Source organism: Engystomops pustulosus, chromosome 2 (assembly GCF_040894005.1).
Source record: "Engystomops pustulosus chromosome 2, aEngPut4.maternal, whole genome shotgun sequence".
Classification (NCBI taxonomy): Eukaryota; Metazoa; Chordata; class Amphibia; order Anura; family Leptodactylidae; genus Engystomops; species Engystomops pustulosus.
Window position 1 is genome coordinate 70262027 of NC_092412.1, and position 72089 is coordinate 70334115.

General features: G+C 41.8%; 2 protein-coding genes across 2 annotated transcripts in view; both read right to left on the reverse strand.

Moving 5' to 3' along the window:
* Positions 1-1978: 1978 nt before the first annotated feature.
* Positions 1979-55226, reverse strand: COG3 (component of oligomeric golgi complex 3). The gene is made up of 23 exons (XM_072135247.1): positions 54937-55226; positions 52384-52530; positions 50434-50495; positions 50165-50330; positions 49617-49691; positions 47974-48066; positions 45677-45802; positions 44241-44321; positions 43483-43526; positions 40287-40413; positions 40001-40092; positions 37692-37831; positions 37109-37269; positions 34711-34819; positions 32827-32951; positions 32149-32238; positions 25811-25931; positions 20980-21068; positions 20755-20889; positions 14206-14281; positions 11391-11518; positions 10566-10664; positions 1979-7007 (listed from the first exon to the last, which is right to left on the reverse strand). The coding sequence occupies exons 1-23, from the start codon at positions 55105-55107 to the stop codon at positions 6978-6980; spliced, it is 2487 nt and encodes an 828-aa protein (XP_071991348.1). The 5' UTR covers positions 55108-55226; the 3' UTR covers positions 1979-6977.
* Positions 55227-67708: 12482 nt separating this feature from the next.
* SLC25A30 (solute carrier family 25 member 30) overlaps positions 67709-72089 on the reverse strand; it is a 19131-nt gene continuing 14750 nt past the window's right edge. The window contains exon 11 of the mRNA XM_072135248.1: positions 67709-72089. This exon is cut by the window's right edge and continues 853 nt beyond it. The gene's annotated coding sequence lies outside the window, so the exon portion shown is untranslated.

Below are 72089 nucleotides of genomic sequence, written 5' to 3' on the forward strand. Positions count from 1 at the left end.
TTACAAGTTTGTAGAATGGTGTCCGTCCTACAAGAACAGTAGGTGTATAGGGAAAGGATTGTAACATGCCAATTCCTTGTCACAAGGAATATACAGTAGGTCTATGGAAAAAAAAATTAAAGCAAACAAACCATGAAGCTGTGAAAAATGATGGAAATGAGTTGAGATTTTTGTAGTCCAGATTTATTTTGGGGAATGTGTGCGTGTGGTGGGGAGATAGAAAGAATGCACTGTATGTACCTAGATGAAACTAAATTTGGCATTGATTGGACGTTATGAGTATCTGGCAACAACCAGTTATCAATTTACTAGACAAATTATCTCCGTCAGCTCCATAGAGATTGATGGAGCAGAACGGTCATGCGCAGCAGTCTGCTCCATTAGTCTGAGGAGCGATGAGGGGGTCGGTCGCGATCGCGATCTGTGGGGGTCTCAGCACGGAGACCCCCACTGATCAGCAAGTTAGGCCTAACTTGTCTTTGTGGGAAAACCCCTTTAACAAAAAAAGCATGTTCATGAAGAGAAGATTATTTACTAAATTAGAAATTATAAGAGCTGGCCAACTTGAAGAAACATTACAACGAGCTGCATACAGTACATAGACTGGAATGCTAATGGTTTACCTCAACAAACGTCGCAGAGATTAGTTATCCAGCGTGTACATGTTGAGTAGCAATGTTTCTATTGGTTACGAGACTTGTAAATTGCAAATTTTCTATCTATCTGTTCCCCATACGAAGCTGCTATCTGTAATATGAGGGGAGGAGACCTAGCTGCTCTGACTCCCTCCTTCCTACTGTTTTGCATGAGGCTTCTGTGTAATGCGTCCTCTCAGTGAGTTTCTGTTCATCTTGCTAGCAGATTCCTGAGAGAAACAGATTAGGAAGAAAAGAAGCATTTTGCTTCCCATGCTATGCAAATGCAGGGAGGGGTAAAAATCATCAGCTAATTGACCTGATAACAAATGGACATACAAAGGGTAATTTATCTTGGCCTCAAATAAAGGGGTTTGCCCATGAAAGAACGTTCTCAAATTTTTATCCCCTAGTGAGGTTTACACAATAAAGAATTTTTCCCCCTTACTTTACAATTTTACTCAGTGATGGTCCGTGCAACATTCTAGTGTGTGGACTCTCTAAGCAGACACTTCATGATTCCTCTGTGCTATGAGATGCTGTGTGTGGACAATGACGATGTGCTGAGATTATCATAGGAGTTTTCTACACTTATTTATCTTCTGAACAGTATACTAGAATGTGACACATAGAAAAAGAGATCAGAGAGATCAGAGATCCACGAGATGGATATAAAACACAATGACACTACTAAGCTCTGTTAAATCGCCTATAACACACACACACAGAGTCGGCGGCTCTGCTATATGCGTCCCTTTTCTCGTCTGCAGCTAGTAGAGTCTCTGCAGACTGCCGCTTGCTGGCGGTGAGTGCCGGTGTCTGAGCTAATCTTGTAATGCAGGGTGGAGGGCAGGAGGCAGAGTGTACTTCAGTGTGCAGACAAGAGAAGCTACTCATGAGAAGATTCTGACCATAGTCAGAAGATTTACGATCAGATCCAGGAGCAGTTAAAATTGTGTACATCAGGACTGATAGAGACAGGTTGGAATTATGTCTGTGAAATGCTGTATTTTGTTAAGAACTGTGAATTAGAGAATGTGCTATTTTGTTATGCTCAATATTTTTAAAAATCTTGTTTTCATGGAATAAACAATATAAAGTAAAATTAAAAAAAAGTGAGGAACTTGTAAGCAGACTAGTAGACTATTAGGGCTTGTGCCCACTAACGTGTGCCTGCCCGTCTGTAGCCGTACGGGCACACGTCAGGCACGCTGGAGAGGAGGAGAAGCGAGCACTGCTCGGCCCTCCTCTCTCCATAGAGAATAGAGCCAAGGGTTGTGATTCAGCATCTTCCATTTTTTCACATCAATACAAGAGAGAAACCACAAAATCCACCTCTCATCTCATCTTAGAAGGCAACACCTTTATTTAAAAAGTTAATAAAAGTTATTCAGCCATTTTAAACATTTGCTTCCATAACTTTGTACATAATATTTACCTGACCCCCTACTAAACTGTACACAGAGGAGATTACATGTCAATCATATCTTATTCTTTATTTGATTTTTTAATTTAAGGTTTTTACTTTATAAATGACAAAACCAAATAATAACAACTCTCCAATATTAAATAAATTCCTTTATAACTACAATCTTCCTGTACAACAGCATTAAAACATATCATATATGTACAGTAATTTGCTTCACAATATAAAAGGAGGTAAATATACATATATTACAAGGCACGGGGTATAGACAGTCGTCATAAGATACTGATTCCAGCCACTTTATTTCTTCTATTTGTCTCCCAAAACCTGTTACAGAGAATGTGATGAACAGATTATACACCTGGGCAACCCCCTGATATCAATGACCTTCAGCATAAGCTGCCATCATACGAGGAACCTTGCAGACTCATACCTGCTATTTCATGTGGAGGGGAAGCGAGGATACAATGGAAACACATGGAAAATGCAGGAAAAGAAGAGATATTAGGGTGCAGCAACACACATCTCATGCGTCCTATGATTAGTCTCATTTTCCAGCTACACAGCCACTAGACATAAGTATGTAAAGTAATCAGTGAATATTATCGACCGTGTAGCCCAGAGTCCCCATCATGCCCTCATCAGGCTATTCTACAAGAGCAGCTGGTTGTAATCTGCAGATGGCGCTGGAGCTACACAGTTCTACGTCTGGATCCAACTTATTTAACTCTAACACAACCTGAAAGCCATAGTTTACACTACGGGTGCGGTCACAGGTACCGCTAGTGCTGCATTTACGGACCCAAAGCCAGGGTAAGGGGATGGGCCTTGGCCCGATCGCATATACATTTCTACGGAAATGCAAGTGATTGATAACTAGAACCTGGTGTCTTGTATTGTTTTAATGCAAGACACTAGGTTCTGCTTACCGATCTCATGAGTTTCCATAGAAATGTATATGCGATTGGGCCGAGGCCCACTCCCATACAATGCTGTTCTAGCGGTACGTGTGACCGTACCCTAAGGTATGGCTAATCATGATTTATTTTCATGTTATAACATCTTATACTGTAGGTTGGATACAGCTTCAATTGGAGACAAGACTCAAAGCACCCTCAAGAAAGCACCCTGAGAAGTGGAGGGAAAAAAAGCATTTTTTAAAATAAGATATATTAAAAGGTACTCAGTCACCAGGTTTTACCCCCACTAAAATACCAGAACCCTCGGAATTCTAGAAAGAACATTTCATAAGCTACCCCTCTTATGTAAAAAATCACCTCCAATGTTGTGCGCAAATGAGCAGAGAAGAGTCACTTTTTGACTAAGAGGAGTCTCTTTTAGAGGCTGAATGCAAATTGTCACTACAGATCCATACGTTAGGCATCGGATTTACATTTGGCTGTCAGTAGCCAAACTACAGTTTCTCTAAAAGAGACAGATCCAGATACAGAAGATTATAGCTACATAACCTGTCTGCGAATTATACACTTCGGTTCTCGTGGTGGAGAGGGTTGAGTAAGAAGTCTGCTGCCAGATACAATGGGGGTCATTTACTAAGGGCCCGAATCGCGGTTTTCCGGCGGGTTACCTGAATTTTTCAGTTTTGCGACGATTTTCCCTGAATTGCCCAGGGTTTTTGGCGCATGCGATCGGATTGTGGTGCATCGGCGCCGGCGTGCAGGCAACGGAAATCGAAGGCCTGGCCGTGCGAAAACCCGACCGATTCAGAAAAACTGCCGCATTTAAAAAAAAAAAAAGCGTTGCTTACCTTCACCCGGCCTGGCTTGGTGAACTTCAGTGCACTCCGATGGAATTTAGCGCAGCAGCGACACCTAGTGGGCATCGGGGGAACTACCTTAGTGAATGGCCGGAAGACCCGAATCCTGGATCGCGAATGGACCGGGTAAGTAAATCTGCCCCTAAGTGTTTAAGTGTCTGCCTTGACAGTGGCACCAAGTTATCTCATCGAGCATAGTAGAGCCAAAGGGCTAAGCTCACATCTGCATTGAGCATCTTCTGCCATGTACAGTGGAAAAAAAGGCGCAGGAGTCTGCACTTTTTCCAATAAAATAATGGAAGGTAACGGAAGATCCATTTTAGTCTATGGGGAACGGAAAGCAACTGGAAGACCTTGTGTACTCACTTAATGTGCAAACGCAGCCTCAAACAGAGTGACATCTTTCCATAATTCACTCATGAGAACCTTGTATGGCTCTAACACAAGAAATAACACGCTACATCATGAGTCTTCTTTTACCCAGCAGTCTCATTGCAATGTTAGCTAAATGCTACATCAGTTTTTCTGTGTGTCAGCCAAAAAAAAAAAAAAAAAAAAACAACAAGTTGTACGGCTTCATAAAAATAGGTGTCCTACCTGGGTATTATAATTTTGCATGAAGTAACAGATTTTTTTCCCAGGATGCTTTAGAATAATATCTTGAAATACTTTTATATTGTATACAAGGAGTGAAAGGTTGATATCTGGTCAGGAATACAGATACATCCATCATTGAGTAGCAGCTTCTATATAGTCTCCCTCCGGTGCATATATCACAAAGCAGCAATTTGAAAGGTTGAAAAAAAAAACATCCTTAAAAATGCTACTCTTAAAATGAATTTCAGTTTTGTAAAGATTTACAATTATATATTTCTAATTATAACCAAGCATCAGCAATACAATACAAATAGCAAAAAGAAAAGACACCTGATCTCGTGCTACCCGCCAGTAATAAAGTACAATCTCATTTTGCAATATTGAATGTGTTGATATGCCAAGATATTCCTGATTAAAGGTCATTTGCCATATTGCATTCTGTATAGTAATGTTTACCCCCTCCCAGATGACATTATTCACTTTGGTACTAAAAGGGAAATAAAAAGCCACACTAATTTAGCGGAATCTTAATTAAAAGATACTTCAATATTCCTGGAGGAAAATCCCTGGGGACGTCAAGTGTTAGATATTGGTTCTCTGAACTCTGTTATAAATGTGTCCTTTCAGTTTACAGATGGATCTGCCTCTGCCAGGCACAGCTATAGGCAGACACTTACCATCATGTATTTAAAAGAGTTGTTATCTCCTATACCAGTGGTGGCGAACCTATGGCACGGGTGCCAGAGGTGGCACTCAGAGCCCTTTCTGTGGGCACCCAAGCCTTCACCCCAATTTAGAGTTTGCCAGATAGGACTCAAGGCTTTCTCCTGTGGTCCAATACAGACCAGGACGTGCCATGCTCAGTGCTATTTTAAAGCAGCATCCTTGGCTGCCAGAACTACATGAGGAGTGGTAAGGTGTGGATAGAGATGGATTATCATTGGCGCTCCTGCTCTGGGTTACCTGATCCTTCCTCTGCAGTGGACCCTAGTGGGAAGCTACAGTGCACAGTTCTCCATCTTTCAATTGTATTGGTGAACTCCAATATTGGAGGACGCCAATACAATTAAAACCTGTGATACAGCAGGGTCCAATAAGTTACTGCTTAAATTGTCATGTGGGCATTTCGGGATATATAAGTGGGTTTTGGTTGTAGCTTGGGCACTCTGTCTCCAAAAGGTTTGCCATCACTGTCCTATACCAACTGTTAGGACCCGCAAAAATAACGAGAATATACTCTGACTGTTCAGGGGTGCCATTCTCACTCAATAATACTATGGTAATGGCAGGAATAGCAGAGCCCACAATTTGGCTATCTCTGGCCTGCTCACAGGCAGTGAAGGGAATGACAGAGTTACCAGAGCAATGAGCATGGACACATGTTCTACCTGCTACATCATTCAACTACTCAGAATACGACCCCTGAGCTCATTTACTGCGGGGTCCGTTCTTTTTATCCACAGATCAGGTACAACCCCTTTAAACGTTAAAGGAGAGTTAACAAGCCCCAAAATCCACTTCAAATTCTGTGCCACAATCTGCAGATTTGACCCTCACGTCCTATACTTTAATCATAGTAAAGGTCCTATTGATTAATTCCTTCCCCTACCCTCAGAGTGTACAAATCAGACCATAATACATTGACAGTATGGAGGTCCGAAAAAAAAACTCTTTGAATGAGCTCCATTTACTTCTGAGGCTGCGGTCACACGTGATGTTTTGCTTTCATTAAATGCATGCATTTTTTAACAGTAGAAGAGTAGATTTGCCCAATTACATCGTTGTCAACATTGCGTTTACAAACGCATGCGTTAACGCTTCTACATGTGTGATAACACTTGTGTTTTGTAAACACAATGCTGACAACAATGTATTTAGGCAAGTCTCCTCTGCATGCATTAAACACCAACAAAACGCATCGTGTGACCCCAGCCTAAGGGTCTGCGTGAGATCACTATCCAACATCTACAAAGGACCGTATTATGCACCATTTTTGCAGGCACGCTGGCTATTTTTTCTCTTCTAAACTCTATAAAGAGCTCAGATGTGCTTACACTTACATACAACAAGGTAGAAGCTCACCTATTTAACCCTTTGCATACATCCTGACTAGATCTAGAAAGTGAAATTCACTTGTGCCTTAGTATATACAGCGCAGGGTTCATGTTATCTACATATTATATTTAATGTGTATTTGTATTTTTTTTTTTTTCTTTTTTTTTTTAATAAATGTAAAAATAAATTTTAAATAAATGTACACAATTCTATCTTGATTTAAAAGAGTCAATGCAAGGGGGTATCACCGGCTGAGCAATGGCTTTCAGTAACTTCAGACTGGTAGGTGCAGAGCTTCAATGTGGACATGTACCAAGTGTCCAGAGAACACAAGTGCTTTGGTAAACCGTGGAGTCATCAGTTCTCCTCTGCTTGTGCATGTATCTCTGTAGTGGCCCACGGTGTCCTGCAGAACATCACTTCTGCCTTTCGGCTTTCGTTCTCCCAGAAACATCCAGACAAATGGGAAAAGTTACGCCATCTTCAGCTATTTCGACATGGACAGCAATAGATTCACCTAAACGCAGGAGAAGGAAACACACTTGTCAGCACATGACAGATTAAAACAAGCGCCTCTTCAGATCCTCTGCTCAGAGCTAAGTGATGGGAAAGTTTTATTTTTAGCTACTTGAAATGTATTCATTCCTACAAAATGTGTGTGTGTAGATTTGCTTTGCATGCTGCCCGGCATAATGCACATTTGATATGGGCTACTGCATTGCATGCATGAGTACACACATCTCCTCCAGAAGAGCCGCCGACGTTCAGGAGAAAATGCCGCTGTAGTAGTTTTATTTGTGTAGATAGGAAGCTGCTGTGTTACCATGGAAACTGAGGACGGCTCACCCCAAGATGTGATACAAGTCAATAGTAAATAAAGCCATTTACAAGAAACCGCAGACAGAGCCGCCAATTAGGAATAGTTCGGAACCGGGTGCATTAACACATTGGGGAGATCTGCGGAGGCTTGTGCGCCTGTTTTCTGGTTTACAATCCATGAAATAATCGCAACACCAAGGAACCTCCAGGCATTGTGATAATTATGCCCTTTACGCCACCACCAGGGCAAATAGTCGTGTGAATGGGGGGTGGGTGGTATATGCACGGTGCTGACCGGCAGTGGAGTGGACCGGCACAGGGCGTTCCTAACCCCCGAGCCTGTGCACTCGCTATAGCCTACAAGAGTATAGATACTGGGTGGATGATGATGGGTTGAGACAAATAATTGAAAGGTGCTGCTCCTCCTCCTACTTTTACTCCATTCCCAGGTTGGGGCATCAAAAAACTGCAACTGAAACACTGAAAGTGCGGACACACCCTTATTGTATGTCACGTCACAAAACTCCCTGCATAAGTCAATAAACATAGAAATATCTACGTTTCCTAAATAAATGGACTGTTTTGATTATTTTGTCAAAGATCTAATCCTCAATAATGGAGTCACTTTAGTCCATGGGTAGAATCCAATATTGCAGCTCTGCCTCATTCCCTTGAATAGGGAAGCAATGGAGGACACAGCCCGATTCTGCTGTTGGAAAAGGAACCACAATTTGGACTTGCATATACACTCACCGGCCACTTTATTAGGTACACCTGTCCAACTGCTCGTTAACACTTAATTTCTAATCAGCCGATCACATGGCGGCAACTCAGTGCATTTAGGCATGTAGACATGGTCAAGACAATCTCCTGCAGTTCAAACCGAGCATCAGTATGGGGAAGAAAGGTGATTTGAGTGCCTTTGAATGTGGCATGGTTGTTGGTGCCAGAATTGCTGGTCTGAGTATTTCAGAAACTACTGATCTACTGGGATTTTCACGCACAACCATCTCAAGGGTTTACAGAGAATGGTCCGAAAAAGAAAAAACATCCAGTGAGCGGCAGTTCTGTGGGCGGAAATGCCTTGTTGATGCCAGAGGTCAGAGGAGAATGGGCAGACTGGTTTGAGCTGATAGAAAGGCAACAGTGACTCAAAATGCCACCCGTTACAACCAAGGTAGGCAGAAGAGCATCTCTGAACGCACAGTACGTCGAACTTTGAGGCAGATGGGCTACAGCAGCAGAAGACCACACCGGGTGCCACTCCTTTCAGCTAAGAACAGGAAACTGAGGCTACAATTTGCACAAGCTCATCGAAATTGGACAGTAGAAGATTGGAGAAACGTTGCCTGGTCTGATGAGTCTCGATTTCTGCTGCGACATTCGGATGGTAGGGTCAGAATTTGCGTCAACAACATGAAAGCATGGATCCATCCTGCCTTGTATCAACGGTCCAGGCTGGTGGTGGTGGTGTCATGGTGTGGGGAATATTTTCTTGGCACTCTTTGGGCCCCTTGTTACCAATTGAGCATCGTTGCAACGCCACAGCCTACCTGAGTATTGTTAATCACCATGTCCATCCCTTTATGACCACAATGTACCCAACATCTGATGGCGACTTTCAGCAGGATAATGCGCCATGTCATAAAGCTGGAATCATCTCAGACTGGTTTCTTGAACATGACAATGAGTTCACTGTACTCCAATGGCCTCCACAGTCACCAGATCTCAATCCAATAGAGCATCTTTGGGATGTGGTGGAACGGGAGATTCGCATCATGGATGTGCAGCCGACAAATCTGCGGCAACTGTGTGATGCCATCATGTCAATATGGACCAAAATCTCTGAGGAATGCTTCCAGCACCTTGTTGAATCTATGCCACGAAGAATTGAGTCAGTTCTGAAGGCAAAAGGGGGTCCAACCAGTTACTAGCATGGTGTACCTAATAAAGTGGCCGGTGAGTGTATATATAAAAATTTTTTTTTTTAGAGATTTATCATTTAATTTCTGATTTTATAGAAAACGCTTTTTTTATATTTATCGTCACTGACATCACAGCACCCCCCGCCATTCAGGTGCACAGAACACACAGTTTTAAGAGGGCCAATTATTTCAGCCCCCAGTCACAGTTTAGGGTCTTGTGGTCAGTTTCACATCCCAATCCTGACAATGACACAGAGCAGGAGTTCACAGTGCCATCATGCATCACATAAATGGACCATAAATTAACCTGATGTGGAGCGGGTAGTTCCTTCTTTGCTAAAGCTTGCCACTGCAATTGAAGTTCAGGTATCTGGAGCTTTAGCAGCATTTACTGAATTACTGCGCTCATGACCTTCTATTGGGGCTGCAAGCAGCGGCAGTGAAGAAACTTCATGAGATAAATGCACACATGCACATGTCTGAATGTTTTTGGTAGCATAATTTTTAATAAATGCTAATAGCAGAAATTACTTATCTAAATGCCTTCGAAATAAGTAAAAATATATAATATGGTGTCATAACCCTTTAAAAGAAAGTCTATACATCTGTAGATTAAAAAAAACTATTCTTGGTTTTGTTCAAGTAGTTTTAGGAAGGTACCTTCTTGTAGACATAGACATAAGCCTGTGTGGTCTGTATGAACTCTGCACATGTCGAGCCTCTATTGCAGTGATGGTGAACCTTTTAGAGCCCGAGTGCCCAAACTTCAACCAAAAGCCACTTATTTATTGCAAAGTGCCAGCACAGCAATTTAAGCAGTAATTTATTTCTCCTTGTTCTTTGACAACTTTCAATCGTTCAGCCTCCTATGGACACCAACACAGTTGAAAGGAAGAGGGCAAATTCATCTATCATTGTAGGAAGGTTCTGCAGGAAGATTCTTTGAGTCCTGTCTGGTGAACTTCATGCTGGAGTGATGGCCTGGGTGCCCACAGAAAGGGCTCAGAGTGCCGCCTCTGGCACTCGTGCCATAGGTTCGCCACCACTGCTCTATTGGGGTGTATGAAGCTCTGAGTTACATTTTACTTAAAGATAACAGGGTGTAAGTGTTGAGGTAGAGTATGATATGACACAGAGGATAATGTGAAGCGTATAAAGTCTACAAATGTACAAATGAAGGTATGTAAATGCTCAATAGCTTGTAAATGCATGAACACTAGAAGTGACATAAGTGTAGCCTAGACAGAAAATGTAGGAGAAACCTTTCTATGTTGTCAGTGAAGGTAATGTGCCTGGATTATCCCTGCACAATAGCCCTTCAGTAAGTGTACCTGCTCCATTGAAGGACAAGCGATAATCTGTAAATCCTCACTGCTGAATTCTTCTTTCAACAGCATGTGGATTTTCTGGAAGACCTGCTGAATGTTGTTCTGTAACAATATGACATAAAAGAAATACAATGATTAAAAATCTTGTATTAAAGGAGGGCACATGTTAGTGGTAATTGCTAATACAGTTTAATCCGAATTATTGCATGTGATGGACGTCCATAATGTTTTAAACATAGCCTCATTGTATACTTGTTAAATAGGAAATGTGCAGGGAATGGTTAAAAATAATAAAACAAGTTAGAGTTCCTATGAGACAATGCACTCCTGGCTGGGATTTGCTTACTTGATCTCTCTATTAAAAAAAAAACAATTGTGGGTAGTGCCCATTTGTCATCAGTGTGTTAGGTTCACAGACCACGTGTATTAACCCACGGACATACATGGGGCCCTGTGCTAGCCACAGGAACAAGAGCAAGCACACGGCCAAAATCCCCATCCTTGTACATGTAGAGTTGTAGGCTCTGGTACATCTGCCTCCTTGGAAGGTATACATTCATTTTGAAGGTTACAGATGGAAATGTACAGTGAAATAAAACTGCAATGAGGCATCTGCTAGAAATGACAATGGCTTCAATCAGTTGAGGACTTTATGGTCCATATCAATGTAAAGATACAGTAAGAAAAAAAAATGTGAAACCCACCACACTGAAAGGTGTCAGTTTTACAAAAACCGCTCATAAATCAGAAGCCGGTCTTAGGATAAAGGGTTGTAAAATCAGAAGCCCATAAAGAGCAGGATACTGTTAGCTCTGGGAGAATACTCACCCGGACTGGCTTGAAGAGAATGAATTCTGTGTCTTTGTTAGCCAGGTAAAGGGACATGCTCCGCAGTGTCACCGGCAGTTTGGTTTTTATGGTCTTGTAGGTGGAAGACACCAGGTCATTAATCTTTACTGGGGAACAAAGACAGATTCAACAATGAGCCATAAAGTAAAATCCTAAGAACCATCAAAGAGAAGTACAACTATAGGAGAATGTCAAACAAAGGCCTGAAAGACTCCGCTATAACCCAAGGCTCTGTTCACATCAGCACCGTAGCCTCTTATTACAGTGGTAGCCGCAATGCTGTGACAAGGACTTCTGTTCAAGTGTCCACAACACAGAGAACGTAAAATAGAATTTCTTGTATCTTCCTCCTGATATTTTATTAGAAAAATTATAGAAAATACTCATATAGAGACTGGAAGAGGAAGAAGAGACTAGTGAAATTTGTAACAGGAGATGCCACCACTTCAAATTTTCAGGGTGCAGTCAAATGCAGCGCTGGAGTATGCGTTTCCATGGAAACACAAGGGACCGAACCAGAACTAAGCGTATTGCAATGTTTTGTTGCAAGACACTGGGTTCAGGTCACCGATCGCATGGGTTTCCATACCACCTTATTTGTCAGACCCGAGGCTGTCTGGTTTCTGCAGATTCATTACAATGAGCCAGTGGCTCATTGTAATGAGTACTGTGCAAAATGCCATAGTAAAAAAAAAAAAAGTTTCAAAATAATAGAAAAAAAGTAAAAAACCTAAAAGTTCAAATCACCTTCTTGCCCTAGAACTGATATGAAACATAATAAACAGTGAAAATCACAGACACGCCACATCTCAAAATATAAAAACGGTTATTTCTAGCAGTGAACCACATAACGGAAAACGCTACTTGCTAGCTAAATGCTACTTTTATACATAATGGAAAATGGTATCCAAAAGTCTGAAAAGCAACTTTTACACCATTTTACATCAAATAAATTCGTACACAATCGTTTAACTTTTGAAAATGTGTTAAAACCCAATAAAACCTATATAAACTTGTATAACTGTATAAATTTGGTATAGCAGTGATCATACTGAACCAAAGAATAAAGTAGAGGTGTTATTTGGAGCGCACAGTGAAAGTCGTAAAAACTGAGCCCACAAGAAGGTGACGCAAACACTTTTTTTTTCCAATTTTTCCAGCTTCCCAGTCCACAGCATGGAATAATAAATAACGCCATGGAAAAGTAAAATTTGTTGCACACAAAATAAGCCCTCACACAGCTCTGTACACAGAAAAATGAAAAAGTTATGGATTTCTGTAGGTGGAGAGCAAAAAATTAGCAAAAAAAACTCTGCCTCCCTGAGGGTGGTGACACACATGGAGTTTTTAGTTTCCTGTTTGGTTTTTACCGTTTCCTGGCAAAATACTTGGTGCTCATTCCACATTGCATGGGTTTAGGTCTACACCCATATGCGATTGGGAGAACCCCCCACCCGCACTTGTTTCACATTTCGAAGTGCTATTCTAGCGCAGTGTGTGAATGCGGCCTCAGGGGATTATTCTCTCTAGTATTTCCTATACAGTCTATACATTTACTGCCCGGGGCATCTTGTATCTACAGCTAAACATACAGCCAAATAATAAAAGCATTATTTACAGTTACCAGAGCCACGGTCTCCAGAAATGTCTAACAATATGATTTGTATTTCAGTATTGTTTTCCATTACTCTGAGAACACAGTGGAAAATCACAAAAGCCTGGAAACGTGTCACTTCTAGTTGGGCAGACAGCCAGAAGGTAAAAGATAATTTAGAAGACAGGAGAGAAGTGTGGGGGACGGTGATCCTTCACATGTGACTGAGGTACTAAAACTGCCATTTTACTCAGCATTCCAGATCTTAAAGAGAACCTGTCATGCAAATGAACCCACCCAAAATAGAGACTTTATTAAAATGGTTCCATGCCTGCAATGTTCCAAAAATCACTTTGTAAGCTTATATGCAGCTCCCCGGATGTGATTCCAGCATAGTAAATGTTCCTTACATTGCCCTGCTCCTTGTTCCTGATTGACAGGTTATTCTATTCTGCTGTATGGAGAGCTCTGTTACATCATTGGGCACTTAAAGTCATGTGACCAGGATGACATAATCAAAGGTCCTGTTAGATCTGCAGGGAGGATGGGGAGGAGCAGAAGTCCATGGAGGCTGCTGTGATTTAATGTGATCAGATATAATCGTATGCATGGTGTACAGTTTGCTAATGTTAGGAGGCTAAAGGACCTGTGATGATGTCATTCTGGTCACATGACATGTTGAGAAGAGGCACGGAACATGGGGAGGAGTAGATGGGTGGGGCTGGAAGAGTAGGACATGCCCCTCAGATGCCAGGTAAAGTAAGAAAGTTCAATTATGGACATGTGAGGGAAACTATTTATAGCTAAAAGAAAGGTGTCAGGTAGTTAATGTGGCTCTATAGGAACCTGTCATTAGCTATATATGTGAAAATGTGGTGACAGGTTCCCTTGGAAGTCTCTAAAAACTGTGGCATATACCAGAGCTGTTCATGCAGCAGAGCGCATGAGATCGGCAACTAGCACCTGGTGTCTTGTATTGTCTAAATGAAAGACACCATGTGCTGGTTACTGAAATGCATATGTGATTGGGCTGAGCCCTGCGCGTTTTGTTTCCTTTTCTAAGCGGAGTCAAAGCGCTAACATGTGACAACACTCTTATCACATGAATTATAAGAAAGTTCCCAGGCCACAATCAGACCCCCCTCTGCCATAGTGCGGGAGATATCTCCTGTGAAGATGTGTATTAGAACAGCGACAAACCTGGCTGTGCCCACGGCTGCTGTGACAGGCTGTATTTGGGACCACCCTGAGTAGCCATAGTCTTCAAAGCAGTCACCTATATTAAAAAAAAATAGGCAATAGTTAGTGTTATAGTACAAAAAAGAAGCATATGTTTGACAGTCTGCACATTTCCTTCATTCCATTATGGAGTGCACAGAGAGGAGGCCCAGAAACCCAAAACGGTAATGAATGTAACAAAAATATTTTTAAACGCATGCGTTTTCAAACATATCACAACAGCCGAGAAGAGGAGATTTGTCCAATAACATTGCTGTCAACATTGTGTTTACAAAACGCATGCATTAACGCATTCATTTGTAAACTCAATATTGACATTGACATAATAAGGCAAATCTCTTCTTCACAGCTGTTGTGATGTGTTTGAAAATGCGTACGCACCCTAAAGCTCCAGATGAGCCTATCATTGTTATTATTAAAGTAAATCAAGCATGTATAAACTAAAGGACACTTACAAAGACCCAGGCACTGTTTTTGTGTTAATCTTATATTTGTTTTCCGTGGCCGCCTTCTTTCTAAAATTTACTTTTACAATTATGCTAATTAGCCAGAAGGCCTCCTGTGGGCGTTTCCAGAGCCCCTCCATGCTATAGGATCACAGCTTGATACACTCACCCTCCCCTCTGCTCCCCCCCCCTCCCCCTGCCTGATGTAATCTCACTGCAGCAGAGGGCGTTTCAGCTCACAGTGGGAGAGGGGCAGTTTTAATGTATCAAATGCCCCAATGGCGTCATTAGCATAATTTAAATAATTGATAATTAAATAATTAATTGATAAATAATTGAAAATTAAGCTGGAGGAGGCTGTGGGCTGGCTATATACTGGAGGGCAGGGGGCTGGCAGGCTATATACTGGGGGGAGCAGGGGGCTGGCCGGCTATAATAATAATAATTCTTTATTTATATAGCGCACACAGATTACGCAGCGCTGCACAAAGCATGTCAAATTGGTCCCTGTCCCCATGGGGCTCACAATCTAAACAACCTAACAGTATGTTTTGGATTGTGGGAGGAATCGGAGTACCCGGAGGAAACCCACGCAAACACGGAGAGAACATACAAACTCTTTGCAGATGTTGACCTCGGTCGAATTCGAACCCAGGACCCCAGTGCTGCAAGGCAGAAGCGCTACTCACTTGGGGGAGGCTGTGACCAATGCGCTTCCCACCCTAGGTACTGGAATCAATAGGTTTTCACCCTTTTTTTGTGGTAAAATTAGAAAGGTAGCTAATATGTTATATACTATATTCGGGTCAGCTTATACTTGAGTATATAATGTAATTGTGTGTGTTTTTGTTGCAAACCCCTTTTGTGTGGTTTCTGCACAATTTATTGTGTGCGATGCTGACGCTGGTTCTATGATAAAATTGTAGCACAAGGAGACACGCTCCAGACTTTACATCCACACCGCAGATCAATCTCTGCAGTGGATTTTCTCTTCTTTCACAGCGTTTCCATGAGATTTGTGTAAATGATTGATTGGGCGGCTGGATAATTGATTTCTATAAGAGGAGAGAGGCAATGGAACCGTCCTAGAGACAGGGGTGTGAGTTACAGATAAGACTAAGGGGAAAGGGGGTGCTCATGTGTGGAGCAGAAATAGGGACTGCATCTACAGATTACGGAAGGGTCAATATTGTATGTGATTTTTTATGGATTATGAATTGTTAGTGCTGGCAGCAAGTAGATGTGTTTGATGGTAGGCTGCTGAGGAGGGAGTGCCACTGCCAAATTGGGATGTAATATTATATATACACAATGCTTACTATATGGAGACAAGAAAGAGGAAAATGCAGATCAGGTAATTCCAAATATCAGAGCCACAGAAATATATGGGAGCATCCATAGCTGAAGAAGGGTCGAAAGGCAGAGAGCCGAAAGATAGAAATGTGCGCAGGAAAAACTATATGTAGTAGTAGTAACATCTAAAGTTACAGGGACCTGGAAGAAGGGGTGAAAAGTAGTCTTCCTTAGATTTTGCTATTCAAATCCAATTAAGACAAAAAAAAAAATCTTAAAAACAATTTTAAAAAACTGGCTAACGCAGGACAAACTAATCATCGATAATCCAGTACCGATGTACCCATGTGTCATGTGCAATGATGAGAATCATACTGCTGAGAGCATCCTAAAGCGAGAGGCTGCCCCCTGCTGCTCACTTGTGGGACTGCAAACACAAGCCACAGTTCAAAGGTGTGCAAAACATCTCCCAAACAGTTTACACCCCATCCTTAGTGTTTGGTAATGCTCTAGAATTCCTTATTATTGTTATGTGAATATCATAGTTATAGGTACATGATGGCTGAGTGACTGGCTAAAGTATAATGCAATGTACGGTAGCATTCCTCTGACCTCACAATCAGCAGGTTATTACACTTATAAGAGTGCAGTATACCAAATCTTCCATCCCATTCCTCTCCCACTGAATTTAATAGGTCATCAGCTCTTTTTATCGGTTTCAGGTAATAAAAAGCAACATACCCACTAAGAATACAGGGAATGCAAGTCACAATGAGAACCAGGTAAAAATATATCACCCTGCGTGTAATACGTGTATATTCATTAAAGAGGTGTGCAAGCGCAGACATTTCTCCTATTCTACCGAGAGAGCATATCTCCAGCAGAAAACTAACAGGATATGGACTGTAAAATGCTATGTAAATTTTTGTAGAGAAAATTTCCCCTTTAGACATGAGACTGATAAAATCCTATTAAAAACATGGAATTGAAACACGCGTCAGTCCTCCGCACAGACTGGTGGCTATCACACTGTACAGACTACCACCAATACTTGCCTATGGTGATCAATTTCATGCTGAAACACTTCTAGTACAATGGGCTATTACTATGACATCACAATCCACAGTCTTTAAGCTACAGTACAATGTGCTATTACTATGACATCACAATCCAGTCTTTAAGCTACAATACAATGTGCTATTACTATGACATCACAATCAGCAGTCTTTAAGCTACAGTACAATGTGCTATTACTATGACATCACAATCCACAGTCTAAGCTACAGTACAATGTGCTATTACCTCACAATCCCCAATGTGGAATTACTATGACAACACAATAAGCAGTCTATGCTACAGTACAATGTGCTATTACTATGACATCACAATAAGCAGTCTAAGCTACAATACAAGGTGCTATTACTATGACATCACAATCCACAGTCTTTAAGCTACAGCACAATGTGCTATTACTATGACATCACAATCCGCAGTCTTTAAGCTACAGTACAATGTGCTATTACTATGACATCACAATCCACAGTCTAAGCTACAGTACAATGTGCTATTACTATGACATCACAATCCACAGTCTGTAAGGTACAGTACAATGTGCTATTACTATGACATCACAATCCACAGTCTGTAAGCTACAGCACAATGTGCTATTACTATGACATCACAATCCACAGTCTGTAAGCTACAGTACAATGTGCTATTACTATGACATCACAATCCACAGTCTTTAAGCTACAGTACAATGTGCTATTACTATGACATCACAATCCACAGTCTTTAAGCTACAGTACAATGTGCTATTACTATGACATCACAATCCACAGTCTGTAAGCTACAGTACAATGTGCTATTACTATGACATCACAATCCGCAGTCTTTAAGCTACAGTACAATGTGCTGTTACTATGACATCACAACCCACAGTCTTTAAGCTACAGTACAATGTGCTATTACTATGACATCACAATCCACAGTCTTTAAGCTACAGTACAAGGTGCTATTACTATGACATCACAATCCACAGTCTTAAGCTACAATACAAGGTGCTATTACTATGACGTCACAATCCACAGTCTTTAAGCTACAGCACAATGTGCTGTTACTATGACATCACAATCCACAGTCTTTAAGCTACAGCACAATGTGCTATTACTATGACATCACAATCAGCAGTCTTTAAGCTACAGTACAATGTGCTATTACTATGACATCACAATCCGCAGTCTCTAAGCTACAGTACAATGTGTTATTACTATGACATCACAATCCACAGTGTTTAAGCTACAGCACAATGTGCTATTACTATGACATCACAATCCACAGTCTAAGCTACAGTACAATGTGCTATTACTATGACATCACAATCCCCAATGTGGAATTACTATGACATCACAACCAGCAGACTTTAAGCTACAGTACAATGTGGAATTACTAGAAAAATCTACCACTACACATAAAATTAAACTACATATACTCACCTAGGCTCCTCCACCTTGATCCTGGCGCTTGTTTTCTTTTAGCTTGACATGCAGGGATCGCTCCAAACTCCATTTTCCAACTCATTTTTTTTTTCAGCTGATCCCGGTGTGTCAAGCTTAAAGGCCACCAGTGCCAGGATAGATGTGAAGAGGAGTATAGTTAAGCATCTGTAGTATAATTTAGTTTAACTTTAGTGGTAGATGTCCTTCAAGCTTTAGATCAATGTGCAATTTCTATGACATCACAATCATGCATCTTTTAGCTATAGTATAATGTGGTATTACTATGACACCACAATCGTCAACCTTTAAAGAAAATCTACCATGAAAATCCATCACGATAAATCAGGGACACGAATTCCTAGATCCAGGCGCTGTGACTGTGGTAATCTTCTTATATTAGTTATCATGGCTTACTTCCCAATAAAAGTAACTTTTAGAATTATGCTAATGAGTCTAAAAGGGTCCAGAGACAGTTCCCAGAGCCCCTCAATGGAGCCTATACACAGGCTGTTACACTATGCAGGAGCACTGTGTGCTGAAACCTCCTGTGCTGCAGTGAGATTACATCGCACAGAGGGAGAGGGAAGTGCAGAGAGACAGTATAACAGTCTGTGAACCTGCAGCAGGGAGGGTCTCTGGGGACTGTGTAAGTAGCCTTTCAGTCTTTTTAGTCTAATTTAAAAGTTGATTTTAGAATAAAGGAGAGCAAGGATAACAAATATTTATACGTATATATCGGCCGTCTGCATGCAGCCTAAGCTATAGTACAATGTGGCATACTATCACAAGCAGCAGCCTTTTAGCTAGTGACCACCTTCTCTATACATTTGACAATAAACAGATCTACTCACATCGGTAAATTCTACTTATCTAATGTGGTATAATAATTTTCTGTTATACAATATATTACTATACTATATAAGCCATTTACTGGCTGTAGTTTTGTCTTTCTGCTACTTTCGCACATAAAAATAAAAAATTGTAAGGGTGACATTAAATGTAGGCAAATGAGAACCTCCTGAAAAGCTCTTAGAAGACAACCTCCTACTGATCAGAGACGACAGAGAAGATCTATTTATATATGTTCCTGCATGGTTTGAGAAGTTTTCTCAAGAAAAAAAAACAGCAAGTATTTAATGGGGAAAATTAAAGGTATTTTTAGCCCAGCCAGCAGTCCATTAACCTCCACAGGGAGTCTAATGGTTGGGATGGTCTATTTTCGAGGACTTCTTAAGACATTTCTAAAAGACACTCTACTTTCTTGTAATTTGGTCTACAAGGTACATATAGTAAAATACTGCATGGAATCATATACCATATATACTCGAGTATAAGCCGATCCGAGTATAAGCCGAGACCCCTAATTTTACCATCAAAAACTGGGAAAACCTATTGACTCGAGGGTGGGAAATGCATTGGTCACAAACCCCCCCCCCCCCCAGTATGTATACAGCCTGCCCCCAGTAGTATACAGCACTGCCCCCAGTAGTATACAGCCTGCCCCCAGTAGTATACAGCCTGCCCCCAGTAGTATACAGCACTGCCCCCAGTAGTATACAGCACTGCCCCCAGTAGTATACAGCACTGCCCCCAGTAGTATACAGCACTGCCCCCAGTAGTATACAGCACTGCCCCCAGTAGTATACAGCACTGCCCCCAGTAGTATACAGCACTGCCCCCAGTAGTATACAGCACTGCCCCCAGTAGTATACAGCACTGCCCCCAGTAGTATACAGCACTGCCCCCAGTAGTATACAGCACTGCCCCCAGTAGTATACAGCACTGCCCCCAGTAGTATACAGCACTGCCCCCAGTAGTATACAGCCAGCCCAGCATTAAAAAGAAAATAATAAACCTATATACTCACCCTCCGGTGGCCCCGACCTGCAGCGCTGCTCCCCCGATGTATGCGCGGGTCCTCTTCTGGCTTCGGCGCCCGTCTTCTGTCTTCACTAATTTCGTGCCGGGCGCCGCCATACTAGGTGCCGCCTGGAGGAAAAACATGGCGGCGCCGGCACGAAGTTAGTGAAGACAGAAGACGGGCACCAAAGCCAGAAGAGGACCCGCGCGGACATCGGGGGAGCAGCGCTGCAGGTCAGGGCCACCGGAGGGGGAGTATATACGTTTTTTTTTTTTTTAAAGTATTTTTTAAATGACCTGTGACTCGTGTATAAGCTGAGGGGACGTTTTTCAGCACATCTTTTGTGCTGAAAAACTCGGCTTATACACAAGTATATACGGTACTTCATTGACCAAATCCAAAGAAAATCTACCTTTGTCATGAAATCCTCTAATGGCTCCACAAAGATCTTGCTCTGCTGCTGAATAAACTGCTCACACGCAGCCTTCAGGTGCCGATCAACGTCTTTCTTTGAGTCGATGTAATGCTCTTTTATTTCTGGCGTTCCCTGAAAAGTAAGACACACGCTTACCATGAATCTACACATATAACCAACACAAAATCAGAAGACACGATAGACTAGGATGCTACAGGTTACCTGAAGAAGGAACTCAAGTAAGGCGTTATTACTGTTCAGCCTGAAAAAGCGTGGAACCGTCTTAGGGTGAAGAATTTTAAATGCAGCATCTAGAAATCATATAAACATAAAAACCTATATAAAAAATACACTGAATGCAACCGATTCATGTGCATCTGCATACAGACACATATCAAAATAAGGGTATGTCACGCAGCTACTGTATATTATACACACATTGTACACTAGAAAATTCACATCAAAAGCGGATGTCAGGCACAGATTTTGACATGCAGTTTATAAAAACCATTTAGATGTATCATTTTGTAAACCTACTATAAAATTTGAGACATGTCTAGTAGAGCTTCCTATAAATACTGGTCTGTATGGAGAGTCCTTTTATAATGTATATTTAAAGGGAACCTGTTAGTTAAGCTAACCCACACTAATCAAATCTTTAAAAACTGCTATTATACAGTAGTAAAGCTAACCCAATATTGTTCCTCCCCATGCCTACAGTCCCTTTGCAAAATGGACTCACCATCTATGCAAATGACCCCATGTGGGTCCAATCATTGCCTTTCCTTTGAGCTGAGTCCGGCATAATCACGTTGTTCCAGTTTAGCCGCACCACCAGCTCCCTGACAGACAAAGGGTGTGCTTTCTCTTAAGAGGCTCAGCTGCCTCATTCCCCCTCCCTCAGGAATAAGAGAGAAGCTGGCAGTGTTTGACTCGCTGAAAAGAATGAGGGAGGAATGAGGGAGTCTCCAGTCACACACAGCCAGCATCTCTCTCATTCCTGTGGAAATTTACAGGCATGTGTAGGAGCAATATAGGGATAGTTGCACTGCAGTTTAGTTAGTTTAACTGTCAAATTCACTTTAATGGGGTTGTCCAGGAACAGAAAAATGTAAGATTATATTTTGCTGGGGGGCGATGCCGCAACCTCAGCCACCTGCCTTCATCAGTACGAGTACCAGGTTTTAGTCGGGATGCCAACCTGTTTTGTTTAGTCTCTAAAAACTGAAAAATCACAAAAATATGCTAATCAACCTCATACAAACAGAGGCCAGCAGTAGTGGGCAGCACCGCAGCTGAATGGGAGGGTGGTAAAAGACAAGTATAAGAGGTGTATTGTTTTAAAGCCCCACTGCCATATATATAAAAAAATATATATTCCCGGACAACCCCTTTCAACTAGTCTGTATAGATTACATCCACTAAACTATTCACCTAAACAGTAATAGTGCATAAGTCTCTTTCCTCTTCTTCATCTGGCTTAGAGAAGGTGTTGCAGATAAAGGTGAATTAGTGGGAAAAATAGATGGAGACGCTGCTCATTTATCTAAATCCACATGGCAATGTATGTACAGCAGCTCCCCAGACTACATGCAAAAACCATAATAGAAACAGAGACAAAAATACAATGGCCATAGTATGCAGACAACCATGGCAAACAGCCCAGACTACTCCATGTACATTGGAAATTTAGGAATAAAAGTATAAGTTTAAACTATATATATTTTTGGGACAGGTCAGGCTTCCATATTTTCACCAAAGGAATATTGGTAAAGACGATGAGTGTAATAAGCTAGTCTATGTTTTTACAGCTATGTGATTGCATTTGAATAGCTGAAACCAACATCAGTGTTAATATAGATAGCCAGAAATATCTATATATATATTAGTCTATCTCCCCTCTACCCATTCAGAACATAGGACACTCAGCCAACCCCAGGGAAGCAAGACGACAATATAGCTATTGACTTTAATGGGATCTGCAGTCTTTATTAAAGCGGCTGACAAACATTCACTGAGGAGGGCACAAAAATTCTAAAGGATGGATAAAATACCTTACAATTATTATTTTCACTATGGTGATCTGCCTGCATTCAATGAAGTTCTATGAAAGTTCCAAAACTCTTTTAATGTACATGTCAACATCCCATTCAAAGGGCTAAAAACGCAAGTACTCAAATTAAAGAGCTTTTCCAGGTAATGTATGTAAATGATCATTGATATGAGATGGGTGGGGTGCCACAACTGGCACCGATACTGATCAATTGCTTGCCAAGGTGAAAGCAGACAACTCTGCCCATCGTGTCAAATCTGCCATGCTGGATCTATTTACTTCAATGGGTAATGCGCCTATGTGAGAGCCACGCTGTGCTTTCTGCTCCATCCACTGTGTAGCATGTGCCACATAGGAGCCTGGCAAGGGTGACTAGTTTAGCAGCCCCACCAATCTCATACTGAAGACTTATCCTATATAAAGGGCATTGCTTAGAAGCACATCCTCCATCACTTACCTTTTACAACCACTTTTCAAACACACATTGGCTGACACAGAAGTACACTCTTACGGCAAACTGGTGAGCTACTTCTTCTGTCAACCAATTAAAAACCCCAAAAGGACATATTCACCCAGAGACCCCAACACCATAAAACGCCGAAAGGGTTTCAGCAATGTTCAGATGCAATAACAGAGCTCTGGTTAGACAGATACATGTGTAAGGAGAGTATTAGTACAAAAGCAGATGTGACAAGTGACTGTCAGCAAGCACATCGACAATCCTTGCCAAAAAACATTATATGCGTTTCCATATATAAAGAATAATCTACAGTTAAAACTAGATGTTTCTATACACTATATAAAAAGACACATTTACATTTTTATTCCTCAATATCAGACAAAAAAAATCAGAATAAACATTCACCATTTTAGGTCAGTTATTTATAATTGCCAAAAGCCACAATAATGAGATTAAGACATTTTTACGACTTTCTGCAAAGTCAAACTTTCGGTATACATACGGTACATTTCAGAAAGTAATAAAATACCTAAAAAATAAACCCTCATTAATCAAACATTTGGAAAATATAAATAATTTTAAAATAATTATAGAACAATTCTAAATGACCTAAAACAGGAAAGATGTATCTGATTTTAAGTCAGATAGTAAGAAAAACACGTATGCGTAGCTTTTTATATAGTGTATGTAAACTTCTGGTTTCAACTGTATATAGGTGTCCATGTATTCTTCTCATCCTTTCATTGAAAAATGCTGATAGTAGTTATGATGCAAAGAGGTGGAGCCACACTATGATGCAGTATACAGGGTGCAGTGACACGTGGCGTTAACACATTGTTTTCAAATGCACCACAACAGCTGAGAAGAGGAGATTTGCCTATTTACACTGCTGTCAACATTGCGTTTACGAATGCATACATTAACGCCATGTGTGAATGCACCCTAAGGCCACAAGTGTGTTTGCTCTGACAGACTCACTCCATGTGTGTGCAGGATTTACTGGGTCGAACCTAGAATTACTGAACTCTGCATTTTAGGTTCTAGGTTTGATCCAGGAAAATCCTGCAAGTGCACAGAATGAGTTGTCAATCAAACTCACTCATGGGCAGTGGGCTTAAAGGAAACCTACCATTTAGAATGATGGGGGTAAGCTGTAAGTACCGAGCACCAGCCCTACTTACTTTCGTTAGTGTTATAAACCGCGGTATCGCGGTTTTAACACTTTTTAAACTTTAGAGCAGAAGGGGCTTTGGTTTAGAACACTAACGAAAGTAAGTATCAGCACCAGCTCACCCTGAGCTGGTGCTCGGTACTTACAGCTTACCCCTGCCATTCTAAGTGGTAGGTTTCCTTTAACTCGTGGGAACAAGGGTCAAACAGAACAGGACACCAGATCCCCAACCTTATTTCTGTCTAAAATTCAACTTCCTAGTTTTCGTTGTAACATGCACAGCTACAGTTTTGTTATAACTGGGGAAAAAACTCAGCACGAGTAATGCAATAAAGCAAAGAGGAAAAGCCATATACAGTAATCACACTGCCACCAATATGTTTGCAACAGGACTAAAAGGATTTTTTTCAAATCTCTTTCTATGGGCATATTTTTTTTTCTATATTATTGTCTACACCTTATGACACAGCAGTCATCTTGCCAGAGCTACTGTCTTAAGTATTCTGAGAAGCTGTACAGAAGCCACATGAATAATAGGAAACTGCATTCTGGAGATTTTCAATGGCTTCTATTGGAGTGTTCTAGGAATTCTTTGTCATTGAGCTGGTAGAGGAAAGAGGTGATCCGAGACTATTTATTATGTGTATGGAATCTGTGATGAATAACAAAATAGATTTTTCTTATTTTTTAGTGTAAAAAATAGTGATCCCGGACAACCTGTTCTACCAAAGTGTATGGAGGTTGATTTTGTTTGGCTGGTAAGTTTATCAGAATATTTTTATATGGTAGGAGAGAACAGTTTACAATGTTTTCTTGCCAGGTAGACCTGCAATGACACCAGTTTGTATGTATGGATATTATAGACATTATAATTGGAGAACATAGATTGATTGTATAATTCTGCCACCCAAGGATGACTGAAGTTCTCGTTTATCATTGGAGAGGTATTTGTATTCCCCAATTGACGATAATGACTGCATTGGTGACAAAACCCATGGATGAAGGTTAGTGATGAAGCAGCAGAATCTAATATCATTAGTGGAAGGTAAAGACATGCAAGGACAGAAGACACACATCATGCAGATTATTGCAGGTGAACATATAGAAACCTAGGGGGCGATTTTTTAGAATGTGTCTGGAAGGAAAACTGTTCTAGTTGCCGCTGGCAACCAATCAGAGCTCTGTTTTAACTTGATAAACAGGTGTAGGAATACAAAAGCTGAGCTCCGATTGGTTGCCATGAGAAACTAGAACAGTTCTGCTCTCAGACACTTCTGATAAATCTCCCCCTCCTAGGCTATATAGTAGGTGACCAGAGCAGGACAGGTCAATTCCCGTCCTGCTCTCCCACCCACCACAAGGGAAATACCTCTGGTTTTCTTGAGGTCCAGGGAAATTTCCTTAATGGTGAATTCAGTATGAAAAGGAGCGATCTGCTCTCTCATAATAAGAAGATGTTTGATCAGGAAGAGCTGGCCATCAACCTGCGTCTGAACAACAAAAAGGGAAAATTAAATAAAATTGAGACACATTTCTTACATTTTCTTTCATTTTGTAGACAATGAAATATTTAAAAAAAATAACATGTGATGCAACTATACTACTAATAGCTGGAGGAGAAGAAAATACCTAATTGATGCTACTTCACACATAGTACCATATAGAACAAATAGCAAGGAACTTACCGTATTACACTTGAGTATAAGCAGAGGTACCTAATTTTAACACTAAAAACTGGGAAAACCTATTGATTTGCATATAAGCCGAGGGTGGGACATGCATTGGTCACAGCCTCCAGCCAGTATATATCTGGCCCCTGCCCCCCAGTATACAGCCAGGCAGACCCTTCCCCCCAGTATACAGCCAGCCCCTGCCCCCCAGTATATAGCCAGTCAGCGCCTGCCCCCCAGTATATAGCCAGTCAGCGCCTGCCCCCCAGTATATAGCCAGTCAGCGCCTGCCCCCCAGTATATAGCCTGGCAGCCCCTGCCCGCCAGTATATAGCCTGGCAGCCCCTGCCCGCCAGTATATAGCCTGGCAGCCCCTGCCCGCCAGTATATAGCCTGGCAGCCCCTGCCCGCCAGTATATAGCCTGGCAGCCCCTGCCCCCCAGTATATAGCCTGGCAGCCCCTGCCCGCCAGTATATAGCCTGGCAGCCCCTGCCCGCCAGTATATAGCCTGGCAGCCCCTGCCCCCCAGTATATAGCCTGGCAGCCCCTGCCCCCCAGTATATAGCCTGGCAGCCCCTGCCCCCCAGTATATAGCCTGGCAGCCCCTGCCCGCCAGTATATAGCCTGGCAGCCCCTGCCCGCCAGTATATAGCCTGGCGGCCCCTGCCCGCCAGTATATAGCCTGGCGGCCCCTGCCCGCCAGTATATAGCCTGGTGGCCCCTGCCCGCCAGTATATAGCCTGGCAGCCCCTGCTCCCCCATGCCCCCCCCCGGTATAAAGCCAGCCCTGTCCCCTGTATATAGCCTGCCAGCCCTTGTCCCATCCCTCCACTATATAGCCTTCCAGCCCCTACACCCCCAGTATACCAGTATATGACGAGCCCATCCCCTTTCCAGATCATGCCAAGGCTATAAAAAAAAAAACACAATGTACTCACCTTTCGACACCCCCCCCCCCCCCTCCCTCCCAAGCAGGCTCTCTTCTTACTTCGGGTCTTCCAGCTCATTCTTCGGGCCCTTCCGTTCGTCTTTAGATTTTTCTGGCTCTTCTTCTTGTTCCCGCTCGCAGCCAGCACACACGACGCCAGATTTGTGCGCTGAAAAACTCAGCTTATACTCTAGTATATACGGTATCCTTTAATAAACTATACCCAATTATTTAAATACAAATTAAGCATCATTCCACTTTACAACTATTGATGATTGTGGGATATTTCTGCTCTTTATAATTGAACCTCCAAGTCCAGTCTAGCAGCTCCCTTCATGTATTGTCAGGAAAATTAAATATTTTTTTTTTAGATACCAGTCACTCTTTGATCCTGGAAAAACACTATTCATAATTCAATTTCGGAGAACCACAAAGTCTTGTGACATTAATAAACATCATTCATTTGTATTGTACATTATGCTGGAAGTCTCTTGTGACAATATTCTTCATATTAGTCTCTACAGAAGTTGCCCTTTTATTAGAAGAAAACATAGAACTTTGGACTTGGGGTAAATACATAGTATTGTATTTGTACTGTATACCATACAAGGTATAGCGCAATTCTATCCACTGCAATATACACCGGTGGGGGAATAACAAGACTGGTGCACAATGTTCCCCTACTCTCCCCTAACAGTCCAATGTGAATGTAGGTCTGTCCTTAATGGATATCTACCATAAAAATCAAGCATGATACACCAGTGACACTTACTCACAGATCCAGGCACTGTGACCATAGTAATCTTGTTTATCCATGGCTTGCCTTCTTCTAAGATCAGTTTGTAAAATTATGCTAATGAGTCTAAAGGGGTATGAGCCTGGATCTATGTGTATGAGATTTTGATGGTAGATTTCCTTTTACTTTATTCATGAATTCATACCAGTAGCCCTGTTTTGGCAGGTGCCATCCTGCATAAAAGACCATCTTTCTGTAAAATTTAGGTGTTTACTCAAAGGTTTAATTCTGTTTGAAAGAGATATACAACTCTGAGCTATATTCTTTTATCCTACACAATAATTTTTCCTATTTGATCGTGTGCTTTATCCCACTGTTGTGCCTGCAAATGATATGTATAATGTGTGACATTTGGGACTGTAGAGGACAAGGTGAAATAAGATAATGGGCCATTTCGATCTAATGTGACTTGACTAGCTGTAACACCAAGGACGTTCAAACATCCCTTGGGCAACAATGAAAAAAAAAAAAAAAGCTAACAATGTTTAACATGACAGCCTCCTGTAGAGACAACTTGTCCGATTTATCCACACATTGGGCTTAGCGCTATATTCATAAAGAAAATGTAAGGCAACTCTGCTTCTGCAATTTACATGACAATAATAGATATTGAAACACAAAAAAGGCAGATGAAATAAATATGAAAATATACATAGTAATGGGCATAAATGATGACCCATCTCTAAGTCAAGGTTCACATTTAACAGTTTTTAGTGTCAATCCTAAATGAGAATGTGCCCCACTTTTGTTTACTAATTAACTGATAAAATATGGTAAGTCCTAAGCAATATCGGTTTTCTTATTGGGCACCCATGACTGGCATAATCCCAATGTGGACATGTGGGCATTTATGGGAATCTCGGTAACACACAATGTAACGGGGACTGGGACAGTTGCCGTTCAGCCAGGATACCTAGTTGTCCTGGCTTCACTCCCCCTTTATCTCTAAACCAAAAGCGTGGTCCTGGGTTTGGAGGAAAGTAGACCTTATTTTCAAACACAGCTCCCCCACCTGGCCAAGGTTTTTCCAGGTATTGCAGCTCAGCAGTATATCACACACTACCCATGGTCAGATGTGGAGCAGTTTCTTGGGAAGGAAGCCATGTTCTTCAATCCCGTGTCAACACAAGTCAAAATGTACACGGCTTCAGAACTATACAGGAAAAGGGAAGATATGAAGATAGTCCCTACTGTCAATGATGGATCATGTGTTATATATTTGTATGTGTGCAAGTGTGTGCAACATAGTATCATAGTATATAATGCTGGAAAAAGACGCAAGTCCATCAAAGTCCAACCTTTAAGTATGTAACAAATGTTTTTTTCCCCATAACCTGGGATATTCCTGATCTCCTGAACATGTCCATAATCTCACTGCTCTTGCAGTAAAGAAACCCTGTATATAGCGATGGTAGAATCGCCTCTCCTCTAGGCGCAGAGGATGCCCCCTTGTCCTGGTCACAGGCCGAGGTATAAAAAGATCTTTGGAGAGATCCTTGTACTGTCCGTTCAGGTATTTGTACATTGTAATGAGGTCTCCCCTCAGTCGTCTTTTTTCTAAACTGAATAATCCCAAATTTTGTAATCTGTCAGTGTATTCTAATCCCCCCATTCCCCTAATAATCCTGGTTGCTCTCCTCTGCACCCGTTCCAGTTCTACTATGTCCTTTATATATACTGGTGCCCAAAACTGTACACAATATTCCATGTGTGGTCTGACCAGGGATTTGTATAAGGGCAAAACTATTTCTTTATCATGAGAATCTATTCTTCTCTTGATATACCCAAAAACTAAAAAGTGGCCATGATCACTAAAATTAAGTTTACCATCCACCAATACCCCCAAGTAATTTACAGCTGAAGTTTTACCAAGTAATTGACTGTTAAGAACATAATTATACTTGTAATGCTTTACTATCTGCCTCAGCATTAATTACTTTACATAGCTTAGTATAATCTGAAAATATTGATACTTGACTGCGTAAACCCACTACAAGAAGTGGCCCCAATACTGACCCCTGTGGCACTCCACTGGTAACTTCAACCCAATCTGAGAATGTGCCATTAATGACAACCCTCTGTTTTCTATCACTAAGCCAATTACTTACCCTAATACACAGATTTTCACAGATTTTCCCCTAGTCCCAGCAGTCTCAATTTATGTACCAAACTTTTATGTGGCACGGTGTCAAATGCCTTTGAAAAGTCCAGGTATACAACATCCACAGCGTCCCCCAGATCCAGTCTAGAACTAGAAGCCAATCAGATAAGTCTGACAGGACCGATCCCTGATGCTGGGTTTTAATGTTATGTACAGTAAAATACTCCAGGATAGATTCTCTATCAAACCCCTGAAATATTTTCCCCACAACACAAATTAAGACTCATAATGAGACAACTACTGAAAAGTAATCTCTACCGTGCAGGAAGTGTCAAGCATCACACATTATCGTGAAGCTCAGAGGCCCGAGTGAACATATTTTGTCTGTCATTGACAAAAAAGCTAATTTAAAAAAAAGTTCTGACATAATTATGCATAAAATGTAATGCAGACAACCAATATATTATACAAGGGAAATGAAAGCTATGAGCAGGTAGCATGCCATTACAATGTTTACATACAGCAACCCTTATATTTGTATGTGGTATAGGGAACACTGTATATGCAGCAATATACTTATATTATATGGCTATCTGTTGTAAATTGTGATGTTTTCTATACCTGCCCTATAGAAATGGTAGATAAATGGCCTCATACAAGAGAGAATAGTTTGTCTTCTGAGCACAGATTGGTAGCAATAATAAAAATCACACCCTGAAGAAGCTGAAATGTGAATGTACTTATTTACAGGATAGAAGCAGTTTGTCAGCTGTGACATAAATGGAGGAAATTGGAATGATAAATGGCAGAGCGGAGATGGTATCAGATGCGTGCAGGGCTTCACACTGATGCACTTAGCTTAGGCTCACTGCTACAAGCCCTCAGCCAAAAGAAATCCCCCTCTATCTGACAATCTGCAGCTAACAGGTTCAGACGTCTTCCTCAGGCAGAACAAATTCTGAGATGGTGTTTATTCATCTAAGAGCTGGTGTCAGCGGAAGATGCTAGGTTGCTGTGAATGCTTGGAACAACCTCTATAATGTCAGCAAGCCTCCATTATACAGAATGATGTAATTACAAAGAGTATAGAGCCAATATCCAGCAACAATGAATCCACGTATACAAATTTGTATCTGGCCGATTATAAATGGGGGAGATGTATCAATGTGTCGCACATTAGACCAGTGCAGAGTAAGGGCTCATTCAGACAGGTGTTTAACATCTGTATGCTATTTTTTTTTTTTTGCAGATAGCATACAGACCCATTTATTTCTATGGATCTGTTCACATGTCTGTATTTTTTAGTGTGGGACAGGGCAGTAAATAGTTTACAAACCAATGGTTTTTTTTGCAGACATGAAAAAAATGGAGGCGTATACAATAGGGTCTGCAAATGGATATCACAGGTCCACATTTTTATGGCCTTGCAATGGACACGCCTGTCGGAATGAACCCATAGTCGCCATTTTCAGAGAGTAACAAATTTTTTCCATGAGGCCGTAATCCCCTTTTAACAGACCAAATTCATTTTTCGTACAAATCAGAAAAGTGCCTAAAAATGGTCCAAAACCCTGAATAAATGAGGCAAACAACACAGCGTCACAACAAAATTCAGACACAGGCAGCTTGATTAAACTCCTCCAATATATTTATGGATGCATCCTAGAGATGTACATAAATGTCCAATTACCGTACTTGTTTATGGGCAAAAATAGCATAAAAAAATAAATATAATGTTGTAGAGACAAAATCATTCAGCAAAAGAAAGGAAAACAAAAAGAAAGCAAATGCAACATATGTTTTTTTACAAACAAAATAATTCCTAAAACATTCATGCAAACATTCATGTCTTCCAGACAAAACAGATCTGTGAAGCGAGTGACCCATATGCCTCCAGTAGGAATAGAAATAGCTCACAATAGGGAACATCCAGCAGAACCCTGGCTTTCAGGTAACACCAATGAATATGAACACAAGTCATTAGCAGTTTTAGAGCATCAAGTGGCACCAATCTGGGGAGTCAATGGGATACATTAAACCTATCCTGCTATTATACACAGAGAACACCAAAGCAGGAGGAATTCAGAGCAGTAAAAACTAGGAGCAATTATTATAAGTGCTTCACTATTTGTTTCCCGAGATCTTTCCAAACCTGAGGCTGCTATTTATCTAGCAGACAATGAATGGACACATTACAGCAAAGTATCTGACCTTGTTTTTCATAATGGCATCCGAGGCACCCAACAAGGACTGAATACACGCTGACAGCGCCTCTTGAGACAGACCTTGAAACACTGCCCTCTGCAGAGAAAAAGAGAATTCAGTGTAAAAAAAAAATAAAATAAAATATATATATTAGATATTATATTATTATGGGAAATACAAGTGCACAGCTCATTATATCACACAGCTCTGATTACTCTGTGATATAACAAGCCATGCTCCTGTGTACCCTGGACATCAGACCAGGGGCAGATTTCAATCTACTGGACATGATACAGTGAAGCTTGCTGTTAAATGACAGCAAGCAAAAATCTAGCAAGTCATGAGATAAAATGGAAAGTATACTTCATTATACAAACAATGACATTTATTTGTAGAAAATGGACAAACCTTTTAACCCTAAAAGACCCAGAAGGAGTAACATCCCATCCTTCCCACTTTATTGGTCAAAATGGAATTGCTTTAGTGCTTCTTTGTTGGTTCTGGATAAGGTTCCTCTATTTTCACACTGCACAAGTATCCTTTTGCTTTTTCCCTATGGCCATATACTGTTACTGTTGGGTTGTCTGTTACCAATCACCATTAGCGCCATTGTACATCTCCACCAATCCCAACTGCTAGAGCTACTAATATGTTAACATTCAGATAATTAAGTGCTCAACGTACATCAATGCACCTGTACAACTTGGAGAGACACACCAGGGTCCTTCGTACTGTTGGATACCACATGCCATGCAGATCAGCAGGCGAAATTGTGTTCTGTGCTCGTAGACCTAAAGATTCTGAAGAGCCTATAAAAAAACATACATCACAGTCAGGAACAACTTGATAAAGTATGTAAAATAAAAGCTACAGAACCTGTTAGTTTAGCCATACTTTGCATTTTTAATTTTCAGACAATGTATCTATACAAGGGTTTGTTTTTAGACATTACCCTCATTGTCTTCTTGGGCCATAAATGTATCTTACCGTCCAGTTTCTCCAATTTATTGGCCCCAGATTGGGTTGAAATTACAAACAAAGCTTACCTATGTCTGCACTTCAGCTCCAGAATGGCGCCTCCTGATGTGATGTCACCATTGAACCCCTGTACACCAATCGAAGCCAGTGATGACATTGTGTCAACCTTGTGCTTCTGCTACAGTCTAATAGAGGCCACAACAGAAGTGAGCTGCCAACGTGACATCACTGCCGAGCCTCTGTATACAAAGGCCATTGGTGAAGGGAGAGGATGAACCAAGTTTTTTTTGTAAAGTTTTACAATTTTTTAATAATTTTTTTTTGTATTATGCTATCAGTGCAGCACAGACAAGCATCTTCTACAGTAGACCTGGGGGGCAGCATTAGGCTGCTGTCACTCTTGAACTCTTGCATTCTTGGACTGTTTTTAAATGGACTGAAAATGCATGCGTTTTAGTATGCTTACCATGCAGTTGGCTGGTTTGAATCTGTTTATCTTCATTTATAGAAGTGTAGGCAGCTGCGAAACGGAATAAGACCAGCCAAAAACATGGTAAACATACAAAAATGTTTAAAAACAGTCCAAGAACGCACTGCGTTACAGCACCTTCAGGCTACCTGTGATGGCATTTAAAGGGTTGCTCTGAAAGCATTTACATGCTGATGGGTAATTTCAGAACACTGACAATGGCATACAAAGCTGTGTACAACCTACCTCCTCTACAGATATATAACCTAATGTCTCAATACTAACCTATACATTACCCTTTTGTCCTGATTGACTTCCAGTTTTCTGCAATGTATCACTGGTAGGTCATGACCAAGTAGCCCAACACAAGCCATTTCTTAATATCCAAACCTCTGAAAGAACCCTCTAGAGCCCCCCCAGGTGTGATGAACATGTTGTGCAGACCTACATTATACACACAGACTTTGTATAGCCATGAGCCGCACTAGAAGCTTCACAATTAATTTCCTGAGAACACAAACACTTTACACTTGAGTTACTCTAAGGAAACATTTCCAAATGTCGTCACCATGGAAACACAACATCAAACCTTATAATGATAAATGGCTTTTTCTGAAGAAATTTTTGCCTCCTCAGAAGGATATTGAGACTAGTGAAAAGCAGTCCCTCGTCTATGGTATCCCTTTGTGTAGTGATATTGATCGCTCCGTTCCAGCATCAAAAATAATCATAAAGTGGATAAATATTCACAAGTGGATAAATCTATGGCTCCAAGCTCCCAACATGTGGTCTGGAATCAATTTTGTTTTTTCTCATGTAATCTCAGAAATGTCTCCACAAAGCAAACCACAAATACCCAAACTAAAGACTGTCATTAATGCAGGTTAGTAATGCCATTACTACAGGCAGCCACACTTCGATCAGCTATTCTGAGCCCCTATAATAAGAGGTACACAGAGCAGGAGAGCCGTGTCCCCTGTGTGTGGCCCCAGCAGACATCAATAGGAAATACTGGCCCCTGCAATACATCTAAAATATGCAATGTTTGTATGGCCTACTTTATAAAGCAAGCAATGTGTTTTATAACCCTTGTAAGATTGTGTCTTCAACGATAAACATACCACTCTTTATGAGGTTATTGGCTTCTGCATCCTCTAGATGGACATCAGAAAAGGAGGCATCTGGAGACTGTAGCCTCTTCTGTTCTTCCTTCAGACTCTGTGCGATTTGCTGTGGGTAAAAGACAACATACAACTTTAAAGCACAACCTTTGTTACCATGTGCAGGTCTAATAAATAGTATTAAATAGGTCAGTGATGGCGAACCTTTTAGAGACTGAGTGCCCAAACTACAACCAAGTACCACTTATTTATCGATGAGTGGCAACACCGAAATGTAATAGTGATTTGTACTCCCTGCTTTGTCACAGCTTCATCAAAACAAGAGAAAAAAGGGAGGATACGTATAGTGGACTAGAATAAATTCACAAATTTTATTAATACATATACATATATAAATAACAACAAGACCACAAAGTACAAATAAAAACACTAAAACCTGCACCGGTAAAGGTGCACTGAACCTCCCAGGACCAACGTGTCCTGGGCTCCCTGACCCAACTGGCCAATAAACATGCAATGAAAGATGGTGGGTGCTAGATAAGACTAGGCAACTAATAGGCTGTAAACAAACATATAGGGTATAAAGTGAAAAGTGCAGCACATGTGCAAAAAACAGCCTAGTCTATTGGCTGCCTACAGGCCTAGCGTATACAATACCTAATGTGTCAACATGACATGATGAGTAAGGGCAAGTAGGCACGGCCAGACTGGGGGGAGAAAAGAGAGCTCTATATAAAAATAAATAAATAAAATTTGTGAATTTATTCTAGTCCACTATACTTATCCTCTCTTTTTTCTCTTGTTTTGATGATATTGTTCATACTTGGGATACGTGGACCATACTTCATGCATTGACATTTGGTAGTGCCTGTCCCATTGCTATTTGGTCTTGCTCTGTCACAGCTTTCATTCATATCAGCACACTGGGGAACACCAATAAAGCAGAAAATAATAGAAATTTGGATGATCATTGTAGCTTCCCTCCAGGGTCCCATAAACAGGAAGAATTGTCAGGGCCGGAGCAGGAGCTACAATGATAATCCAGATCTGTCCACACCTTCCCACTCCTCAAGTGGTCTCAGGTAGAGCTGTCACTTTAAAATAGCTCTGTGCACAGCAAGTCCTGGGCTGTCTGGGACTGCAGGAAGATACGTGGAGTCCTCTCTGGTGATGGCCTGGGTGCCCACAGAGAGGGCTCTGAGTGCAACCTCTGGCACCTGTGCCAAAGGTTTGCCAACACTGAAACAGGTTAATCATTCATTAAAATCTGGGGACTATACTTGGAATAGGCCATCAAGATTAGATTGGCGACGGTCTGACTCTGCATCCTGGTGATCAGCTATTTAAATAAGTTTGATGACATATTTCATAATCAGCGTCATCCACTATTCCACAATAGCACCTAGTTTGAGTCCATAACAGGTAAAAAAAAGCATTTGTGGCAAACATTCTCCACCTTGTCAACAATTAACCATATTGACTGTAAAGGTGTTATTTTTAACATTTTTTTAATTACGCATGTGTTTTCTTTTATGCATCATGTTTGTTATATATTTGTATGTGTGGTTTCTGTTATGTTGTGTTATTTATGGAATGTGACACTATTTCCCCTTGTTGGGGAGAATAAGTTATTATTTGAGCTCATCTGTAGGAGCCATGACAAACACTACTCACCATGTACAACTCCAAGCCGTTCACACAATGCATTGCATCACGTTTTTTTATTGCGTTTTTGACGCATTCAAAAGGCTTCAGCCTTGATCACATGGCTTCCACAGGTTACACGGCTTCCACAGCATTTGCTAAAACGCAATGTAACCTCAACATGTGATCAAGGCTGTAGTCTTTTGAATGCGTCAAAAACGCATACGAAAACGCAACGCATAGTGTGAATGCAATCACATGCGTCAGGGGCTTGCAATGTGTTTATAAAAGCAAATGGTAACCAGCACCTGGTGTCTTGCATTTAAACAATTCAAAACACTGGTTGCTGCATACCAATCGCATATGATTCCAAGAAAACGCAAATGCGATAGGGCCGATGCCCACTCCCGTGCAGACGCCATGTGACCGCACTCTCTGTGTTTGAATTTAATTTAGAAACACAATTCAAGTACGGGAGTGTCTTGTCCTGATCACAGTTGTGTTTAGACCTAAACACTTGTGATCCGGAATGAGCAATAGGTAAAAAAAAGCAAGACATGTATTGCAAGTTCCGAATCACAAACATTTAGGTCTAAACACATCTTCTATGGAAACACGCTCTCTCCCTACAATTTTCCCTGAATTGTGTGTAAAATATATCTTTTATGTAAAATTTTACCATATTTTCTAACCATATTTATTGCTGGTCAGAACCAGCAATAAAAATCTTGACTGTGTGTTGGCTATAGCATACCTCCATCATCTCCAGCTTATCCGGATAGGCCAGATCCCCAGGAGCAGGTTTATAGCCCAGGATATCAGTCTGGATGTATATGTGCGTCCGATAGACAAGTCTTTCTTGGACATCTTCCAGCATCTGCTTTACCACTGCAGCAAAAGCGCCAAGCTGGTCAGCTAAAATCAAAAAGAAACATAACATAGGAATATGTAATGGTAGGCAGCAGTAAACATTAAGTGAAGATGGAACGCTTGAGATAGGCTTTAGATGTATACGTTGATACACAACACAAGGAATAAATCCATTATTTGGAGCGCTGCAATTTTTCTATTTCTACACAAAAGGAAGAAGTGTTTAAACTTCTTATAAATTATGTATAACACTGAATGATCACATAGAAGAGTTTCACTTAAATCATATCTGAAAACTATTTGGGTCCCATACTTACCCTATTAAAGTTTGGTATAAGGGGCCAACCCCTTTAAGTTATAATTTCTGTGGTCCCCAATAGAGCACTTTCGCGTTTCATATTTTACTAAAGAACTGAATAAAATGCATGAACCCGCTTAATATTAATACAAGTAAAAGCATGCCTTACCGTTATTTTGCACATGATCTTCAAGCATCTCAATTTTCAATATACCACAAAGTTCAGACAGGGTTTCTAAGTGAACAACGTGAATGATGAGCGGCCTTAATACATCATATAGCGACACACACAGTTTCTCCAAAAGTTCACTGTAAAAAAAAAAAAAAAAAAATCCTTGTTATCCTCTTCCATTACCCCCTCCTAATCTTCTTTCATACCAAAATCTTCACTGAATTCTGCCTTGCTAGAAAGATGACAGTGGCCACTGAGGTGCCAAATTTCATTAAAATTTCTGTGCAGAGGGAAGGAAGGAGGCGAGACACAGCAGCTAGGTCAACACCCACCAGCTCTGGAATAAATGCAAATTCCAAATAGAGACTTCAGATAGGATAGCTGCTAGTGGATAGAAATCAAAGTTTGACTTGACTATGTGAAAAAAAAAAAAGTTCTCATTCAATTACTGCAGGGTACTGCCACAGACTTTGTGCCATCCTCTGGTGGCGCTACTTACTCCTATAGTGTCACTGGTAATGATCTATACTGTGGCAGGAAGCTGGAAGTATCAGTAATATTGAATGCCGTCTTCCTGACTGGAGAAGCAGCTGCTTAATATTTTGAGATTCTCTGCATGTCTATACATCTAGCAATATTCTACTAGCAGAGTATTCTACAATAAGGCTAAATTCATACTAACGTGTGCCCGCCGTTTCATAGTCCACGCGTCAGTGCCGGGGAGAGGAGGAAGGGGTATGCGCCACTCACCCCCGCCCCTTTCCATAGAGAAACATGCGGCACGGTGCCGTATTCCAGGGAAATATAGGACATGTCCTATCTTTCTTCCGGCTACGGAACGGTACGGTGCCGAACGTGTGCTGCATTGTACCGCTCCATACGGTGCAGTATATCAGCCGTATATACGTCCCCCAACGGCCGTGTGAATGAGGCCTAAGAAATAGATGTGATGGTAGATTCCTCCTCCCTGCCTTTGGCCTAATCTGTAATCCTGGAACTTAACCCATTTGCTAAAAACTTAAATTAACTGCAGAGGCTATTATGGCGAGTACTAGCTCCCAGTGCCTGATGTGGCTAGCACACAGCCTCGTAGCCTCTGCAGTTAATTAACATATTACTAAAATAAAGTTTTTAACAAAGTAGGGCAGAAGCCGACTGGAGGAATCTACCATCAGATGATCTTCTGATAGTAGATTTCTTATGGTAGGTTTCCTTTAACCCCTTAACCACCTGGTCCTTTTTTGTTTTTGCATTTCCCTTTTTCACTCCCCACCAAAAACATGTAAAGAGCTGTGTGAGCTTGTTTTCTTCATAAGAAATTGCGCTTCATAGTGACGGTATTTATTATTTCAATGACCTCCATTTTGCCATTTTCTGGTGCTAATAACTTTTACATACTTTGGTGTACGGAGTGGTGTGAATCGCACATTGTAATAAATAGGTTAATTGCAAGCTGTCATAGTAACCGATGATCTCATGGGGAGCAACAATCTTTACCAAGCTTTGCTGTTGGTGATGGACGATTTAACACCCACGATCGGTGCTAACACAGATCTCAGGTGTTAACGGTAAGTGTTTTCAGCAATTTGCAGCAAAGACCAACCGGCTATGGAGAGGACTCAGCTCGTGAGACCTCTCCAAGCACCCGCAGCTATTACTATTACAGCACACATCGGGAAGGGGTTAAAAAAGATATTCATTGTTATCTTAAAGAGAACCTTTAAGCAGAAATAGACCTGATACACCACAATCAGTTTTTTGTCAAGCAGTTTGACATCTATAACATCATGTCTCTAACTGCACATGACGGTGGCATCATCTAAAAAAATTTGACGAGAGATGTAAATTGGAGAGCTAAGTGCGGAAGTCAAGCGCTCTCTGTCATACAAGACCCACATTCACAGTTACGGATGGCCATATGTCCACTAACCAGCATTCTGGTGCATCTAGTCATTCAAAGCTGTTCTGAGACCGGGAGAGCTTGACTTCAGTGATAAACATCCCCCCATGACTTTTTATAACCAATTTATTTCAGACTTCAAAGTAAATTTTCTAGATGAGGACACCAAATTAGGCCATGAAAGAAACAGGATTTGCAAAATGATAGCTGCTTAACAACATACTGGTAGTTGTTGTTTACCCTTTAAATGGGTAAAAACAAATAATTATTGCTTGAGTATTAATCAAACCTTTTACTAAGAACCTAATATTTCACCAAAATGTGCCAGCAACAATAAAACAATAGTAAAATATAAAAATCACAATGTACACAACTATTATCAAACATTTAAAAATTTACCACATACTCCAATTTTGGTGTTGGTTTGGTGAAAAATTCATTATAAAGCTGGTGCTCATCTTGGCATACATGGACCATGAATGCACAGCCACTCCGCACCTGAAAGTATAGAGATGTGCATTAAACTACCATCCATAAAAAAGTAATTCATCAAACAACCAATGACCCAGCCAGTAGTAAGAGATGACAACTCTCTACAGATCTACATCGCTCATCCTAAAACCTCCCCTTATTTCATATTAGAGTTGTAAAGGACATTATTCAATGTGTTGTCATTCACATTTTATACTTACCAATGCACAGTGATCCCTATTGTTCTGGCTGGTTAGATCTGTAATTGTGCTGGTAATACTTGGACTCAACAAGTTCTCCCGCTGATCCAAATAGCATTGATGTATTTCACCAAGAAGCAGCTGGTACCTTTCAAAAAAGATTTTAAAAAACCCTGTATTTACATTACACTTTTTTGCAAATTATTAAAGTAGGTTTAAACAAAGTCTCAGTCGTACTCCGAATATGGCAATTACTATAAACATTAGAAAATCACAAACATTGTGTCTCTCATATTAAAAGGTTGTTTGGCCAACAGCTATACCCTCCATCCCCCCACTCACAGACATGCACAATTGGCCAAGACAGGTCCTTATGCAGACGAACATAAGTGGGACCGTGATCTGGACGTCTACGTTGGCCCCGACAGACGCCTATTCCCCCTGCTCATGTAACTGATGCAGGCAATTGTATATTTTGCCTTTATACAGCTCCGGCCACTCGGCGGTCACCGCTTCTCTCCTCCACACGGCTGTATGCCGCAGTCTGGGGGAGAATACAGTTGTCTGCATGAGGCCTTAATGGAGTTTTATTTAACACGCAATGGGGTGGGCAACACGTGCGCTGCCAGATTTCAGGGACCAAACCACACTGCCAAGGATAGAGCTCCATGCATCTTAGTCATACATTATACTTGTAGTGATATATGATAAGACCGAATTATGTTATCATGACTAGAGTTCAGTCTAAAAAATTTGCTAAGCGCATCGTCAATGATTCACAAAATGAGCATGACCAAATGTTTTAGTCTTCATCTGGGTAAATAGAGACGTTAGAGCAACACTCCTGCCAAAGCCAATTCATGGACTAATGCATGGTGCAGGGCCTGAAGGAAGGAGCATGACGCTTTTCCATTGTATTTCTAGAGCTGTGCTAGAACCTAGAATCCTACCTGCACAAGGTATAATTCATTAAATCAGCTATGACTGGAGTGTTCCTTTAACACCAGTCTTCTGATGACCTAAGGCAGAGGTCCCCAACCGCCGGTCAGCGGACCAGGACCGGGCCGTTGGAGTTCACCAGCCGGTCCGCGCAGGGGCGGCACCGGCCAGCACTGAGCTCCCGCACCGGACGGGACCACGTTGCAGCCCTGTGTCCGGCACCTTGCTCCGCGACGCTGCCAACACCTTGCGCCCACCCCCCGACGCCGCCGGCACCTTACAACGGCCCCCAGACCCTGCCGGCACCGAGCTCCCCCCCTCCAGGCTCTCGGCTCCCTGCTCCCCCTGCCCCCGCTCAAGCTCCAGGCTCCTTTCCCGCTCCCTCCGCTAACATCCTCCCTGCTCCCGGCTCTCCGCTCCCTCCGGTTCCCGGCTCTCCGCTCCCTCCGGTTCCCGGCTCTCCGCTCCCTCCGGTTCCCGGCTCTCCGCTCCCGGCTCAACCTGTCTCTGCTAACGCCCCCCCCTCTCTCGGCTCCCTGCCCCTGCTCAAGCTCCCCTACCGCTCCCTCCGCTCTCCGCTCTCTGCTCCCTCTGCCACCCCGCTCCCGGTTCTCGGCTCTTGACCTACCCGCTTACGGCTCTCTGCTCCCGGCTCCCCTTCCACTCCCGTCTCAACCCGGCTCCGCTAACGTCCCCCCCCCCTCCAGGCTCTCGGCTCCCCCTGCCAACGCTTAAGCTCCAGGCTCCCTAGCCTCCCGGCTCTCAAGACCTACCCGCTCCCTACTACCTCACCGCGCCACCACCGCTGCAGAGAGGTAAGGTTACTTTATCTTTGCAAATATATGTGTAATATGTGTATATATGTGTAATATGTGTATATATGTGTAAATATATGTAATATGTGTGTGTGTGTGTATATATATGTGTGTGTATATGTGTATATGCTGTATCTACTGTTTGTTTATGTGTATATATGCTGTATGTATATGCAGCATTTGTGATATTTATCAGGGCTTCTATTTTGTACTACATGGCAGTACTCGGTATGCATTTTATACTACTTGGCGGTACGTTGTATCTATTTTATACTACTTGGTGGCACGCTGTGTGCATTTTATACTACATGGCGGTATTCTGTATGCATTTTATACTACATGGCGGTATTCTGTATGCATTTTATACTACATGGCGGTATTCTGTATGCATTTTATACTGCATGGCGGTACACTGTATGCATTTTATACTACATGGCGGTATTCTGTATGCATTTTATACTACATGGCGGTATTCTGTATGCATTTTATACTACATGGCGGTATTCTGTATGCATTTTATACTACATGGCGGTATTCTGTATGCATTTTATACTACATGGCGGTATGCTGTATGCATTTTATACTACATGGCGGTATTCTGTATGCATTTTATACTACATGGCGGTATTCTGCATGCATTTTATACTACATGGTGATACGCTGTATGCATTTTATACTACATGGCGATACGCTGCATGCATTTTATACTACATGGCGATACGCTGTATGCATTTTGCATTGCTTTATTTTTACACCAAACCAATATGATGGATCTGGTCCGGACACTCCCTGATATCTTATATTATAAGCTCCACCCCTCCATAACCCCACCCCATATGACCAAAGCCCCGCCCCCACCGGGCCATGGAAAACTGGTCTAGCTTAAAGCCGGTCCCTGGTGCAAAAAAGGTTGGGGACCTCTGACCTAAGGTATACAGAGTTATTATGTATAATGGAATCTTTGACCAGATTTTTACCCCATTGAACTACCATTTCCATCAAGTAAGGTATGAACCTTCCTTGAACTATCGCCCATTTACCTATAAAATATCATCTCAAAAGTCACGTGAATATGAGCAGAGAAGGGTTATATTTTGTCCGCATCGAGTTTTTTTAGAGGCTGGGGTGAGAACGTCACGTCCGGCTCCCCTATCTTTGCTTCCATAGTGCCTAGAAACATGCTTTAACATGCTTTTAAAGACAAGATGCTCATCTTTTAGATCACAATAGACTTATGGTTCCGTGAGATACAGAACTGGAAATACAGGGAGTTAAAAAAAAAATAAGGAGGAACTGAACCTTTATCTACAGCTCACATTACCAACTAAGCCAGTAACTCTGGTTCTGTATCTCATGGTTCTAGGTACTATACAGCCCAAGATATGGGCATCTGGATAAACACTCCATCTGCAGCAGCTGAACGCGACTCATCTCAAGAAAAGTCTGCTAATACATATACTTACTCTGGTATTTTCTCTGATCGCTGCTCCATCTGTTCAATAAGTGTCTAGGCACATAAAAAAGTAAAAACAATCAAGATCAGTCACTGTACACTACCAACACAGAGCACCATCTAAGCATACAGTGGATACATCACCCATAGGCTTTCATGCGAAAAAATAATAAGTCCAAGAAACAGTTCTTTTTTACTTTGGTACAGTACAATCATGCGGACAGCAAATGTAAATTGAAGTTTTGTAATTTTTATTATCTTTTGAAAAAAAAAAACAGCAAGTACAGGCAGTCCCTGGGTTACATACACGCAAATGCAACTTAAGTACAAACCTAAAGAACCGAAGTTGGAATAGGTATATTTTATAGTTGAAATTGCAGACAAAATTTTGGGACGATTTTCAAAATGTTGTGCTGTTATGGGAACAAAGATTATCAACAAAACTTTACAGACTCCTTACAGCTGATCATTGCAGTCTGGGAATAAAATAAAAGCATCCAGAGACTTCACCAAAGGTCACAGTGAGCAGAGAGGCCCGACTAACTAGGGGCTGTCTGTAAATCAGGTGTCCTTAAGTCGGTGACCGCCTGTATTTAGAAAAATAATTCTCGGTATCACCATATTCTGACACTATTCTTCTATACGTCTGTGTACAGAGCCGTGTAATTCATCAGGGTGTAAATGATAAAACCTTATTTAGTAATAGGCAAACATTTTACATATTATACATAAATAAAAATGGTTGAAACAAACAAAAAAAATACTTACCCTGACTTTTGGAGCCGCTCCCCTAAACTTGACATAAAATAATGTGAAAGCATTGTCAGAATGTGGCGCGGTTGATGGATCCTGCCAAAACAAACAAAATAAACAGCAAGAACAATAAGTTTATTACTTAGAAACTTCCACAATACTGAATAGATTTCTTACATCTATAGGAGACCACTACAGGCTGTTGAGGGCTTCCATATGAGGTCTGAGTACTTGGTGTTAGTACAATTGCTTTATACTATGTGTAATAAAGTAGTAAACTTCTTCTAGATATATAAACTTTACTGCCTGGAAACAACGTTAAAAACAACATTTTCTCAACTATGTGCCCAAAAAAACCCTAAAGGAAAAGGGTATGAACAAAAGTGGAAACACTGAAAGTGACATAATATGATATAATATATTACTATAATAATAATAATAATAATTCTTTATTTATAGAGCACTCACAGATTACGCAGCGCTGCACAGAGTTTGCCAAATCAGCCCTTGTTCCCAATGGGGCTCACAATCTAATGTTTTGGAGTGTAGGAGAAAATCTGAGGACCCGGAGGAAACCCACGCAAACACGGAGAGAACATACAAACTCTTTGCAGATGCTGACCAGGATGGGTCTTGAACTCAGGACCGCTTCTTATCAGGTCATTAGCATTCACCCTTTAACCCCTAAATCCTATATCTATATGAACTGATTTTTATTTTTCCAAATTTTTGCAGATATTACAGTTTTTCCCATGGGTAATATAGTACAATACCTACGTTTTGTATTACGTCATCGGTATCTCCTGATTAAAGGAAGATGCTTTACTGTCATACAATATAACACACTGTATTTCAGTATATGGCAGTTTTGCTACTGATTTGCTAGAAGGTCCTGGAGTCTAAGACTATTGGCTGTCACTGGTAACTGTTCCCCGCCCCCTGTGAGGTCACGTCTGAGTGGCAAGAAAATCTAAGATGGCAGTGCCCATGCGCCGGTACAATTAAAATGCCTCCAGCAGTTTTGCCCCTACACCCAGCCTGACTATAATACTACAGCGTGTCAGGAAGGGGTTAAAGGAAATCTACCATCAAATTCAAGCATGTATAAACCAGGGACACTTACTCCTCGATCCAGGCACCGGGACTGTGGTAATGTTCCTATATTTGTTATCCATGGCCTCCTTCCTTCTAAAATCAGCTTTTAAAATCATGCAGAAGAATGGCTGAGGGCCTCTGTGGGGACGTTACCAGAGGGGTTAAGGTAGCCCCTCAGGATCATTAGCATTAGAGACCATGGATAACAAATATAAGAAGATGCAATAAAGTATCAACCAATATACGCCATAAACATACAATATCATGACTTGCGGTTAACGTGCAATAATACATTTACACCTTCATGTAAAATAGTTGTGTAAAAAGAATATATCCACATGTGGCTCCTGACATACCCGTTTCATGAGTTGGTTTGTGAGGTTCTGCAGTGTGTTCACGGTGTAAGTCTTCATAAGGTGCATAGCTTTAGACAGACACTGCTTAACCTTTGTCATGTACACAGGATAATCTTTATAATTTGGCTGTAAGAAAAAAAATATATTAATAATCATTATATGTTTATTATACTCTAGAACAGGGGTCAGGAACCTTTTTGGCTGAGAGAGCCATGAACACCACATATTTTAAAATGTTATTCCGTAAGAGCCGTACCATATGCACATGCCCCCCAGTAGATAGGTAGTCCCAGTGTCACGGTTGCCCCTATGATCTAGGCCCCTCTCCGTGGCAGTGCCCCTTTCCAAGCTCACTCAACAAACCACTTTCTGGTTCCCTTCCTGTCTGGCCAGCACGCGCCGGCACTCACGCTGCCCACTTCCCGTGTTCCTATAAAGACTGGCGGCTCCCAGCATTCCCCGTCGGATCTTAGTGCTTCATGCCTATGAGGAAGCTTTCCACAGTGTTTCCTTCCCAAGTGTTGACCCTCCCATTGTGATCCCGGACCTGTTCCTGATTCTGCTCCTTCGCTGCCAGTCCTGATCTATTGCTCCGTCCCCGACCATGCATCATTGCTGCCTGCCTTGACGGTGTGCCTTTTCCTGACCACGAGACTGCCAAGTGATCCTGTACCTCGACCTTGGAAGCACCGTGGACAAGTCGCACCTGTGGAATTACCTGGTTGTACCACCCTGTAGCAAGACCATCCTGCTTTGCGGCGGGCTCTGGGGAAGACCGGGTGCCACTTAGATTCCATTCCCAAGTGTCTGCTTACATCATTGTCTGCGGTGGTCCAGGGGATTCCCTACTCCAAATGCTGACACCCAGGATGGTAGGTAGCCCTAGCACATGTCCCCCAGTATATAGGTAGCCACAGCACATGCCCTCAAGTAGATAGGTAGCCACAGCACACGCCCCCAGTATATAGGTGGCCCCAGCACATACTCCCATTAGATAGGTAGCCCCAGCACATACTCCCATTAGATAGGTAGCCCCAGCATAAGCCCCCCAAGTAGCTCAGTAGCCAAAGCACATGTCCCCGGGTAGATAGGTTGTCACAGCAAAAAAAAAAAAGATTAATCACTTACCAGCGCTCCCTTCAGCCAGCTCCTCATCGCTCCAACGCTCTTATCTTTGACCCAGGTTTAGACGATGGCGGCGATGGCGCCTGGGTCGTACAAAGGATGTAGGCAGCGGTAACATTGCTGCCTGTGTCCAGTGATAAGTCTCAGAGACACACAGCAGCCATCACTATTTATTAAAGATCTGTCCGAGAGCCAGGTGCAGCCAACAAAAGAGCCACATCTGGCTCCCGAGCCATAGGTTCCCTACCAATGCTCTAGAATCTAATGACGGCAACAAAGACATCTGTCTCTCACACGTACTCAGATCTGAACCGGAGCCTAACGACATTTATCTAGCATTAGTTAGTTAGAATAATAGAGGTCTACAGGTGTGGATGTTTGTACCAGCACCTCCACAAGATTCACAGAAAAAGGATCTTACTAGCTTGTCATGCAGTATACAGATACATATACTGCCATTATTAGCAGTATAGCCCAACACATCAACGGCAGCCGAGACAACCCTCAACTATGACAAAGCAACTAACTAATCTAAACTATTTTACAAATATAAAATAAAAACATTACAACACTTTTCAGACAAAATCAGTAAAGGGCCATAGTCTTACATAACATACCTTCTATGATCCCTCCAAGTTTAAGTCCCTGCAAAAATGCCTTACCCGGGATAGATGAAAACTGAGAGTCCTCAGATGTTGATAATTGGTTTAGTTAGGCAATAAAAAGGTATAACAATTGCAAGCTTTCAAGGCTACGTAGGCATTACCATCAGGGATGGTATAAAACAACATCTGAACATCCATGTAGATATTGTCTTCTACCATGCCTGATAAAGAGACCTGAGTAGCTTGCAATTGTCATAATCTTTTTTTAGTTAGGCAATAAAAGGTCAACTGAGGACTCTCAACTTTCCTCTATTTAACCTCTGGCTACCAAAGTACAAAGGATTGGAAGTAAGAGTATGGAGACTTTGCCAACAAGGGCAGCCTTGCAGGAGTGTGGAGGCTTACAGCCACTAGCGGATCATAGGAAATATGCAAATATGTTTTCCAGGATGGAATAAGGAAAACATTGCGTCTTTTCATCTGGGATAAACATCTGCACTGTTCCATGGATCAAGCACAGCCACCTGAAACCAGTATTATTAGTTTAAGGAGAAGACTTCAACTTACATGTGCTGAGATATAAGATATACAGTCATCGAGCTTTGACAGCATGGGGATAAATCCTTCACTGTTCACAGATAATGTTGGGGAATTCAACTTCTAAAAGCAGAAAAGACCAGAGACAACACATATCCTGTCAGTTTATAGCACTGCCATCAACATACATGTATTCTCCAACATCAGAACAAATCATATACCCACTAGCCTGAGGGCATTGTTTTGCCATCTGCCTAGCAGAGGATATACACAAATACACATGATTGGTTATCTGAGCGCATCAGTCTCACATAGTAAGTGTTACAAAGGTAACGCAAGAAAGGATAAAACACTTTACGGATTCTCTGTTTAGGAGGGCACATAGGTAAACTATAAAACTCTGCTTTCCTAAATTGAAGGAAACAGAAAGCAGACAAAAATGAAGATAGTAGCTTTTACATCATGCACTATGGCTGCTCGAAGGCACAATCTATAATACATTGTTAAGGAGGTTGCACTGGTTTCGGACGCCATCTTGACTACTGTCCGCCATCTTAGATACAGCGGCCACCTTGGGGGGGGGGGGGTATGCTTCCCTTTTAGAAGCTATAGAGTTAAATGTTTTAATTCAGCTATTTTTCTCATTTAAACTGTTGTTTGCCTTTTCACAATATCCTTGGCATTTCTTACCGTCCTTCGGGCCTCTGTATTCTTGTTATTTATTTTGGTTATGAAGAAGCTTCTAGGAGCCATTGTGTAGATAAGCATGGCTGTAAACAAGGCCTAGTCATTTTTCCCAGAATGTGCTGGTACAAAAACATAATGGCCAATAGAATCTAAGTGCCTTATCAACACCCCAAATGCTGATCTCTACGTGTTAAAATATAGCTGTATCTGTTTGAAATAAACAGTGGGATTTGAGTGCATCGGAAGACCGACTGTGTCTTTCATTTACTCTGTCAGCTCGCTGCCGGCAGCTATCTCATCCTCCCTCAAAGGGTTAATTAGGACTCACCTTACAAAAGTCAAGAGGGCTGTTGGGGCCCTGCATAAAAATCCCTAACAACATCTACATTCTGACAGATAAAATGTGATGTGAAAGCAACCATAATATTTTATTTTTAAGATTCTTGTGTTATCCCCTCCTTGAAATGTTACCATTGCCCTTTGTCAGGCCGCATTCACACATAGCGTGTACATTGCATTTTGAAATGCAATACAACAGCTGAGAAAATTAGATTTTCCGATTTACACTGCTGTAACGTTACGTTTATAAAACTCATTGTTGTCTGAATAAGTACATGTAAATGCAGTGCGTTAACACTGTGCTTACATTGTTTTGTAAACGCAAATGCTGACACAATGTAATTAGCCACATCTCCTCTCCCCAGCTTTTGTATTGCGTTTCAGAGAGCATTGTAAATGGCCCATGTGAACGCAGCCTTAAAGGGATGTGCCCTAGCATGTGCAACCGTTTCCATGCAGAATATGAGTTATCAGCAAATTCAGATTTATAAAAGAGAAGATTCTGCAGCTTTTTCTAATCGTTGTCCATTATCTAAATCTATTGTCTGACCTGTACCTGTAGATAAAGTTCTGTCGGAGGTCAGAGAATACATACATATAAACATATAGTAATAATATCATATCTTGTCATACACGCAGATACTCACTGTATTTATGTTTTCAAGTTCGTTAAAGTAGGAGAGTTTCTGCTGAATGCTTTCTGCGAGGTTCACAAGTTCAGACTAAAGAGAAAAAATAGCAAATAATCAGAAACATCTTGAACGTCACACACCTACATACGAGTAGTCCTAGGAGTAGGACGTAGAGTTTGATCTACTTTTGACACGCCAAAGGTTGACATCAGGACAATATTGTACGGGCTCTACCACTGCCTGTGGGACGGAGAGAATTATAGGTAATTTTCCTCTCTCGCTATTTTAAAAGGGAACCCATCACACCGAACTGGTTGTACCTTAAGCAATCAATTACGGAATGTAAACATAAGTTATTGACCTGCAGACACCACAGTGATTAATGGGGTTGCATCATTAATAATATGTACCTCTTAGCTACAGGATATTAAATAAATATGAGATTGTGGGAGAGTTTTGAAAGTTAGACCCCCCTCCCCATTCTGACAATTTATGGGGTACAACTGGGGAAGCCTCCAAGTACCCCTGATCCACTCTAGAGTTCTATGAAAAATTAAAAATACCTGTTCCTTTAGTAGCTGTTCGCAAGCTTCATGTAGTGTTCCCGTTTTTGTTGATACAAATAAGTACTGTTTTTGTAGAGACTCCAAATGCTGTAGAGCAATATTCACATCATTCAATATGGCGTCACACTGATCCTGGAAACCAGACAGGTATTCTCTCATCTCCCTAATGAAACCAGTAATGATAAATTCAAATATTTAGCAAAACTGAATGTTCTGTAACCCCTCTACATGTGGATAAAAGGTCACAAGAATATTATATAACATACCTGTACTTTGCCCCTTCATCTTGATCCATGTGAGTCTGTAACTGAGCAAACCAAGAAAAGAACTACAAAAAAAAAAAAAAGCATTGATAGTCAGAAAAGATGCTCATTTATGTTTATCAGTATGAAGCAGCGATGGTGAACCTTTTTAGGGGCTGAGTGCCCGAACTACAAGTTCGATTTGATCAGTAATTTATTATTCCCAGCTCTGACACATAGTATTAACGTCTTAAGGACGCCAATACCAAAAGAAGGAGCAGTAATTTGGATTATCATTGTAGCTTTCCTTCCTTGAAAAGGAAGTACCGTATATACTCGTGTATAAGCCGAGTTTTTCAGCACAAAAAATGTCCCCTCGGCTTATACACGAGTCACAAGTTAAAATACAACACTTAAAAAAGACTTAAAAAATAATAAACTTATATACTCACCCTCCGGTGGCCCCGATCTGCAGCGCTGCTCCCCCGATGTCCGCGCGGGTCCTCTTCTGGCTTCTGCGCCCGTCTTCTGTCTTCTGTACATCTCGCTGGGCGCCGCAATTGCTCTCTCCCGGGCGCCGCTGTTGACGTCATACTAGGCGCCGCCCGGGAGAGAGCAATGGCGGCTCCCAGCGCGATGTACAGTAGACGGCGCGGAAGGCAGAAGAGGACCCGCGCGGACATTGGGGGAGCAGCGCTGCAGATCGGGGCCACCGGAGGGTGATTATACAGGCAGTCCCCGGGTTACGTACAAGATAGGGTCCGGAGGTTTGTTCTTAAGTTGAATTTGTATGTAAGTCGAAACTGTATATTTTCTAATGGTAGACCCAGACAAAAAAAATTTTGGCCCCAGTGACAATTGGAGTTTAAACATTTTTTGCTGTACTGGGACCAAGGATTATCAAAACTTCATTACAGACATCTTACAGCTGATTATTGCAATCTGGGACTATAGTCAAGCATTCAGAAAGCTTCACCAGGGGTCAGAGGGGTCTGTCTGTAACTATGGGTTGTCTGTAAGTCGGGTGTGCTTAAGTAGGGGACCGCCTGTATAAATGTATTATTTTTTTTAAGGCTGGGCAGCGCTGTATACTACTGGGGGCAGGCTGGGCAGCGCTGTATACTACTGGGGGCAGGCTGTATACTACTGGGGGCAGGCTGTATACTACTGGGGGCAGGCTGTATACTACTGGGGGCAGGCTGGGATGGCTGTATACTACTGGGGGCAGGCTGTATACTATAGGGGGCTGGCTGGCTATATACTGGGGGGGGGGGTCTGTGACCAATCCATTTCCCACCCTCGGCTTATACTCGAGTCAATAGGTTTTCCCAGTTTTTGGTGGTAAAATTAGGGGTCTCGGCTTATACTCGAGTATATATACGGTAGCTCCATTGATAATTCAGAGCTGCCCACAGCTACTTGCTAAGCCTGCAGACCAATGAGGTGTTGCATTAAAATAACCCTAAATGCAGCACATCCTGCAGGAGGAAGACTTGAGTAACTCAACCTGTTTGACAAACTCTGTGCTGAGTCGAAGGCCTATCTGCCCACAGAGAGGGATCCAAGTACCGCCTCTGGCACCCGTGCAATAGTTTTTCCACCACAGCGATAGAAGATACATATCTGATTGGGGATCTGAGACTCACACAAGTGACAGAATGCAGAACCACAAGTCCCTCTAAGCCATCCTGTGATGCCAACGCCCAGCCTTGGCTTGTCCAGTTGGTCCTGCCTTAGTGAAAGCGTCTACAAATATTTGTAGATAACTGCAGACACTTCATATTGCACACAGATTTACAGCATAAAACGCAGCATCATTCAGCATTCCTTTCAGTTACATTTCAAAAATTTCATGCAGAAGCTACAGGTTATTTCTCCATGTAAATGGACATGTTATGCAGATGTTTTCACCCATAGCATGTCTGCAGCTGATGTGAGCTGGATTGGTCCAGGTCTGCTCTATAGTGAACATACTTGTTGTGCCGTTTCAATTCGATCATCCTCCATTCCAAGTGCGGAGAATCCCTGCTGCAGGATGCCTTCAGTAGACTCAGGAACAGCTCCTGATAAGCTTACAGTCAATGAAGTGGAGGTCAAACTGCATAAATCTTCTATGGGGAGCTGAGGAAGTAGAGAATAAAGGTTATGTATTTAAAGTGCTGTTTAATGTTTTAATGCAAGTTAGAAAAATATATAATATTATATAATATTAATATTATTTAAAAGAACAAGCAGAGAACAAAACAATCACACACAGAGAATTGTATTGTATATGAGCTCATTGCAACAATGTTTTGGGGTTTTTTTCATATGTTTTTTTAATGACTTCTCTTTCCTATCTGTCAAACAATTGTGATAAAAAGTAACTGAAGGGGTGGAAAAAAAAAGTCTATTTACATTAGGGTCTATACGCCTGCTGATTGATATCCTTGGGAAAACTGCAAAAATAGTCCCCGAATAGGGATATTCCAGGATTGTTGTTACCTATTCACTGAGGTTTCTAAGGGGAAGTTGCAGATACCTCAGTGCTTAGACAAACCTTGTTGTCTTTCTACTGCTTATCAAGCACAGCACATAGTATAGAACAGTGATGGTTAACCTTTTAGAGCCTCAGTGCCCAAACTTCAACCAAAAGTCACTTATTTATTGCAAAGTGCCAGCACAGCAATTTAAGCAGTTATTTATTTCTCATTGTTCATTGAAAACTTTCAATCCTTCAGCCTCCTAAGGACACCAACGCAGTTGAAAGGAAGAGCGTAAATTTGTCTATTATTGTAGGAAGATTCTGCAGGTAGATTCTTTGAGTCCTGTCTGGTGAACTTCATGCTGGGGTGATGGCCTGGGTGCCCACAGAAAGGGCTCCGAGTGCCGCCTCTGGCACCTGTGACATAGGTTCGCCACCACGGGTATAGAGTGTACAACAAACTCATGAAAGACACTGAGCTGCAGATAGACCACATGATGGATGGACAAGTCATTAATGTCCAGTTTGTCCACCAGTGAAGCCATAGATTCTAATGTAAATAAAGTTCTCTCTTTTCCGGCTGGTTTGGTTCCTTGAATGAGAATGACAGGCCATATGATGGATGGACATGTCTTCCAATGGCTTGCAAAGCAAAAGTGGAGTGTTGCCAAAGCTGGTGGACAATGATACTGTATCATGTAGCTCCAATTAATTTTTACCCATTGGTGAATGCTTTCTATAAAAGTTTGTAAAGAAAATGTCTATGAGCGGCTCTTCAGGATGTTATAGTGTGGTAGAGGGCGGGATTAAGGTAGGTGTAGGCGAGGGCGGGATTAAGGTAGGTGTAGGCGAGGGCGGGATTAAGGTAGGTGTAGGCCCTTGGGCGCAATATCTGTAGGGAGGGGGGTACACCTGAATGTCGCCCAGACAGTGGTATGCATTATTATTCTAAATTATCATTGATATTCTAAACTTTCTCCGACTTAAATGTTAGCATCGCTGCTGGCTTAGCTGGCAAAGGTGCAGTGGTGTTATCCAAGCTGGTACAGTGGCAGTGGTGTTAGCCTAGACACATAGACAACTGCGCCAGAATGGGAAGCAGATAGACCTCCGTAACATCACCGTCTAGGAACCCGCTTTCTATTTTGGTTGCCTTTACGGACATTATGCAGTAGCGATTATCCTGTCATAAATAAGAGCACGTGTAGTACTTGAAACACGTTGACCATTACGCAGTTACATGCGATTTACTTTGGATGACATTAAATTTGCAATAAACGCTGCGTTCATCCGTTCAAGGAGCTAAATCTGAATCTGTGAAATATATTCTGCAGTAGCGCTTTCAATCCACGGAGAATGCCGCTGCCTGATTAAAATGATTATATAGGATCGGAAATCATGGATTGATTCTTCCATTAACACAGCCACATCTCTTCAATGTGTTACCACTTGTAACCAAAATAGGAGCCATCACTTCTCCTGGCACATCTGGAGAATCTCATCTTATACCTCTGTTTTGTCTTGCCCCTCGGTTACTCTGTGTCATAAATAGACAAGTTACCAATGAGGAGGACAGGATCTGCCGTAGTCCGTGCAATGCTCTGTACATCAGTCTGCGGGGTTGGAGGAATGGTGACACCCAGCTGTCATTTCAGACATAAGTTTCTTAACGCAATAGACAAGGATCAGCGCTGGTGGAAAAGATGACCTGGAATTGTTGTCATGCAGGATACAGGAGAGGAGTTACATGGCTGGAGGGGTGACAAGAGTGATGACAAGCTGTGGATCAGGTTTCCGGGAGAGCAGTGCTGTGATTTTCTAAAACTGTACAAGCCCTTTAAGAGAACAGGAAGAAATCCTACAAGAAACTGACCGATAGGGTGTCACCGCTGTGCACCCCAGTAATGGGTGAGGTGGAGGATGTGGGCGAGGGGGTAAGAACTGACAGGGGGCAGGGATGTGACCCTGGGATGTCTGTGTCATCTAGAAGACAAGTACAACACACAGCACAAACATGGCAGTGCCAGGCAGACACGGCGGGCATCTCCCCGGCTGTCACTCACCTCTGCAGGGATTGGCAGCTCCTCTGCGGCCGCTTTCAGCTCCAGCACGGAGTCCGTCTGCCTCTCTGACAGCGGGGCCAGCGGCTCTGACCTCCGGTCCCACAATGCCAGCCTCTCCCGAGCCTCCAGCTCCTCTGCCCCGGAAGCCGCTGCCATCATCATTACCACCATGTACCGGAGCAGCCACAGCAGCAATTCTGTCAGATCCGCTTCCGGGATCCAGAAACCTGGCAACACGGCAAAAGGGAGGGGTCACACGACCCGGAAAAGATTACGAAGACGCCGCCACGCCCACTCTAGAAACACAACGCGTCAATAGCCAATAACACCGCACGTCTCCTCCACGTCTGGGCACACCCCTGCTTCCACGCTGTCATTAGGGGTGGAGCCTGGATATTGTAGGCTATGCGCCAGACAAGGGCGGTGACGTGAGCCGGGTGCGGGTTTTGTTGTAGTCGGTAGGAGCTGAACCAAGAGGGGTGTATTCACACTATGGCGTCATGGTTGCGTCACCTGTAAGATTAACTACGTCCAAACCGCAGACTCCTATAATGGTTTCACTTTTAGCCACTCTCAATCTGACCGGCTGAATGTAATCTCTGACTTTACAGGTGGATCAAGTCACAAGTGGGTTTCACTGGGAAAATAAAGATTTGCAGCAAAAATTGTGCTAAAATAAAACCGTAGTTTGAGATAATTTTTCATATAGTGTGTTGGAGGATGTGGTGAATATTGTTTTTATATACTTTATTAAAAATAAGCATGTGGGGTTAAACAGGAGGAATTAGAATCATAAAATATAACTTTTATTCCAAATATATTAAAAAGTATTTATCCATAGTGTTAATCTGGCCAAGAAGTGGACAGATGGAACTGCATGGCCAATTTACCCGCAGAAGTGAAATGCAAGTGTATGTACTTAGCAGATACACCTATAAAGCCTCAGGTATATCTAGAATATAATGGTTCAATCTTACCATGATTCAGACATATCACAGCTTAAATCAAGTGGGTGTAAGGGGCACACGGAACTAGACTGTCCCTAGGTACACCCCTTTTTCGCTCCCGCCCTTACAAGGGCAGTCCACAGCTGTCCTTGTCAGTAATAACGCATGCCCCCTGTTGGCGTCACCTTCCCTGACGCGTTTCGTCTCCCGACTCCTCAGATGGTTAGTGAAAAAGCATTAAGTGGCATGCAAAAGGAGTGAAGTACCCTGTGCGTCAAACTTCACAAGTATATATAGAGAACCGCATATCTCCTGTCCTAGTGATGGACCCGGAGATCTCGTGTGCGGGCTGGCCGTATGTGTCGCGACACAAGGACAGCTGTGGACTGCCCTTGTAAGGGCGGGAGCGAAAAAGGGGTGTACCTAGGGACAGTCTAGTTCCGTGTGCCCCTTATACCCACTTGATTTAAGCTGTGATACGTCTGAATCATGGTAAGATTGAACCGCGGGTAAATTGGCCATGCAGTTCCATCTGTCCACTTCTTGGCCAGATTAACACTATGGATAAATACTTTTTAATATATTTGGAATAAAAGTTATATTTTATGATTCTAATTCCTCCTGTTTATCCCCACATGCTTATTTTTTATTAGAATTGGAGGTTACTACGTGAAAAAACATTTTTCGCTATTGCTGTTTTTTTATATACTTTATTAACAAACTTTGCTTAGACTGCATTCACGCGAACATATGGGGGACGTACACTCACCGGCCACTTTATTAGGTACACCATGCTAGTAACGGGTTGGACCCCCTTTTGCCTTCAGAACTGCCTCAATTCTTCGTGGCATAGATTCAACAAGGTGCTGGAAGCATTCCTCAGAGATTTTGGTCCATATTGACATGATGGCATCACACAGTTGCCGCAGATTTGTCGGCTACACATCCATGATACGAATCTCCCGTTCCACCACATCCCAAAGATGCTCTATTGGATTGAGATCTGGTGACTGTGGAGGCCATTTGAGTACAGTGACCTCATTGTCATGTTCAAGAAACCAGTCTGAGATGATTCCAGCTTTATGACATGGCGCATTATCCTGCTGAAAGTAGCCATCAGATGTTGGGTACATTGTGGTCATAAAGGGATGGACATGGTCAGCAACAATACTCAGGTAGGCTGTGGCGTTGCAACGATGCTCAATTGGTACCAAGGGGCCCAAAGAGTGCCAAGAAAATATTCCCCACACCATGACACCACCACCACCAGCCTGAACCGTTGATACAAGGCAGGATGGATCCATGCTTTCATGTTGTTGACCCTACCATCCGAATGTCGCAGCAGAAATCGAGACTCATCAGACCAGGCAACGTTTTTCCAATCTTCTACTGTCCAATTTCGATGAGCTTGTGCAAATTGTAGCCTCAGTTTCCTGTTCTTAGCTGAAAGGAGTGGCACCCGGTGTGGTCTTCTGCTGCTGTAGCCCATCTGCCTCAAAGTTCGATGTACTGTGCGTTCAGAGATGCTCTTCTGCCTACCTTGGTTGTAACGGGTGGCGATTTGAGTCACTGTTGCCTTTCTATCAGCTCGAACCAGTCTGCCCATTCTCCTCTGACCTCTGGCATCAACAAGGCATTTCCAGACCATTCTCTGTAAACCCTAGAGATGGTTGTGCCTGAAAATCCCACCAGTAGATCAGCAGTTTCTGAAATACTCAGACCAACCCTTCTGGCACCAACAACCATGCCACGTTCAAAGGCATCAAATCACCTTTCTTCCCCATACTGATGCTCGGTTTGAACTGCAGGAGATTGTCTTGACCATTTCTACATGCCTAAATGCACTGAGTTGCCGCCATTTGATTGGCTGATTAGAAATGAAGTATTAACGAGCAGTTGGACAGGTGTACCTAATAAAGTGGCCGGTGAGTGTAATTGTGCGTTATAACTTACCTTGCACCATGACAAAACAAAATTGGGTAGTCACAGGGGTTGTGCTTAGGTTTGACGCATTTCAAAAAACAACATGTGCAGACTCCTCAGATCTTAGCCCCCACCTTTGTGCTCCTATACAGGAGCACAAAGGAGGGGGCAGTTTGCAGTACAGACAAGTCACGTGTTGTTTTTGGAAATGCATCCAAAGCCCAGCCCCTGCGACTACCCCAGGATTTTGGGAGCAAAACCGCAACCACTTGTTTTGCTTTCCTGCTGCAGATATTGCTGCAAGTTCAAGCCAACGCAGGAGGAGAAGTTTAGATCCTTTTTTATATATATATATATTTCCCGTTCCTTTTTAATCCATTCCTTAAATAGGCCAAAAAACTGCAGCAAAATCTGTACCAGAAAAGCAAATAAAAAGCCTTTGTTTAAGGGTTATGCCACACATGGCGTATTTGGTCCGTTTTTAAGCATGTGTTTTCAGTTAGCTTAAAAACACATATGTTTTTGACCGTTTTCCCCAATTATCTTAATAGATAACAGGAAAAACAGAAAACAGGTTGTAAGCAGCCAAACGCAGGGTAAACGGTCAAAAAAACTGATGCGTTTTAAAAACGCATGCTTAAAAATGGACCAAAAACGCCATGTGTGGCATCAATCTATGGCCTTAGATTCCTGGTGTGGATGCGACTGCAGCTTCTGGATAATTGTTAACTGATGCTATTTGCTATTTTTCCCATATTCCCCAAAAGCTACCATAAGTTAAACCAGTGATTTTCAACCTTTTTTGAGCCGTGGCACACTTTTTATACTTAGAAAATCCTGGGTCACACCACCAACCAAAATAGCACAAAATGACACTAAAACAGTCATATTATACATATAGTTAATAATATAGATTCTAAATTTATTTTACTCACTCATTGTGAAACCTGGGCCTGTTTCGATAAACACCAAAGGGATATCCTGGCAGGAATGGTGGAAAGACACACACGGAGCTCTTTCTCAACAGTTCTCAGTTTCTCCCTGCTTTTAGCATATGGTGCTGATTATTATGTGGCTCATATACTGCAAAATAAAGGGGTACAATGAGAGGTACTATGGCCATGAGGCCAGAGTACAAGTGCCAGCTCATATACTCGGCATATGAGCTGGTACTTGTAGTACTCCAGCCTCATGACTATAGTATTTCTCATTTTACATTTCTCATTGTTATATGCAGTATACTACTGGAGTACTAAAAGTACCAGCTCATATGCTGATTCTGCCAACAGTTCATATACTCAGGCAAAAGCTCATATAGTCAGCATTATTGGTGGGCATTACCTTGGCGGTGGGCAAATGCGCGAGTCTCTCCGCTCTCAGGATGATGCGCCGGCCTCAGTGACGTCCTTTTGTCGCACGAGGTTCAAAGCTTGCGCATGTGTTATTGTACAAGTCTCCTACATTGTAAGAAGCCGTGACTGCGCATTGCCGGGAAACAAAACACAGGGGACACCATAGTTTGGGGAACTTTCCCCGCGGCACACCCGACCATGTGTCGCGGCACACTAGTTGAAAATCAAGTTAAACAATAGGTTCTATTTTTAAGGGCAGAATTTTAAACATTATTAAAAAGGTTTTTAGTATACTATAAGGAAACTTAAAAAATGCTTTTGTCCCTAAAAGACCAATATTAGAGGAGTTAACATCTGCATTGTCACGGATGCACCCGCGATCCATGTTGCAGATCGCGGGCACACCTGGGCCCATCTACGCGGAGTAGGTCCCTCTGGCCCAGACTCGCCTCTCCACACTCCTGGCTCTGTTCTGGATCCAACTAGGCCAGCTCTTCAGGACTTAAAGGGCCAGGGTCCTCCTGATTGGCGCTGGTTAATCTGGCACCTCCCTTCCTGCCTCGCTGGATCTTTAGCATCATTCCTGCTAAGTGAAAGCCCTCCAGTGTTCCTGTGTTTCCAGTGTCTTCTGTGTTCCTGTGGGCCTGTTCCTCCGTTCCTGTACCGTATGCCTGTTCCTGTGTCCTGCAGTGCCTTCCTGGGTTCCTGTCCAGCGGTGTCTTCAGTCAGTGCCAAGTGTTCCTGCTGTTATCTCAGGCTTGGACTGTTTCCTGCATTTCCTGCCGTACTACCTTGGCTTCCACCGTGGGCCTAGTCGCACCCGTGGAATGACCTGGGGGCATCCCACTGCAGCAAGACCATCCCACTTTGCGGTGGGCTCTGGTGAAGACCAGGTGCCACTTAGACTCCATCATCTCCCGCGGTGGTCCAGAGGGTCCACAGACTCTTCCCTAAGAGACTGTCGTCCCTATGAACTGTGACACACATGCTGTAAATCACAATGCATTTCTCTAAAAATTTCTGTCAGCAGAGGTGGTAGCTTTCTATTAAATACTAAAGTATAAATTGCATTTTATTAAATGTACACTAGATGGCCCCAAGAACTCATAGTGAGGTATTAAAAGGGCCATGTAAAAACATTTCAAACCAAAAAAATAATGAAAAACTGAGACTATTACAGCAGAGAAAAGCTGTCATTTACACCCTCTGATGGGTCCAAAGGTGCTGCAGCTGGTAATACATTGTCATTATCTAGCAGTCCTCTAATTGATTTCCAATGGAAGGACCGATTTGGCAGGCTTTGTGCGCTATATAAAGAATGATTATTATTAAAGCACAAGTAAAACCATACCTCTTATGAACAATATTTACAATCGGCTAAACTCATTCTACTGCTTGTAGATTGGGCTCTATGATAGTGTCCTATCTGTTTGTATAAAGTGATAGCTGTAAGTAACTAATGGTTCAGCCTAGTAGATGAGAACACAGGATGAGGGATTGCTGGCAGGCGAGGCCTCTTTCACACAAACGAATGATTTCTTCAGTCCAGTGTTTCTGTGCTGTATGAATCTGTATATATGTGACATTTTACATCCTTGTCACTATTTTTACCATATCTGTATAAAATACAGTGGGCTGGCAAATGATGGCTGACTTGGCTGGCTAACAGAATGCACCTCCCACTAGTTCTGGTCTCCATATATACGGCAGACAACTGTACGCAACACATTTTATAGATTTCTATAGGGTGTACAGAATGGAAATACTGCAGAAAATACGTAGATGATGCTCTATATTTGTTACAATACGGCCATGTAAATGGATGATCATTTTACCTATTGAAACTAATGTGGCCATATGAAAATGGTACGATATGGGTAGCATATGGTCATTTCATATGTTGGTGTGAACAGTTTTATAATTTTTTTTTATTGGCCCTGTAAGGTTATGGGTGAGGAATCATATAGAGGCCAGATTTTAGTTAAACTGGGTGGGAGACTGTATATAATTAAAGGGGTTGGCCACTTTACCTCATGTTTTTTGTAGTGTGTGTAAGTGTGGTGAGGCAGGATATTAGGCAATTTACCAATATACATCTATTAATGGTTCGGCTCTGCTTTCTTGATATGTGAAGTGAAGCCTCCTGTCTTTTACCTCATCCTGACATTCCTGACCATAAAATGGCTGCAGAGGCAAGAGACAGGAGGCTTCACTTCACATATCAAGAAAGCAGAACATTTATTAGATGTATATTGGTAAACAGGGCCGGTTCTAGACAAAGTGGGGCCCTGGGCAAAACTAAAAGTGGGGCCCCAAAATAAAACTATTTTATGACCAGTCACAGTCCGTAAGAGGCTCCCTTTAGTATGGTAAAACAAACTGTAATATGGGAGAATTTTCTAGGAGATAGATGATAAATGGTCAGATTATAGGAGATAAATAACTAGATGTCAAGGTTCGAGGTTGTGGATCCTCTGGACCACTGCGGACGATAACACAAGCCACAACCTGGGACCGGAGTCTAAGTGATACCCGGTACCACCAGGTCGTTCCACAGGCGTGACTTGTCCGCAATGGCAGTCAAGGTCGGGGTACAGAAATGGCAGGCAAACTCGTAGTCGGGGACAGGCAGGAGGTCAGGACGGGCAGCACAGGATCGGAGTCAGAGACGTAGCAATAGGTCAAGGCAGGCGGCAAAGGAGCAAAGTCAAAAACAGAACCAGGGTCACAACGGAAAATCACATAAACAGCGCACGGCATAAACAAAGCTTTCTCCAAGGCTCAGGGCACAAAGATCCGGCAGGGATCACAGGAAGAGGCAGGAATAAATAGTTTACCTGAAATGGCCAGCGCCAATTAGCGGCGCACTGGCCCTTTAAATCTGAAGAAGTTGGTGCGCGCGCGCCCTAGGAGCCGGGGACGCGCGCGCACGGCCGAGGACGGAGGAGCAGCGGCAGCCGGGATTGGAGAGGCCGGGACAGGAGCCGGGACACGTAAGCTGCGCCTGCGGCGCGCAGGTGGGGAGCGAGAGGCACGGGTGACCCCGCGATCCGTGATATGGATCGCGGGACCACCCATGACACTAGACAGATAGCTATATAGACAGGAGATGGATGATAAGCATCTTCATCCGGAAATTCAACCAAGGGGTGTTAACCCTTTCACTGCCAGGCATTTCTGAATATTTTGACACGTTATTGACCAGAGCAATTTTTGCAACTTTGACGTTTAAAAATAAAATCGAAATTACAGCAAAAAGAATTAAAGTAAACCCAACAAACCACATATCTCCTGAAAGCAGACACTGCCCCATTTTCAAAATTGCATTAAAGAGTTTATAGACATAGGCGCCTTCATGCAATTTTGATTCAAACTGAAACACTTTATAAAAAATACTTAAAATTTGACTTTGATGGGAAAAATGTGCTCCAAACAGAAAATATTTACCTTCACATCTCCTAAATGTAATAGATGGACACAAATGTGCCATATTGATATGTTCACATAAATGAAATCCACATAATATCACTAAAACTGTAATAACTAGATATCTGCTTTTCAGCTATAAATTTTAAGACCTGCAAAATATAGCAATAAAACTGAATAAAAAGTAATGGCGCCATAAAACCTATATAATTTTGAAAGCAGACAACCAGGTGATGCATTTGGCAATTAAAGGGAACCTGTCACCAGGGACCTCATTTTTCACTAAAGACAGATTGTAAAAGCACATGACACTTGCAGTGCAAATCTGCTTTTCTGCCTTTAACCCCTTGACGACTTGGCCTTTTTTAGTTTCTTACTTCCATTTTTCACTCACCAACTTCAAAAATCTATAACTTTTTTATTTTTCCACATAAAGAGCTGTGTTATGGCTTATTTTCTGCGTAACAAATTGCACTTCATAGTGACGGTATTTAATATTCCATGGCATGTACTGGGAAGCGGGAAAATTCCAAATGCAGTGGAAATGGTGAAAAACCACATTTGCGACGTTTTCTTGTAGGCTTGGATTTTTCAGCTTTCACTCTGCGTCCCAAATGACATGTCTACTTTATTCTTTGGGTCGGTATGATCACGTGGATACCAAATTTGTATAGGTTTTTTAATGTTTTCATACATTTAAAAAAATTTAACCCTCCTGTACAAAATTTTTTATTTTGCCATCTTCTGGCGCCAATAACTTTTTCATACTTTGGTGTACGGAGCTGTGGGTAGTGCCATTTTTTGCGAATTTTCATGGCGTTTTCATTGCTATAATTTTTGGGACTGTGCGACCTTTTGATCACTTATGAATTTTTTTATATTTTTCAAAATGGCAAAAAAATGCCATTTTCGACTTTAGACGCTATTTTCAGTTACGGGGTTAAACGCAGTGAAAAAACTTTATTATATTTTGATAGATCAGGCATTTTCATTTTTACTTTTACTATTTTTCAGGCTCCCTAGGGTACTCTAACCCAAGGTAGTCTGATTCATCCTATCATATACTGCCATACTACAGTATGGCAGTATATGTGGATTTTACTCCCCATGCATTACAATGTGCAATTAGCACATTGTAATGCATGGATTCAAACGAAGTAGCCTCGGGTATTCGGAACACCTGGCGATGACCGTGACGTCATCGGGGAGCGGCGATCCGCGACAAGAAGGCCGCGCCCATGCGGCGCCATCTCTTTGAAGCCGCCGGCAGCGATCGAGGTGAAAACACACGCGATCGGTGCTAGGTGTTACCGGTAAGCCTTTGCAATATGCAGCAAAGACTTACCGGCTAAGGAGAGGGCTCGGCCCGCGAGCCCTCTCCATGCACCGGGACCCGGCACGCATCGGGAAGGGGTTAATAAGCATTTGCATTACAATATAATTGTGTGTTATAACTTACTCTTGGATCCTGACAAAATCCTGGGGTAGTCACAGGGGCTAGACTTTGGTTTGGATGCATTTAAAAAAACAACAAGAATATACTTTCTTAAAACAACAAGATGTGAGAAGAACATACAGACCCCACATGTGTATATTCACCAAAATATGCAGCAATGGGAACATTAAATCCACAGGACACCAAACAATTTTTGCAGAAAATTGCAATGAGTGTCAGACAGATCTATCATTGTATTCTCCCTTACACAATGGTAACCCCAATAATAACTGTATATCCATAAACCCCTCTAATGAGATAACAAAAGTCACGTTTAGATGTGCGCTATTATATTAGCCACACAATAACAGAACCCTCTGCGCTTCATAACATAGGTATAAATAATGGAGGATGGTGTGAAATAAAAACTTTATTCCGGAATATGTGTGTGTTTTAGCTTTATGAGCATGTTCTGGGTCACGGTGTTAATATATAATAGCAACATTAGGGGAAGAGGATCGAATGTATCGTATCGGTCAATTTCCGGGGGAAAAAAAAACTATCACGAAATAAAAGGCTATAAAAGAGAAAGGGTTAAAAATGAATATTAGTTGATATTATCCCTTCTAAAAACGTAGTAACATATAAAGTGAATATTTCCATTATCTGTGAGGTGCAGCAGCTCCTGTGTGCAGCAAATTCTCCCTGTAGCCTGATGGCTAAGAATGTAGAGTGGGGCATACTTCAGAGGGCTGTATCTCTCGCTCTGTGACACATAGAACCTCACTTCTTTTTTTCCTATGAAAGAAGAGAGTCTCCTCTTTTATATGAATCTATTTGTGTTTCTAAGTGTCAGGAAAACTGAGATATTAACTGTTAAACTACTGTTTATTCACTTTAAACCTGAATATCTCTGGATCCATAGCACCTAGAAACACAATTCAAGATTCATTCGAAAGAAGAGATTCTCCCCTTGGCAATTGCCCACTTTGCCTACCCATAGCGCTGGCCCTGTTGGTAAATTACCTAATATCCTTCCCCCACACATTACAAAAAACACAAGGAAAGACCAGAGGCTTTCACGGCAACCGATTGCTGCTCCCCTATAAGCAACGATGGAAAACAAGATTCATTGTATTCCTAGAACCTTCTCCCTTCAGGCCCTGGTAGAATCCAATAAATCAGTAGTGACTGGAGTGTCCCATTAATGCGAAGGAAACTTTGGGCTGAAGCTTAGCGTAAGGAGGAGCATGCGTATATGCTCCATGGTCATTCATCATGTTTGGAGAATAGGGTGTGGGCCAAATGTGTGGTCATCCTGTACATCAGTGGTCCCCAAGGTTTTTTTGCCTATGGACCGACTGTAAGCATAAATTTTCTCTAGGGACCGGTGGGTGGGTGCTATGCGATCTAGTGTCAGTTTCATAGCCAAAAATGTATGTTTTCATACCCCACCATACCCCTCCGTGTGCATAGCTTATAGTGTCCCATTTCCTGAAGAAGAGCCTGCCCCCCCACTTATATTGTCTCCTTTCCTTTAGCTGCCCCCACCCTCTCCTTTCAATGTCCCCTTTCCCAGCTGAACTCTATAAAAAAAAAAAAAAAAAAAAAAAATATCCATTGCTCACCTTCCTCGTTCCCCTGCAGCAGTCTTCTCTTCCACATTAGTGGATGGCTCTATTGTCAGGAGACACGATGCAATGAAATTCTCGCGCAACGACAATAGAGCAGCGCATTAATGTGGCAATGAATTAAAGAAAGATGAAGCTGCTGCAGGGGAACGGCTTACAGAGATCGGCTGCGGACAGGAACCAGGTGTTCCACGGCCCCGTGGTTGGGGGAACACTGCTGTACATGAATAAGCCGTGGGCAATCTGCAGAGCAGCGCAACATCACAGCGGTAACCGGAGCAACATAGTTTGAGTTGCGGAAGACTTCAACCCTTGGGAAGTCATTGCTGTGTGTTGTGTAGAGTTAGCCTGAGGGAGCGTTCACACGTTGCGTTTTGACCTACGGTTTTCATTGCATTTGAAACGCATTACAACAGCTGAGGAGAGGTGATTTGCCCAATTACATCACTGTTAACATTTCCGTTTACAAAACACATCGTAAATGCGACATTAACACATGCATTAACATTGCGTTAACCAACGTAAACGGTAGTGTAATTAGGCAAATTACCTCTCATCAGCTGTTGTAATGCGTTTCAAACGCAATGTAAATGCAGGCCAAAGCGCAACATGTGAACGCTCACAAGGATGGAGATGGAGACTTACCTGAGAGTTGGGCAGGTCCATTTATGTTTAGGAATAATTAAAGGACACCTGTCATCAGGTCTCTGCCACTAGTCCTGTCACCTCTACCTGTTGGAGCAGCTCACAAGGATCCCATCACAGCCTTTATCTAGTTATTTCATACATTATTCATTGTAAAATCATCTATTCTTTATCATGTAAATGAGGCTGGTCACATGGTCAGAGGCAGTGATGTCACCCCTGTTACCCCTCCCCTCTCCTCCCCCTGCTCATGTCTGTGTGTAATGTATAGTAAAGCATGGCTGGTATCGGTGCTGCATCTGCTGACATGCTGCATCCTCCTAATATACAGGTGAGAGACACAGACATCAGCTACACATGAATCTGACATGTTCTGCTGTAACATGGCTGCCTGGAGCTGCTGTATCTCTCCTAAACACACACACACATGCACACACAGGCTGCAGGGGGCGTGGCCACCAGCACCAGGAAGCACATCATTATACAGGCTCACACCATTATACAGGCTGTCAGTCATGCACTGGGGGTGTGGCTGTGCCTCCCACTCATGAATAGAGTGGACAGCTTGAATATGCTAATGCTTCATTGGACATTTCACAGGTCATTTGCATACAGCTTTAGGACCTCATTGCTTAGGTGTACAGGCATGTAGAGGGACAATGAAGGGATAGGGGCAATGCTCTCTAATGGCAGTTTATGAAAATATATTTAGTTTAGGGGGGTTATTTGGCATGACGGGTTCTCTTTAAGGGTTTGATTCAAGGAAAGGTATTTGTTGCTTTCAGTTTGAGGCAACTTGTGGTTGTAAGTGAGAACCCATCATTGACTTGTGGTTTCTGAAGTTTGCATAAAAGAAGTTTTCCATAGAAAAACTGAGTTCTGGAATGTTAAAGAGTTCACTAGCTAATAAAAAGTATATGATGCATCTAGGTATATAGCAACATGTACTGTGAACCATAAGTGCGGCACTTATTGGGTCACATTGCTAACAATGAAGTGGAACATGCCCCAAACATTTTAGAAATTGTTAAGAATTTTCCAGCATTATGTGAAAGAATAAAAAGCTAAACGGTTACGGTCTGCAATTATTTCTTTAGATGGGAACCTATGACCCAGAGTTGTGTAAAGTATAATTATTTTTACATTAAAACGGCACATTATGATGTACAATGTTCTTGGGATACAAAGTGTCATTTTAATCATCGATGTATTGCACATCAGCTTTCATCCACTCCACTAAGCTGCTAGACAGGGTATAATTTGCTCTGATGCTGTTGGTACGTTACTGGACAAACCAGTTTTACTGTCTGTTCAATCCTACATTATTAATGGAAGGATAATTCAAAGTAAATCTGCCTGCATAAATATTGCTGACAATCCAAATTTCATCATAGAACACATGACAAGCAGCTGTGAAGTTTGTGTGGATTTTTATTAGCAAACTTTGGTACAGGAGAACAATATGCAGGAAAACACAAAATTCAGCCAAAGCCAATACTTATAAAAGCTTACAAAATAAAGCATTTCACAGTTAAAAAGAATAAATACATGAATGTAACATTGCATACGAGTTGAATATTTGGTGCACACATGAAAATGATCTCATGCTATATGATGCAGCCGCAAGGTGTACAATAGATGAAGAGATGCTTAAAATGCAAGTGTCACAGGGTGCTAAAGAGAAGCGATCATCCATATATCTTATACCTTAAAGAGATTGTCCAGGAATAACAATTTTACAGGCAGTCCCCGGGTTATGTACAAGATAAGGTTCTGTAGGTTTGTTCTTAAGTTGAATTTGTATGCAAGTCGGAACTATATATTTTATAATTGTAACCCCAGACAGAATTTTTTTGGTCTCTGTGACAATTGGATTTTAAAAGTGTTGGGTTGTCATAAGAACCAGGATTAGCACAAAAGCTTTAATACAGACACCTTTAATAACGCTTACAGCTGATCATTGTAGCCCAAGGCTAAAGTACAGAAAATAACCAATATCCAGAGGTCCGTTTCTAACTATAGGCTGTCTGTAAGTCGGGTGTTCGTAGGTAGGGGACCGTCTTTATATGGCAGAAGGGGAGCAAAAATAATAAACTGCTTATTTTCGCCTCTCCCCACTCCAGTTCAGCCATGGTACTACTCATACTACAGGTCTCAAATTGTATACAGAGGCTAGCATTTATGTGCCGAAAAAGGCTGCATGCCTGCAACAGCAGGAGTTACAGGCTGTAGCATGCGTCATTGGCGGTAGGGCCGAGTATAAGCAGTTTAAAAATATATGGGTGGTAAAAATAAAAAGAATTCCTGAACAACCCCTTTCAGAATAACTACTTCCGTAAATTCATTTATGAATTTTATTGTTGAAACCTTATAGGAATGTTACGGAGGGTTGAAGGTTGAATTGCAGTCTTTTTATTATAAATATTGTTAAAGAACACAAGCAGAAAGACAATTGCTTCTTTTTAAACAGGGGCATCAACAAAATAAATATTGAAGCTTATTTAGTAGGCATTGTCCCACAAACAGTCCTATAGGTCTGAACGTAGCTGTCATTAAAGACAGATGCGCTATAAATTAAGCCATTATAAATGCAATTATGGGTTCATGGAGGACAACATTGATGCATTTTGCAGAGGGTTTTTCCAGGGAATAAATTGATCTTGTTTGAGGGACCAGGAAGCAGTGCCTTTATGCTGCCTTGCTCTGGGTTCAGAATTATACATGGTCTCCCCTCGATTCATTCTGCTGTATTCAAGACATCCAGCCCCATCACAGTAGCTGCTAGAGGTTTGGTAACTCAGTGCACCCATCTATAACCAAAGGTGCTGGATGTCTTTATTTCAGCAGCATGAATCCAGCCCCCCACCACGATGCAATGAGCGTGTGATGGGGAAACCATGTGTAACCCTTAAGTGCCAGTGTCATTGTAAGACAGTGTAAAGGCACCGATTGTCAGTCCCTCAGACCAAGTAAATTATTTTAACTCTGAATCAAAAAGTTATTAACAAAGATCACTTATGTTAGTTTTAATACTCCATGTATAAACCCTTTAAGACACAGATAATACATCAGCATGAGCCTAAACAGAAGGGCTAGTACAAAACAGAAAAAATTTGACCAACTATTAGTAGTTCTGCTGCCGCCCTGTAGCCCACTTACTACAAGGACTAATAACTCCATGAGATTTGCCACCCATACAGCTTTATTCTGACATGAATAACTTTTTACCCTGAACCTGATCTGTTAGTAAATCATAGATTTTGAAACGCAATACAACAGCTGAGGAGATCTGCCGAATTACATGGCCATTAACATTTGAATTTACAAAATGCAATGTGTTAACCTTACCATACCATTAACATTGTATTTTGTACATGCAAGTATCTACATCAATGCAATTCGGCAAATATCCTCTCCTCATCTGTTGTATTTAGTTTAAAAACGCAAGTTAAAAACGCTAGGCAGGTATAATGGATCCCCTACGATTATGGTCACATGTTGCAGTTTTGAGATCAAAAACCTATTTACCCATGATGTCATAGGGTTCCTTCACATGTGACATTTACATTGCAATTTGAAACGCTTTTCAACAGCTGTAGAGAGGTCATTTGCCTAAACACAACACAATTTTAATTACTGTTAACACAATGCCTTAATGCATTTACAAAATGATATTTTAACAGAATGCTAGCACAATGCAACTGTATTGTGTTGACATAATTTTGTAAATAATGGGTTCACAAAATTGTATTTTAAAGGCAATGTTAACACACCATGTTAACATCACTTAGCATAACTTATTTAAATGCAAATGTTAAAACAAAGCAATTAGAAAAATGTCCCCTTCACAGCTGCTTAAAACGCAATGTAATTGCCACGTGTGACTGCACCTGAAGGTTGCACATTTTGAAGGCAAACGTACCCTAACAAAAAAAATAAAAAAATTTGAGGGAGGGTGAGAAGTACGTGCTCTTTGATAATGGTACTAATCATAAGCATTTCTTTAAGTCTAGTGCCCAATCTACAGCAGACGCCATTCATGTTCAAGTCTTTGAAGCGATAATTGTAACACCGAAAAGGGAAACAAAATATATAGTAATACACACAAAAAAAAAAAAAAAAAGTAAGTAGTCCAGCATGTCTAAAATCTCTAACTGTACATATCTACACAAATGTAAAATGAAACAATGAAGCAAAACACTCAGCAGCACCTAAATGTCACGTTTAGCCACAACACAAGAAGCAAATTTACAAGCTTTTCTACAAAGTTACAGTAACTCAACAAAACATCATCCATTACAACCGTATTGGCAGGATAATGCAAAGTGTCCAGTGCACAACAATAGAAAAATATACTATATACCAAGTACTAATCACTTGAAAGGTCACCGTCCAATAAATAACTGCACCCATCTGCAGGGTAGGTGGAATGTAGTGCTCATAATATTGCTTACACTGTACAGACAGACAAATGGCAGGTTAAATAAGAAAACCAACAAAATTGATGAACAATCCAGTCTGACATAAAAGAAAGATTCTGGTATTTCCTCCGGTCTAGGGATCCAACCCCAAAGGTCTTATGCAAGTAAAGATGGTGCTTCAATAGAATGCAAGAATATATATTTGTAGCAAAGGAACTTAAGCTTTAGTCTGAAACAATGAGGTACATATGCTACAATAAATATTCTTCAGTGCTTCAGACTGTTAAACTGAAGTACGTTTTCTACAATATATATTCTTGCATTTTATTGTTGTGCACAGTCTGTTCTCATATTAAAGAAAAAGGCGCAAGATCCTGAATCTCCTTACACTACTTATGATGAACGACATTCATTGTGTCAAGTGCAATTGAAAACAGGAACAGATTTCCAGGGTTGGCTTTTTCTTTGATTTTCCAAAACAAGTGGCTTCTTTAAAGCCTTCATTTGCTGTACATAACAAAATGAAAGTTGCAATGCTATAGACAAAACACAATTTGGTGAAGGATGTTCAATCGAAGAACCAGACAAACTATATATTTAAAGGAAAACACCCACCAGGATGAAGGATTGTAAACCAAGCACACTGACATGCTGGTGTATGCATCCTCTATTAGGATCTTTCAGCTTCTTATGCCCTCATTTTTATGAAGGTGCTAAATGTATTCAAAGCTCTTTTGCAAAAACCAGGCCATAAGAAGCTAAAAGAAAATTCCACCCTTACAAAGGGAGCACACACCGCTATGTCACTGTGCTTGGTTTACAATCCTTCATCCTGATAGTAGATGTCCTTTAATTCCCCAGAGGACTGTAAACCATGGCCTTATGTATGAGCTCACAGAAATTAATGTGCCAATGTGCTATCCCACTGAAATAACAGATAGCACAACAAAAACTATGCTTTTGTACAGGGAGCCTAACCTGTCCACAGAAGACTTGTATTGCTCTCTATATAATCCGATATACCGTGTATTAGACTGAAATCAATGTCTTCTCAATTGTCTTCTTTTCATAGTTTATCTATGTTTGAAGGGAGCAAAACACTAGAATTATAGACGCACCGGACACTTTAATGGCCGGCACCATTGGACCCACTCAGATCCCACTGGAAGTCCATTGGAGTGTGTCATTTTACTGGATTCGAATCACATGCAAAGGACTTGGTATTTTTGACAAATCTGTGACATTAAAGGGGTTTTCTCATCTGGGCACTCACATTCAGTTTCATTAATCTGTTTAATATGTAAACATTTCTTCAATTAGATGTTATTAAAAAAATGTTCCTGTGTGAAGATAATTTCTCATAAATGTCCTCG

What these genes read in the sequence shown, in the direction of transcription:
- COG3 (XM_072135247.1), bottom strand. Translation starts at nt 55,107, where the DNA reads ATGGTGGTAATGATGATGGCAGCGGCTTCCGGGGCAGAGGAGCTGGAG. An exon ending in CAAACCAACTCATGAAACGG is followed by an intron (nt 44,322 to 45,676) that starts GTATGTCAGGAG and finishes TTGTTTTGGCAG; the next exon opens with GATCCATCAACCGCGCCACA. An exon ending in TACTTGAGTTCCTTCTTCAG is followed by an intron (nt 20,890 to 20,979) that starts GTAACCTGTAGC and finishes CTTACTTTTCAG; the next exon opens with GGAACGCCAGAAATAAAAGA.